Source organism: Rhinolophus sinicus, linkage group LG11, assembly GCF_036562045.2.
Source record: "Rhinolophus sinicus isolate RSC01 linkage group LG11, ASM3656204v1, whole genome shotgun sequence".
NCBI classification, from domain to species: domain Eukaryota; kingdom Metazoa; phylum Chordata; class Mammalia; order Chiroptera; family Rhinolophidae; genus Rhinolophus; species Rhinolophus sinicus.
Genome location: NC_133760.1, coordinates 49,954,352 through 50,023,065, shown reverse-complemented (window position 1 = coordinate 50,023,065; position 68,714 = coordinate 49,954,352). Strand labels below are relative to the sequence as shown.

The 68,714-nt window shown below is 54.2% G+C and overlaps 3 protein-coding genes and 1 long non-coding RNA gene across 10 annotated transcripts in view; 1 reads left to right on the top strand and 3 right to left on the bottom strand.

Annotated features, from left to right (window-relative positions):
• LOC109451900 (tubulin beta-3 chain) overlaps positions 1–9,286 on the bottom strand; it is a 13,296-nt gene extending 4,010 nt beyond the window's left edge. Inside the window, exons 1-2 of the mRNA XM_074316021.1 lie at positions 7,254–9,286; positions 4,479–4,848 (exon numbers count right to left, since the gene is read on the bottom strand). Coding sequence (XP_074172122.1) covers positions 4,479–4,848; positions 7,254–8,242 — 1,359 coding nt within the window. The 5' untranslated portion in view covers positions 8,243–9,286. The remainder of the gene's footprint in view (positions 1–4,478; positions 4,849–7,253) is intronic.
• Positions 9,287–12,255: 2,969 nt separating this feature from the next.
• Positions 12,256–33,149, bottom strand: TCF25 (TCF25 ribosome quality control complex subunit). 4 transcript variants are annotated; one of them, XR_002138052.2, is made up of 18 exons: positions 32,846–33,149; positions 25,552–25,716; positions 24,622–24,693; positions 23,827–23,945; positions 23,245–23,310; positions 21,116–21,198; positions 20,066–20,196; positions 19,626–19,725; positions 18,737–18,830; positions 17,484–17,576; positions 17,255–17,360; positions 15,388–15,547; positions 15,220–15,307; positions 14,626–14,848; positions 14,407–14,497; positions 14,024–14,103; positions 12,828–12,900; positions 12,256–12,510 (listed from the first exon to the last, which is right to left on the bottom strand). XR_002138052.2 is itself a non-coding variant. In XM_019740481.2 (18 exons), the coding sequence occupies exons 1-18, from the start codon at positions 33,035–33,037 to the stop codon at positions 12,352–12,354; spliced, it is 2,031 nt and encodes a 676-aa protein (XP_019596040.2). In that variant the 5' UTR covers positions 33,038–33,147; the 3' UTR covers positions 12,256–12,351. The 4 variants fall into 4 exon arrangements, 3 of the variants coding, with proteins under 3 accessions (XP_019596040.2, XP_019596041.2, XP_074171099.1); XM_019740481.2 differs by having other exon boundaries at positions 14,626–14,784; positions 32,846–33,147; XM_019740482.2 differs by having other exon boundaries at positions 14,626–14,784; positions 25,582–25,716; positions 32,846–33,147.
• A 2,547-nt stretch (positions 33,150–35,696) lies between these two features.
• On the bottom strand, positions 35,697–66,905 carry SPIRE2 (spire type actin nucleation factor 2). Of its 4 annotated transcripts, none has more exons than XM_019740483.2 (15): positions 66,635–66,905; positions 56,260–56,303; positions 52,161–52,517; positions 49,359–49,439; positions 49,091–49,255; positions 48,600–48,686; positions 48,289–48,391; positions 48,031–48,200; positions 47,199–47,388; positions 45,881–46,002; positions 43,486–43,620; positions 43,290–43,357; positions 37,689–37,716; positions 36,777–36,892; positions 35,697–36,500 (listed from the first exon to the last, which is right to left on the bottom strand). In XM_019740483.2, exons 1-15 carry the CDS (start codon positions 66,903–66,905, stop codon positions 36,278–36,280), a joined length of 2,160 nt encoding a protein of 719 aa, XP_019596042.2. In that variant the 3' UTR covers positions 35,697–36,277. The 4 variants fall into 4 exon arrangements, 3 of the variants coding, with proteins under 3 accessions (XP_019596042.2, XP_074171089.1, XP_019596043.1); XR_012490251.1 differs by having other exon boundaries at positions 36,360–36,500; positions 36,777–36,977; XM_074314988.1 differs by lacking the exon at positions 35,697–36,500 and having other exon boundaries at positions 36,734–36,977.
• A 14-nt stretch (positions 66,906–66,919) lies between these two features.
• Positions 66,920–68,293, top strand: LOC109451907 (uncharacterized). The gene is made up of 3 exons (XR_002138053.2): positions 66,920–67,059; positions 67,353–67,548; positions 67,643–68,293. It is a non-coding gene; the product is annotated as an uncharacterized LOC109451907 (long non-coding RNA).
• The last annotated feature ends 421 nt before the right edge of the window (positions 68,294–68,714 follow it).

Genomic DNA, 68,714 nt, shown 5'->3' with positions numbered 1-68,714 from the left:
CTCCTGGCAGCTGTGCCCAGCTGCCTGGGCATGCGGCCCCGGCTGGGGAGAGACTTCTTTCCACTGTATGCCCTTCAGTTCTTTTGGAATTCTTTGTCACATGCACATGTTAAATTCATGCACACAAAAAGATTAATAATCAAATTGTTTAAAAACCTGAAAAGTATGAACAGTGTCATTATTATAAAATGCATAGAAGCATCTTGGCAATTCATCAGAGAGACTGTTCTCAGAGGTCAGAGGTCACCTTTCAGCGACATGAGATTGGATTCCGTCCCTATTTTGTGCTTTTTCATCACTGCTAAAGTTTTCTTCTTCTTTTTTGCATTAAGTGTATGTTAATTTTGTACTTTGAAAAAATAAACATACAGAAATGCCACTCAGAGGCATTCAGGGCCTGATCAGAGCTTCCTGTCACTGCCTGGCTCCCCATTCTTTCCTTCCCCAGGCTGTCCACGAGGCTGAATCTGGGGACACCCCAAACCTCTGGCTTCAGGAACACACACAGCCTCTGTAGAGGAGGGGTGAGCTCAAGACAGCAAGTGTGGGGCCAGGAGAGAGTGACCCAGGTACCACGTCATCTATGGGAAGCATGTTCTTCCAGGAGACAACGGACCACAGTGGGTGCAGACCCCAGCACCAGCCAGCATGTGACAGTGACTCCACCTCTTGGGACCTCAGCTTTCTCATCTGTAAAGTGGACGTGATAACGGTATCCACATCAAGGGGTTAACGTAAGTCCTGACACATAAAAGCATTCAGTGTGGGCCGGCCCGGTGGCTCAGGCAGTTAGAGCTCTATGCTCCTAACTCCGAAGGCTGCCAGTTCGATTCCCACATGGACCAGTGGGCTCTCAACCACAATGTTGCCAGTTCAATTCCTCGACTCCCACAAGGGATGGTGGGCTGCGCCCCCTGCAACTAAGATTGAACACGGCACCTTGAGCTGAGCTGCTGCTGAGCTCCCAGATGGCTCAGTTGGTTGGAGTGCATCCTCTCAATCACAAGGTTGCCAGTTCGACTCCCGCAAGGGATGGTGGGCTGTGCCCCCTGCAACTAGAAATGGCAACTGGACCTGGAGCTGAGCTGCGCCCTCCACAACTAAGACTGAAAGGACAACAACTTGAAGCTGAACGGCACCCTCCACAACCAAGATTAAAAGGACAACAACTTGACTTGGAAAAAAAAAAAGGCCTGGAAGTACACACTGTTCCCCAATAAAGTTCTGTTCACCTTCCCCAATAAAATCTTTAAAAAGAAAAAAAAAAAAAGCATTCAGCAATTCAGCAAATGTTGGATGTTGGCTTTGTTGAGCAAAAAGGCCTTAGATGCTTTTTCAATTGGTAAAGCCATATGCGCTGATAACTTAAATAAAAGATAGCTTTAAAAAATCAACATGCTTTGGAATACCGTGGCATAGTGAAAGATCACCAGAGACATGAGATCTCCAAGATATACCCTTGAGGAAAAAGGCACAGTGAGCAATGACATATACAGTAAAAAGGGAAACCTTATGACAGATGCTATATTCCTGTACAAAGACGTGTGCACATGTGCAGAGCAGGGAATAGAAGAATGAAAAACAGACCTGCCCACTGGAGGGCGTGCCTCGAGGGACAGGTGGTTAAATGGTTACTTTAGCCTGACCTGCAGTGTTTCAATATTTTAGAAGTGTTTCAGTATTTTATATTAATACTTGCTTTTGCAGTTAAAATAAAATGATAATTTAAAATAGTAAATAGACCCCATTAGTAAAATAGATTATGTAATACTTAATAAATAATAAAATACAATTTTGTAAGTTAAATAAGAAATCTTTATGATCACCACTACAAATGAGAAAAGTACCAGATGGCCGTGGACTCAGGGTCCAGGCCACAGCTCCCATTTCAGACCCTAAGTTTTTGTCTGGCGGTGGGGGCGGGTCAGGCCCTGGGCGGCGGCGCTGTCCTTGGTGCTGATCCTTTACCGCGCTGCTCAGGAGCCCAAGGCAAGTGGTGTGCAGCCGCTCCCTGGACGCAGGGGCGGGGGTGTTAAGTGCCTCCAAGACACCATGCCTTTTCCCACCCCCACCCCACCCTTCCACAGCGAAGGCCACCGTGACCCATTAAGGAGGCGCGGGGGCAGAGGGAGGCTGGAGGAAACGAAAACCCCTCCTCCCTTTGGCTGTCAGGGCCAGAGCCCCTCCCCTCTGTGGCCCCGCCCTGAGGAGGGGGCGCAGACAAAGGCTCCAGGACAGCCCTGCCTCCCTAAGGGAGGAGGAAAGGGTCCTGGACTCATCTGCCCAGTTGTGGGGGTGCGGGTACCCCAGGCATCCTGCTGTATCCACGCAGACAAAGATTCAAACTCCTGCCAGTTCAGGCAGGTGACTCAATTTCCCCGAGCGTTGAGTTTTTTCATCTTTGGGAGAAGGATGACACCCCGTCTCACTGCACTCTGGCTCGGTGCTCAACAGGTAGTGGTCAGATAGGCATGTCCTCTCCTAGTCCCAGATGGCCCTGACCTCCGTCCATCCCCTCCTGCTCTCCCCAGAGTGGGCAGCCTGATTCTGGCAGCGCTCAAGGACGAGTCAGCAGGAAAGCAGCCCCCTTGCCCACACCAGTCAGCTGATGCCGATGGGGGACAGGAAAGCGTGGCCCTCCCCCTTCCACGGAAACAGAAATGGCCAAGGATCTGCCTGTCTATGAATCAGAGGCTGAGCTACTGGGCAGGCAAATTCTCCACATGGGGCCGGGCAGCCTCTGAGAACTTTCTTCAAGTTTGGACTCAAAGGGGCAGAGACTGGGAAGGTAAGGAAGGATTCCCCTCCCCCAAATCCACCTCTGTCTTGTTTGATTGTTAAAAAGAATCAGATATAAATTTTTACAACAAACATAAATTAAGAAAATCAATGCGAAAGGAATAAGAAGTAATAAGCAAACCCAAGGGTCACAGCGCTGAGAAGCAGGAAAAAGAATCTCTGCGGAGGACACTGTGGGGAGCAGCTGTGGGAGGTGCGGCCCTGCCTTTGCCAGACGTCCTGTCCCAGCAGGGGAGGAGGGGCACAGCTGCATCACCACTCCCCCAGGCCCAGACGGGATTCAGGGCTGCTCTCCCTTACCGCGCGACCCCTGGCCCTCCGAGGAGCAGATGTTCAGGGCAGGCCTGGCCCCTGTGACATTAATGAGCTCTCGGCCCCTCCTGCATGGCCAGGGCAGCTGTCAGCGATTGCCCCAGGAGCCCTGATTTGATTTGAGGCCATCGTCCCCCAGGCATCCCCCTCCCCCAGCTCCTTCCTCGGGCAGGCACAGCTGTCTCCTCAGTAATTAGGAGTCTCCCGCTACCACCTCCCCGAGACCCTATCCCAGGGGCCTCCACCCTAGAGCCCAAATTGCAATTTACATGTCAGCCACGTGGCTGCCCCAGACCCCTTGCAATTAGCTTTTTTGTTCTTGCCTCGTTTCCATGGCAACCCCCTCCAGAGGAAGCCTTTCTTCGGCCCCTTCCCCTCCAGGACTTGTCTCCTACCCCCGCCTCCTTTGGGGACCAGCTCAACACCCTCCGCGCGCTGGGTCCCTGGCCTTGGTCCTGACAAGGCCACCCTCTCTCTCGTGTTGTTTTGAGGGAGCCAGGCCCTCAGGGCCGCACCCACCCCGCCTGGGCCCCGCACTGGGTGTCCGCAGGGACTTGCTGTGTGACCTTGGGCAAGGGACAGCCTCCCCGGACTTGGAGACGCGACACCAGCCTCCTGGGTACGTGCCACCTCCTCTTCCCGCCTCAACCCCAACATCTTTGAGATGGGCTAACAATGGAGGGGAGGGGCCGCTTGGCGTTGAGCTTTCCAAGCCTGGAGCCCGGCTTTGTTCCCACGTCCAACCCCCAGACTCGCGGTCCAATCCCACGTGGCGTTTGCCCAGGCGGGTCCACGCTGAGGGAGACTACAGTACTGGACCAAGGTCACCCCAAGTGCGGGCCCAACTTCTCCCTCAACAAAGGAACAGGGTAGGGCCAGGAAGCAGAGGGTTATCGGAGCGAGGCTGGGGGCACTGGGGCGGCTTTGGCCTCTGGGAGAACCTCCTGTTCCTGGGGGGAAGGAGGGCGGAGGAAATCATTATGGCTTTGAGGGGGGAGCCCCACCCAAACCTTCCCACCCCACCATCTCGCTTAAGGCTTAGTTGCGACCCCAAAGGAGGGCCACGCGCAGCCGGCGCCCCAGCTGCACCTGCAGCGGCCGGCGGAGGGCGCAGCTGCGGAGGGAGCGTCGCCGCGGACTTGCTCCGCGCTCGCGCAGGCCCAGGGGACGGGGACAGGGGCCGAGGAAAGGCGGGGGTGGGAGCGGCAGGGAGGGCTCGTTGCTTTGTTCTCGGCTTCGCAATGGCGAGTGCGGCTCGGGGTGAACGGCGCCGCCCTGCTGCCCTCCCTCTGGTGCCGGGTCGGGTGGGGACGCGGCAAGCGCGCCGGGTGCGCGGTCGGGCGCGTGGCGGCGGCGCGCGGCCTCACCTTGGCCCCGATCTGGTTGCCGCACTGACCGGCCTGGATGTGCACGATCTCCCTCATGCTCGGTGCGTGGCGGGCGGCTGCGGGACGCGCGCTGACTGCCGGGCTGGCTGCGGAGGCTCTGCCGCCCCCGCTACCCGCTCTTATAGGCTGGGCCCCGCCCGCCACGCCCTGCGTGGCGTCACCGCGCGCGGCCAATCGGGGGAGCTGCCGCAGAATGCGGCACCAGTGCTGCAGCATCCGTCCGCCGCCACCGGGGTCTGGGGGCCCCCGGTCCACCAGAAAGGAGGGGCTGGCGGGCTCCAGGGAAGACAATGAAGTCCTCTGGCCTTGGGACCCCGCACCGCCCGCCCTCGCCGGTCCCACTCCTCGGCTTTGCAAAGGAGGGTCTTTCTTCCCCGCACCCGTTTAGGGACCAACCCCATCTTCCCACCCCAAAGGTCGACATGGACGCCTCCCAGCTCCTTGTGTTGTGGCAGGAAGGGACCGACAAGGTACTCTGAGCTTCGCCGGAACCCTTAGGGGTGGAGCAGGCAGGAAACTGCTGCAGCAGGCACTGAGAGCAGGCATGGGGCAGGGCTGAGAAATGCCTGAGTCACGGGTTATGGGCACAGGAGGGCGTTGGCGGGCGACTATGGCAGCTCTGAGCTTCACTGTCCTCCTCTGCAGTGGGGGATGGCACCTGCCCCTCCTCCCCCTGGGGGCTGCCGTCAGATTCCAACTGGATCTTGCCTTGTACCCCCAGCAGGCACAGCGCCTGGCACGCAGCCACTGCTCAGTGAATATTGGTTTCATGAATTGTCATAAGAACACAGCCAGGTGAGGGACCGACAGGGTGGGGGATGGTGTGCATTGGTTTCTAACTCACTCCGTGATGTCACCTGTACGTCTGGATTCTTGGTCCAAGTGAGGGCACAGGGAGGGGGCTATATAGGGAGGTGGTATGTGCATAAGGTGGGGGTTCTTGGAGGAAAAACTGGGAGAGTCCACTGGTCAGAGGAGGGAGGGAAGTGGGCATGCAGCGACACTGACACTTCTACACGCGCACACACCAGCGGCTCTGTATTCTCCTGGTAGACTAGGGAAGCCACCTGATAATAAGGTCCTTCTGATATTTCAGGAATGAGCTTCTCCAGAAAGAGTGTTCCCCATGCAGTCGGCAGAACACGATCGTAGGTACGCTCAGCACTGGGCTGGCATGGTGGGGCTGTGTGCTCTCTTCTCCCCTCCTGCAGCTCCCCAGGTTAGCAAGTCTAGAAGTGGGTCTTTTGTTCTCAAGAGAAGCCCCTCCCCCACAACGTGTCCATGATGTGCTTTTCTGTGGTTGGCTTCCAGCCACCTGGGGCCACGCCCTGTCCCCCCCTCTCAGGGGGTCCCTGGTGAGCATTTGGCTCTTCCCTGGAGCCGGCTGCACCTCCCTGTCTGAGCAAACAAAGCTTCACAGCATCCAGTCAGCCATCCCGGGCCCTGCCGCCCTGGGGCCAGACTGGCCCCCCTCCAACCCCAGAGGGCTCTGGTGCGGACTCAAGGCTGACTCACCGTCCTGTCTCCCAGCAAAGGCTGGCTCTGCTGGGAATCAGCTCCCAGCCCTGAGACCTGCAGTCAGGGCTGGAGCTGCCAGTGTGGGTGGGGCACTGGCCAGCTGGGGGGCTGCAGGTGTCTCTAGAACCGTCCTGGAGTTGGCTGATACTATCGCTTTGCCTCCACTGACCCTGTGCCAGGAAGTGGGTCGACTGTGCAGGAGACCAGGTGGGCTCCTCAGTGAGGGGTCCTGGGCTGCAGCAGAGGGTGGAGCCAAGGCTACCCGCAGCAGGCAGCATGGTCCACCCCAGATGCCCACTCCCAGGACTGGGACCTTGCTGGACAGCTCCACCCATGCAGGATGCCTAGCCTCAGATACATCCCGAGGTGGCTGAGCACTGACCCCTCCCAGGACGGCATTGCTGGGGGGAACAGAAAGCCCAACCTCTGACCCACCTGCTCCATGGGCCCCTCAGAGCAGATGAGGAGGGGCCAGTGGTGCCCCGTCTTCTGCAGCTGAGGGCGGCCTGGGCAGTGTCTGAGCCTGTCACCATGGAGGTGGTGGGCACAGGGCTACCCTGGGCTGGGGGTTGCATGTGGAGAGTCGGCAAAGACACAGGGTAAGAGTAGCCGCAACTTGGGTCCCCATGCGCTCCCCTCCGGAGGCGGGACCTCCGGCACTCTGGCGTCTTTGCATGCCAGCCAGTTTCTGGCACTTACTTCTCCCCCTCATCACTCCCACCCCTCCCCTCTCCCCCAGCCTCTACCCTCAAGCTTCAAGCAGTACGGGGAGGGAGCTGATGCATGGCAGTGAGGCTGCCCCAATGTTGTATTTATTACCAGACCGCTTTCCAGCCCAGAGACTCTGTGAGCAGGCACTGGCCGTGCTGCCTTGCAGACAGACATGCTGAGAGCCTTAAAAGACATCGGCTACACCCAGCCACTGCAGCACCTGCAGACACAGGCCCCCCAGAGGCAGGACCTCATCCTTCCTGTGAGGCTGGGTCTTGCTGGTCACAGAGTCCCTTCTCCGGAGGTCTCCTTGGGAGCAGCACTTCTGATGGCTCTTCACATGCCGGTTGGCCAGGCTCAAGTCCCCAGAGTTGGGTGTGTCCCCCTCAACTCCTCATGGAGAATCGTGTTATTCCTCTCTGGCACCAGAGGGTCTGTGCGTTCACACCTTCAGAGGTCATCTAGCCCCTCTGCTTTGACAAGCGACTGCCCCGGTCACACAGGCACTGGGCCATGTGGTGTCACCCCCGCCACCAGCAGCACAGCATCACCTCTCGGAGCGTCCTCCGGAGCTCCTGGCTGCGGAAGGCGTACACGAGGGGGTCGGCAATGGCGTTGCACATGATGAGGACCAGGAAGAGGTGGGAGTTCTTGAAGATGCAAGCACAGGTGGGGTGCTGAGGACAGAGGACGGTGAGTGAGAGGTGCAGGAAGAAGGGGCCCCAGCAGAGGAAGAAGATGCCCAGCAGGAGGGTTAGGGTGGCAGCGCCCTTGAGGCCGGAGCCCTGGTGGGTGGGGCGCCGCGTCTTGTGCAGCCGGGCAATGCCACGGGCATGCTGGCACGCCCGGGCAAGCATGTGGACGTACAGCACCGCCATGAGCACCAGCATGGCTACGAAGAAGCTGACGAGGCAGAGCAGGGCAGCCGTGTGGGCATAGTAGCTGGTGAAGAGGCTGCTGGAGATGGCGCTGGCCACCCAGATGGCTGCGATGGCCCGCCACACCCGCGGCAGCGTCACGATGCTGTGGTACCGCAGCGCGTAGAAGATGGAGATGTAGCGGTCCACTGCGATGGCGCCCAGGAAACAGAGGCTGGACACCATGGAGGCGCACACGAGCACGTCGATGACCGTGTCGAGCTGCTGCACCACGGCAGCCCGCGCAGCCAGGGCGCCTGCCTCCAGCAGCTGCGTGACGGCCGTCTCCAGCACGTTGCTCACGCTCACCAGCAGGTCGGCTGCGGCCAGGCAGCAGATGAGGAAGTGCATGGGCGAGTGCAGGTTGCGGTTCCTGGCGATCGCGGCCACCACCAGCACGTTCTCCACCAGGCTCACCAGCCCCAGGCTGAGGAACAGCCCATCGGGAATGTGCACCTCCAGGCACCGGGGCCCCGTCCGGTTGGTGGCCAGCGCGAGGTGGGGGGCGGCTGGGGAGGTGGAGTTGAGGGCGTGCAGCAGCCTCTGGGGCCCCTGCGTGGCCATAGTTCCTCCAGGAAGCAGGAGGGGGTCCTCCATCCACAGAAGTTCCACTCAGCTCATGGTGCCACCAGTAGGGCGGCTCGTGTGTACCCCAAAGTCCACCCTCACACTCACCCTCTCCCTGGTTGGACAAATGTCGGCCCGGGCATGGCCCAGAAGGAGAGGCCCCAGCCTCTCCACCAGTCTAGTCTGGTCACTTCCCAGCAAGACCCCAAGCTCGGCAGCACCGACCCTCTGCCTTCAGCCCACCTCCCCACCTGTTCGCTGGCGGTGCGGTCGCTCAGGTCTTCATGCATCTGCCTCCTGCCTCCCCAGGTCAGGGGTGCGCTGAGGTCTGGAAGAATGGAGCCTTTCTCCACGTCTTTAAAGTGGGTCCTGAAGCCCCTCCTCCTGAGGGCAGCCACATGATGGGCGTGTGCCCTGGAATGCACCCTGGCCTGCCGCTAGGTGGAGCAAATGGCCCCTGGGGCTGTCCAGGCTTCCAGGGTCCCCAGACTACTGGGGGGACATCTCCCTTTCCCACTCAAAGCCCCTGCAGCCTGGCCAGCCTCACCTGTGCTCAGCCAACCAGCGCTCCCAGTCTGGCCTCTGCTCCAGGCTTCTGTGCACGTGGGGCACCCGCTGGACCTGTCCCTGAGACTTCCAACCCTCTAGGCCCACAGCAAACACCACCTCCTCCAGGAAGCCCTCTGTTCCTCCACGCCTGTCTGATGCTGCTCTGCCTCTGGAATGCTCATTAGCTGTTCACTGTCCATCCCCAGCCCTAATGCCTAATCCCTCACCTCATGTTAGATGTTGACCGAGGGCAGACCCTGCCCCAAGGTACCCCCATCCTTTTGCTGAGTGCTGCCAGGGGCGTCCTGGCCACATGGGCTGCAGGAGCCTCGCAGGGACAGAGGTGCTGGCCCCCATTTCCTCTGTGCCAGGAACCACTTCCAGACCTGTCTCTGTCACTGCAGGAGCTGGGTCAGCAGTGCCCCATGGCCCCGATGGCCCCATTCTACCTGCTCCCATCACTCACTCACTGAGAACCATGCCCTCCTCGGAAGGCCCAGGTGTGTGTGGGGGCTCATTCCTCTGTTGACAGGTGGCGAGTGGCTGGTGGTGGAGGTGAGGGGCGGGGTGGGGGAGCCCGAGGGAGGTCTGTTTTGGGTGTATCTGTGATGTTCCTGCTGAAGTTCATTCTCACCCATCCTCCCAGTTGCCAGATGGCCTCGAAGCACCCACATGTGTGAGCACAATTACTAGCCACTTACGGTATCAATCACTGCTTCCATCTGCACAATTTACAAAGCTCTCTGCCCCCTTTGTTTTGAAGCCCGCCACACATGAACGTGCACCGTTATACATATGCAGGCTGGTGGATGCCCGTCTGCACACAGCAGCGCCCAGTTGGAGCAGATGAGGCAGTCACCGCACTGGATACCCTGGGGCCGTCCTGCCCCACTTTGGAACTATCTGTGCCCAGACCCGGTTCAGGCCTCCCGCTTAGCACTGAGACATCCTTGAGCTGCATGGAGTGGCAGCTTAAGGTGTCCACCACGTTGGCATTGGGGCAGCCCCTACTGCTGGGCACTTTTGTCACACAGGCATGTTCCAGCTGGCATGTCCCACCAAGGAGTGGGCTTCCATGCTCAGGTCTTTAGCTTTTGTAGATTTGGCCAAACCATTTCCCCAACTGGTGGCCCTGCCTGCCTGTTTCTGGCAGTGCACAAACCCCCACTCTGTGCAGTCCCAAGTCCCACAGGAAGCAGGCACACCCCCTCCCATTGACCTCCTGGTGGAGAGCCCTAAGGGAGCTCAGGGTCCCAGGGTAGGTCACGAGGCAGAGCTGCAGCAGAGGAAGAGGTCCCGGCAACAGGGAGGGGCTGGGCTGGCACCTCCACAAGTCCTAGGACCAGCCCTGCAGCGATCCATCCCCTAGGGCCACCTTCCAGCCCTGGGGCACCAATGAGCATCTGCTGGGCTGCCCCCAGCTGCTGTGTCGTGACATTTCAGGGATGTTAGTATTTCCAGCTCTATAAATGAGGCCTTTGAGGTGGCCAGTACCCCCCACCCCCAGCCTGAGACTTCAAAGGGCGTGAGAACTGGGCAGCCTTTGGCAGGCGACCACAGCCCTCTTCCTGCTGAGGCCTCAGAACTCCCCATCTGGTTCTCACTGAATCTGCCCGCTGGGGATGCCATTCGAGGGAGACAGCAGGTACAGTCGAGCTGGAAAGTCATCTCTGTGATTAGTTACAGTCACGGGGGAAACATCTAATGACATCACAGATGATCTGAAGGCCAATTATATCACTCCATCGCCGGTGCCCCTGGGAGAAACTGAGTGACGGCCAGGAGACAGGCGGTGGGCACGTCCCCTCAGAGACGACAGCCCCGCCCACTGAGGTGGCTGTGAGAACAGGAAGCCCCTCGGTCCCAGCACCAAGAAGTGTCAGGCACACAGGACTGCAACACGCAAGCATTAGGTGTGAGTGAGCTCTGTGGGGACACTGGGGCATGAGAAGCTTCGCATTGAAGAGTCGGGGGCGCCTGTCACTAGCCACAGCAGGAGGTAGGGGTCACTGCCTGAGCAGGGGGCTGTGCTTTCGTCATGGGGGTCCCCTGAGGGTCAGCCAGGAGACAGCCACACGGGGTGTGCAGCCCCTCCTGGGTCTCGGCACAGTGGAATCTCAGGGAGGGCTGGCACAGAGCTGGGTCGCCGTGTCTTGGTTCGAGGATGGTCTAGTTTTCTTTGACTTGGGGGTGTGTGTGGCTTATGTGCCCTCCCAGTGCTGCCTGCGCTGAAGGGGGCGTCTGACTTGGTGGCAAAGGGCACAACCCGTTAGCCATCCTGCCCATGGGTAGCACAAGGCCTGTGAGGGATGCTTCACCCTGGACACTGGGTGTTCAGACATGGGGGACCAGGCGGTCTTCTACCTCCCGCAGAAACGCTGCTGCAATGACGTAAGCCCAAGCACTTTCCTCACCGCCTGGGCCCAGCCTCTCTCGTTCATTACCCCCTGGACATGGGCTCTTCATTTTCAACTTCACCAGCTCCTGGCTGCAAGACGGCTGCTACAGCTTCAGACATCACATCCCCATCTGGGCACCAAGGTCTCCTTGCTTACATCATTTTCAGAGAACAAGTCCCTTCCCCGAAGACCCCCAGCAGACTCCTATCTTATTGGCTGAAGTGCATCTCAGGCCACCCTCATGGGGGACGTGTGCACTGAAGACAGGATGGGATTGTTGGTTTTATACTGGACCCCGGGGCTGGGTATAGGTCCCTTCCACCAGATCGTTACGGCAAGAAATGAGGTGTGGGTGCCAAAATGGACAGACCTCACAATGTCTGCGGGGCTCTGTCCTAGCCATGCGTGCTCAAAGCACAGGGGCAACTGCTGACCCTCCAACACCGGAAGCCCTCCAGTTGGGAACTGCTGAAAGGATGACCTCCCCAGTGGGTGACTTCACACCAATGATGAGAACAGCTTAGGACTCCCTGGGACGATGGCTGATGGAGCAGGACTCGGGCGGGCGCGATGGGAGACAACTGGCCTGCATTCCCAGCCACACAGCCAGCCTGGGGCCCAGACCCCACCCTGGAGCACATGGGCAGCGCCTCCTTCAAACCCCGTCTGCTGCTTCTGGGTGGAGGTCAGGGACGGGAGGGTGCAGTGGACAGAACACCTCCAGCTCATGACCTCAGTGCCCTGGATCCTTCCAGAACCAAACAGACACCTAAGTCCCAGGCAGCCCTGTGTGGTCTTCAGCTGTCAATCAAGTGTGCCCAGACCTGCACCAGCCGACAAGCCCGCCCTTAACCACATGCTCCATTCACCCCAAGGATCAAATGTCCCCAATTTCTGCCCGGCACACTCCCCAGAGCTGCGAGACCCTCCTCTCAGGCTTCCCCTTGACTCAGTAAAACCATTTGTCAGACTGGACAGACTGTGTCCTACTGCCCAGCCCAAGGAGCCCAGCGTCAGTTCCTGCTGACCTGGGCATGGACCCCAGCCTTGGGAACGAAGGTCAAAGCACGCAGGGAGAAACAGGAGGCAGGCGGATGACACATCAGCATTTCTACTTGAGAGGACCGGCCGATTCCGACCAGACAGAAACCAGGGAACATAACTGCACAGCAGGGCAGGCGTCTGCACCGCTCAGTCCCACTCCCCGTCCCCCTCAGGGTGGTCCTCGCGTGGCGCCTCCAGGTCATGGAAGTGAAAGTTGGCCATCATGTCCCGCACAGCCAGCATCAGCCTGTTCAGGCCCTGCTGATGGTCTAGGCCCTCGGCCCCTCCGTCTTCGGGCCTCTCGCCCTGTGTCAACGAGGCTCGTCTGAGCAAGGCCATCCCGGGACGGGGCCCAGCACCCCTACCACACTCACCCCGCGACCCTGTCCAGGAGAGAAGGGGCCCAGAAACCACACACACGCATCTAACAAGGCCAGGCCGCCAGCGTGCGGTCCAGCAGCCATGCTGACTCATGGACGTTTTGTCTAAGTCGCAGCCACAGTCTCAGGCGGGCACGTCCCAGCCCCCTGGACAGGCTGGGTGCCTGAGCTGCTGCCGTGCTGGCTTTGGACATTCACACCTGAACCCAATCAGCAGGGAGAGGCCAAGACGTGCCCACATACCTCCATGGTGTAATTTGGCAACAATGACCGAAAGAAGAGGGCGATTGTGTTTCCATGGCTCACAGGACTCAGCCTGAAAGAGAAAGTCACCAATGGTCAGAAAATGGGGCTGAGCTGACACCTGTATCCCCTGCCTGCCCCGGCAGGGATAGGAAGGTAGCCCCAAACAGGGGCCGAGCAGGGGCCTGGACCCCAGAGCAATGAGGGACAGCTCAGGCCCCAACAGGAAGGGAGTCCTGCATGGGCGCTGGCCTCAGCACAGCCAGGCTGGACCCTGCCACTGCACAGTGTCCAGCATTTAAGAAAAGCTGTAGTTTCAAAGTGTCCAGCACTTAGAGTTGAGAGAGTATAAGCTGATCACATAGAGAAGATTCTAGGACACGCACGCGTTAGGTGAAGACCCCTCCTGGTGACATGAAGTACTGCAGCCCAGCTCTATGAGCAGAGGCAGTGACCCTCCTGTGCTCAGAAAGTTCCTGGTATGCAGAGCTGGGGGAGCATGCACACAGACAACACCGAGTCAGCCATTCCTCGGTGCCACGATGTCCAGCATGGCAGCTTGTTTTTGAAGCCATGACACTGATAATAATATTTACCCCAATTGATTGGAGAATTTAACTGGGAACTATCACCCTATGAACATGCAACCCAACTATATAATTCAGTGAAAAGGGACATTCTACAAAATGTGTTCTACTGAGGTCTGGAAAACATATGCTCCCTTAAACGGGACAATCAGTTGGTGACTCTTCTGGGTATGACTCTGTGGGGACAGGCTCCAGCCGAGGCCATTACTCAGCTTTGATGGGCAGAAAGAAAGACACCCCTCCATGACCCCCTTCTGAAAGCTGCACACTCACACTGCTGCCACCGGCCTGTCCTCCTGGCTTGGCACCCAGCAGCCTCCCACCCTCCTCACTCGGTTAAGGGACATTCTTCCTTCGCATGTCAGTGCAGCTGCCATAAGTTCCCATGTGTCCCCTGCCCTGCACATTGCATGACGGCAAGATGGCCTCACTACTCCCCCTTTTACCTCCAGCATGTGAGAGAACCCGACGGGAACACCCTCCAAGATCAGACGAGCGAGTGAAAGAGCCCGGCCCATAAGTTGGTCTGAGATCTCCAAGCCCCTGTGCTCTGGGGCCCAAGACCCAGGGAGCCTAAAGCAAAGGAGCCGAGTGGCAGGTGGACAATACCTCTCTGGCCTGACGTAGGAGTAGATGGTGTCCACAGGAGGCAGAGGGTCAAAGCCCAGCACAGGTTGTGAGCTCACATCCTGCCAAGGGGACACAGAACAGGCACACGGCTGAGCCCTGGACCACACCTGCCCTCTTCCCTCAGCCCGTTGGGGATTCTGCTCTGGGTGCGGGCAGGCTCGGTGGCCAGGCTGCTCACTGCACCGAAGGCTCTTGGTGGGGCTGGGACGGCCTTTCTTCCATCAGGATACTCGCCTGGCCCAGATCAGAATACTGCACACAGGGAGTAACAAACCCACGATCACCCTCACCCAGGATGTCAGGATTCCCCTCAGCGCAGGAGGCCACAGGCTACGGGGCCCTGGGGGGGGCTCTCCCCTTACCGGGGGCAGTGCAGCAACTGCTTCCTTTATCTCGGAGAGGATCACGTGACGGTGGATGTTTCTGGGCGCACGCTGGTAGAGCACCTTTCGCCTAGGGCCCGTGAGAAAAGGGACAGCAGTGGAATGGAGTCTGCCCCACCTGTCCCCACGTCTGTGACTGAGACACCGAGCTGCAGGGTGTGTCCTCTTGTGGCCCGGTCAGGCGGCCCCCAGGCTCACCTGCTCTCACACGCCTCCACGGCGGGGTCCCCGGCGTCCACTGCCTGTAAGACTTCACGGACGGTCTCCTCCAGCCAGCTTATGGTGGCGGGCTCCTTCCAGAGGAAGTGTGACCGCCCCAGGTACAGGCTCACCAGCTGGCTCAGGGCAGGGGGCTGGCTGCAGGAAGGCAGGGCCTGTAAGCAGCCCCCACGGGTCCAGGCCTCCACACACCTGCAGGCACCTGTGTGGGTGTCCAGGGCATGCCTGCAGCCTAAGCAAGGAGGCTGCCCAATGGAGACGCGCCACTGCCCGGGGTGGGGCACACAGTTGCAAAAGCTCCTTAATAGGAACGTAAAATAGAAAACAAGCCCGGGGTCCCCACGTTCTGCCCCTCTTGTTGGGAACCGTGTGCGTCGGGCTGTAGGCTGCTCGCACACCAGGGAGCTCCGTGTCCAGTAGGCCAGGGTGACGCCCCACGCAGACACAGGACCCAGCCCTCACACTGGGGACAGTCCCCTAGCCCAGGCGATGTGCACACAGCACATGCTAGGGAGTCGGCACTCCCACCACACACGTGGGCATTCGTCCCCCAGGGCGTATTCCAGTCTTCACCTTATCTCGGCCTCAGGTCCAAAGAAGTGGTGACAGGTGACAGAGGCATCCGGACGCACGCTGCAGTATCCGAGCAAGGGCATCAGCACTGTGGGAGGGAACAGAGGCCCACGGGTCACCCAACGCGACTTTCTGCAAGGGGAGGCGGGGGCTGTGGGGAGCACCCACCTCCGGGGAACATGGTGAGAGCCTGTTGGAGCAGCAGAGAGGCCTTTTCCCTCGCACAGGTGAGCTCCTGCTCTGGGAGGTCTGCTTGCTGACTCAGCAAGAAATACGCCAGGGGCACGGAGAAGGCAAAATTTGGGAGCTGGGACAGGTTCCGATGAGCCTGTACGTGAGGCAGAAACAGTGTGGGGCTGCAAGGTGGTGAAGATGCAAGACGGCGAGTTCACAGTACTTAGTATGCAGGTGACTCCATCTCACATTTGGGGGCCTTCACAGAAAAGACTAAACAGTCATCTCCCCTTATCCTTATTCCAAGACCCCCAGTGGATGCCTGAAACCACACAGTTGCCACAATGTTCTCTCCTGTACATACACACCTGTGGTCAAGTTTAGTTTATAAACTAGCCACAGTAAGAGGCTAACAACAATGAAACAGTGACAGCCAAACCAAAACGAGTTTTTTCCTTCTTCTGTTTCACTGACAGAAGATTCGCTCTCACGGTGGATCTTAGCAGCCTCAGGGCAGGTTGTTCTTTTTCCTCAGTAAGTCAAAGCCTTCACCTTCTCCCAGGAAGCACACTGCCGGCATCACTACCAGTGAGCTCTGGGGCCGTTACTAAGTGACATTAGGTTGACTTGGGCACAAGCCTGTGACACCGTGGAAGTCCATTCGATACTGAGACGGTTGCTCAGTGTACAACATGTACTGGGCACAGGGAGGACACACGTGCCCCGCAGGACGGATGCATGGCACGAGTTTTCACCATGCTACACAGAGTGGCGTGCAATTGAAAACTTATGAAGGTTTATTTCTGGAATTGTCCATTTACTCTTTTCAAACTGAGGCTGACCATGGGTAACTGAAACCGCGGGTGGGCAGGAAAACTGTAAGAGGGCGCCGGGTGCGGTAGGGTGATGAGAAACGCAGCAGACATTACAGGTGTGTCACACTGCACCCACCCTTACGACAGTCCCAGCTTCAGGAGAAAGCAGGGAAATTCTCAGTGGGGAAAATCGAGGAAGCACTCTACTGCCACCATCAACTCACGTCTGTGGAAGTTGCCGGGCACTTCTGCTGTCTTCCTCTGCATATGTACCTAGGTACCCCGTGTGCTATGCTTCCCCTACTAAAACAGGACACGGGCACCACGGTTTCATAACCTGCTAAACCACCATCAACACTATGGCAGCCCCACCATGGGGCCTCCCTGCAGCTGCTTTTCTGTGACTCCAGGAATTTATGTAAACCAGGTCCCCAGAGCTGGCGCTCCCAGGCCAACTACACCCACGGACACAGAACTCAGTGATCTGCATAGCTGTTTGTCAATCACACACCACCAAGTGCTGTGAACACACACACACACCCACACCCAGCTACAAGTTCTCCCCTGCACGGTTTATGAGACCCCAGGATGGACATCCCCCAGGCACACCATGTGAACATGTGTCAGTTCAAATTTTCTAGCAGCCACTTTAAAATGCAAAAAGGTGAAATTAATGTTAATATGTTCTACTTAACCCAGTACACCTAAACAAGCACTTCAACCTGGAAGGACTGTGAGTCAGGTGCTGGGAGCTCCCCTGCACGGGAGTGCACAAAGCCGCTGTAGTGCCCGCTCCCGCTCTGCACGAACGCTTGTGCACACGTGCAGGGGCCTCACCCACACATTCGCACACCGAGCCAATGAAACTGCCGCAGCGGCTGCCTCCGGTCTGCACCAGCCCACGGCTGTCTGCACGCGCACGATTGTGGAAACAGGGTTGGAGGGAGAGCCAGGGGCACTGGGGTCTGGCCCCGACCCTCACCACCACATAGCTGGGCCGTCCCTGGAACGCAGGAGACTGACGCGCAGTATCGGCGCGCACCTACCTCCCACTCCTGGAAGAGGCGGATCAAGTACTCGTAGTTCCGTGCCCGCAAGGCCAGGTGGTCGATGAGCAGCAGCATGCACAGCGGGTCCTCGTCCGGCTCAAGGCTTCCCGAGGCAGCACAGGAGCAGGGGAGGGAAGGAGACAAAACCCAGAGTGGGACCATGTGGGTGTCCACGGGCCTGCGGTCACTGAGAAAAACAAGCAGTGGCAATGGCCGGGACACTTACCTCAGGATGAGCTTGCAGTACTCCAGCGCCGTGCGCGGGCAGCCCCGCTTCTCCAGGAAGCTCATCTGCTTGTAGAGGGCCAGGTAGAAGCTCCTAGACCCAAGATAGTGCCTCGTAAATTAGAGCCACAGCAAGGCGGCAAAGCCACGTGGCCTGGAGCCCTGTCCAGCACTGTGTCCATCCTCTGCCTGCTGGCTTCCTCGGCATGTCCTGTGTGGCCTAATCACCATGAATGTTCAAGAATGTTCCTGTGTCTGCAGAGAGTCATGCTCTGCTTGTTGTTTACGATTATGTAGGTATCCATGTACAGAAACCACATGTATTGGTTACTTGAAACATTTAGCATCTTGGGTTTTTTTGTCAAACCATTTATCACTTAAGGAAACAAAGTTAAAATCTCTGGTAATTACAATCTTAATTTATCCTCAAATTTCAACAGTTGCTAGTAGCAGTACTGTGGGATGCACAAAGTTTTGTGATTTGAATAAGCCCAGGGGACTCTTATTCTTATCAATAGCCTACCACCTGGTTAATGTGTGGAAATAGTAGCATCTTATAACCTGTCTCAAAGAACTAAGAATTTAATTGGAGAGACAAAACTAACAACACAACACAACCAGCAGAGAGAATTCAGTACACAGTGCAGATGGCGTGCACTGGGAGTCAGCATGCCTGGGACGCAGGACGCCTGGACCACAGGAGGGTGAGGAGGGCGCCCAGGACAGAGGGCACACCACGCCCACCCACCAGGGCCCTGAAGACCAGACCAAGGGCGAGGCCAGTGGGGGGGCTGCTAGTGAGGGCGAGACCTAGTGAGGCCCGAGCAGGGGTTCAGGGAGGGAGAAGGGTCATGTGCGCACGCCGCTCACTGCAGGGGACAGGGTCAGGCTGGCTGGACCTACTGATCTGAACAGCGCCGAGGATGCTAAGCTCGCAGGGCACTGGTCCTTTAGTCCAACGATGCAAGAGACGCCATTATGGACCCCATCATGGTGAAGGGGCTGTCAGGCCCTCTTCTAACAAACAGCTTTAACCCCAGGCCAGCCCGCCCTTGAGCCCAGCCCCCTTGCATTCAAGCTTTAAACACAGCGAGATGCCGTGGTCCAAGCTACCAGGTGGGAACCCTCGTGGAGAGCCCATGCCACCTGCTCCGGCTTCTCCCACACTGGTATTCATGCTACCTGTGACGGCTTCAAGACACAAAAGAGCAATGAGTGCTACGTCTGTGAAAGCCCTGGCGATAGCCAGCTCACCTGTTCTCAGGTCGGCGGTAATCCAGCCGGCAGGTCCCGCTGGTAAGGCTGAACAAGGGGTGGAAGGCACACTCCATGCTGTACAGCGCTCTTTCTGCGGGCCACAGAAACACCAGGGGACGGCGTCACAGCCACCAAGCGGCGACTGCAACCCCGTCCTCTGTGGCTTGCAACAACGAAAGCTCTGGAAGGAAGGAGGTCACGTCACTAGGATTTTGAGAAGTGACAGAGCACGGATGAAACTTTGAGATCACTCTGCATTTACTTCAACCACAGGGGTCCGAGCTGGCAACACCCATATTCTAACCAGAGAAAGACCAACACGTCCTCACAGAGCCCATGCCCATGTACCAGCAGCTTATTCACAAGGGCCAAACATGGAAACAGCCCAAGTGTATCCCAGTGCTGGAGGGTAAACAGAATGCGGTCCACGCACACAGCGGGACACCACTCAGCCATCAGGAATGAAGTGCTGACACACTTGTCATACAGTGAACCTTGGAGACATTATGGTGAATGACAGAAACCACAGAGACACGGGTCACGATTCCACTGATAAATGTTCAAAATAGGCAAACCCAGAGACAGCACATGAGTGCCAAAGGCTGGGGGCAGCTGATGGGTTTCTTTTGTATGTAATGAAAAGGATCTAGGATCTAGGAGGCTGTACAATTCTAGGAGGCATTTACTAAAAACCAGTAAATTGTACACTAAACGGGAGAATTTTATGTACTAGAAATTGTATCTCAGTAAAGCTGTAATTTAAAAAATATCCTCGGAGACCCATTTGCATCCTGTCACCTTATGGAACAGCATGTATGCTGCCAGTCTCTGAGACCCAAGTGGAGGGACACTGGGCCCTGGGCAGCAGGGCGGGGTGCGGCCTCACCTACGAGGTCGCGTGCCATCTCCTGGTCCTCCTGGAACCGGCAGGCGTCACTGAGCTGCAGCAGGGAGTCGACATGGTAGGGGCTGGTCTGGAGCAGGACCTACGAGGGAGGGGACAGCTGCCGGTGACTGCGGGCAGGGCCATCCTGGCCAACACCCAGGGCACCAGACCCCGGCGGGTCTGTCTGTCCGACATTTAAACATTGGAGAAAGGATCCTGGCTGATTCCTGAACCCCAGCTCAAGCCGCGCTCGGCCCAGCTGCGGAGCCCGCTCACTGAGCTGACTGAACATAGGGACCCTGTGGCAAGTCTTTGCCCCCATGCTCCCTCTCGCCCCAGGACGGCAGCCCGGTCCCCCATGGGCAGACCCTGGCAGGTGCTCGGAAGCTGTGCGCTGGACCGTGGTCAGCGACGGCGTCCCGTGGGCCCCACGCACGTACCACGATGTTGTTGGGCTCCATGGACTCCACGGCACTGAGGAACCTGAGCTGCGTCTGCTGGTACTCCTCGTTGTGTTCAAACGCAAAGCACGACAGGCCCTTCCTGGACTGCAGTAGCCGCATGGACAGACCTGGGGAGAACCCCAGGTCAGCCCTGAGGCGCTGGGGGCGACATGCCACCTCAGGGCATCTGCTGCAGCCCACCGCGCTCCCAGGACACACGGGCTGCCGCCCTGTGGCTGGGTCTTCACCAGCCCCACACCCTTTGCTCCTTTCCCAAAAGACGCTTCTCTCCCCAGGAGTGAGGACAGCGCACCAACAGCCCAGGACGACGGAGATGAAGACGCACGGCCCCCACGTCTCATCTGGCAGGGCCCAGACACTGTCTGGTGAGCGCCACGGGGGACCATGCAGGGGCGGGGCCAGGTGCTGAGGGACGAAAACCCACGACTGGAGGCCTCTCTGCTCCTCGCACCCAACTCTGGGTGTTTCTTCAGAGAACCTGAAAACTCCCGTCTCCCTTCAGGACCTTCATGAAGCAGGCTGGTACTTCCAGGTCACCCTTGGCTCACTGTCCCTTGATTGCCGCACCAAAGGCCATGCGCACCAGGACCACAAGGCTGAGCTCCCACCTCTGCCGGTGCCCAAGGGGCATCCCACCACCCTGGCCCTCGGGTCCGAGGCTCCTGGATGCTCCTCCACGTCCCACAGCCACATGGTGCTGAAGGGCTTTCACCCACACCCCAAGCCTTTTGTCACTGCTGCTACTTTTCTTTCAAGTATGTGTACTGATTAGCGTGCAACATAAAATATCACATTTTAAACGTGAACTTAATTGCCTGGTATGGTATAGTTTGCACAGGAAAAAGAGGTAGAAAAAGTTGCACTGAAACGTGGTCAAGAAAACATGCAACTGGGTGTGGGGGAGTGTCTGTGCCAAGACACTGGTGTCGCCCAGCACCGCTGTAGGGTGCTCAGTCACATAGCCACACCAACAGAGGAACCCAGCAGTGCCCAGCGCCAGCCTCCGCAAACCCCTGCACCTCTTACCTGGCTTGGTGTACCGGGGCCAGGTGCTCTTAGGGGTCGTCAGCCACGTACACTTGGGGTACACGCGCTGTCTCTGCCGTGGCCTGGGGAGAACGGGACAGGGCACGGCTTCACCTTTGCAGCCCAACCTTTGCAGGGGCTATGGGAGCAAAGCCACGGGGCATGGGAGGGTGGGCACGAGCGGCAGTGCTTCCATGGGCGCAACGAGGACAGATGCAAACAGCGTTAGTACTCAACGCAATCACTACCAGACGAAACTAGAAACGGTGATCTAAACAACTGACAACCAGAGAAAGAGAAAGGAGATCCCCAGACCAGCAAAGTGCAGAAAAGGTGAAAAGGAAACAAAAGCCGAAAACCACAATTAAAAGACAACAAGAATAAGAGCAAGCCTGCAGGAGTCCTCCGGACGCACACGAGCCAGACAAGGCAACGCCGGCCGAGGGACGGAAGGTGCCCATGAGCTGCCCAAAGCCCTGGTCCCCAGAGGGGTTTCTGCTCCCTCAGTGACACTGTTTCTTCCGCCAAGTGATGGCACGTGGACATGTGTACACTATTCTCTGTACTCTTTTGATAATCTCAACTTCTTCATTAAGAAAACAATGAGTAAAAATCTGAACTGTGTTGGGAACAGGATAAAAAAGCATGTTTCTGCTCCCAGTAAGAAAGTCAGAAACTGCAGGGGAAAAACCGACTGTACAAGAAAAGCACAGTCAAAATCTGAAGCGTGTAAAAAGGAGAATTAACTGGCTGCTGAGGCCCAGGGACAGCCCCATCCTGCAGGGAGCCGTACACAACAGGCGGGGCACAGGCAGCCTTGACTGCCGTTGGGACGCTGGCGGGGGACAAGGGCCCAAGGAGCCCCAGACACGGGGCAGGGCAGGGCAGGCCAGGCCTGTCACGGGAAGATGTCAGCGGAGAAGGTCCAAATGTGAGCGCCCAAGAAAGAGCGCTGTATGCGACATCAGAGAGTCTGAGTAACCAGAAACAACAGTCATACACGTGCAGGAGCAGCGTGAGGACGCAGGGACAGAAGGGAGCAGGCAGAAGGCCAGCCTGTGACAAGGGCTGGTGACAAAGAGTGACACTTTAAAGTAAAAATGTTCTTTGTTACTATTCCAAAAAGAAGACAAAATCAGACACCCTTGTATCCTAAATCACACACAAAATAAAAGCAAAATATAAAGTAAAAACCATCAGAAATGCAAGGAAAGTGTGGGTGGATAACACATGAAAAAATCCTCAACCTTATTCATAATCAAAGAAAAGTCAAAACCGGAAGACTATTTTTTATGGGCCTGTTATAGACAGACTTTTAAATCCCCTAAGCCTGCTATGGACCAGAGGAAGAGACACTGTGACACAGGGTGGATGGGTGTAAGTGGCACAGCTATCCTGGAGGGCAGTGGGGTGACACGCAGCCACCTCACGATGGGGACACCACTCCTGGCAATTTCACCAGAAATGCCAGCACAGGTGCAGGAGGACCGCAGCCAACATGCAGCCTAACATCTGTCCCCTCGGGCGGACACAGTCCCCATGCCCAGGGCGCGTGAGAAACTGGCAGTACTGCGACTCTGGGTGGCAGCAATCCGTCTTGACTGGTTACCTTTTGGGGGGTGTCAAAGCAGACAATTCTGAACTGCTTCAAGTTTTTATAAGAAGTATTTAGTTCTATGATCAAAAACAAGATGCACATGAAAAGACAAAGCTTCTGCTGGCCTCTGGACTCTGTGATGCAGTGTCTGGAAGCCTCCCACAGGGAGTCCCAGATACAGACCCTCGTGCTCTGAGCACTGCTCACCGCGTCGGCCACGTGGCGACAACAACTAAGAACCGTTCAATTAAACTCCAATTTCTTGGGAACCTCCCCTTCAGTTGGCTGCTGCTGACTGGGAAGGGAACACGAACCCGCCTAACATTTCAGGGCCAGAAGCTCCACCCTGAAGGAGTCTGAGAACCTATGCAAACCGACGGGGCCACACCAGACATGATGGCCACAGCCAAGGTCAGACAGCAGCTGCTCCCCAGGCCCTGGCAGCGCCCTCAGAATGGGCAGGAACCCTTTCTCACTACGGCTCGGACAAACCCCTTTCTGTACTTGAGAACATGGCCCATCCTGCTCTTACCTTTGTTCTCCCAGGACAGCTCGAGCACCAAAATACCTTTTCAGTTCTGTGTCTGGATTCAAGTGTCTAGAGAATTGAAAATTTTACAGATAAAAATGAGATTGAGTTCTTTTACAATGATTTCAGGGGTTTTACAAAGCCACGTAAAACCCAGCGAGGAAAACAGCAATTGTGGCATGAAAGTTGACTGGCAGGCTGCTTCCTCTAAAACCACACTGAGCCGAGGCCCAGTCAGGGCAGCGAGAGACCTGACCGAGCTCGGGGCGTCCACAACGACTTAGGGAAGAGCTGGCTATTTTGGAGGCTGGCAACAACCTCTGTAGCACCTACAAGAAGAGCAGGTGGGTAATTCACCCAAAAAAGACCTCTCTAACACAGGTCAGGACAGCGCGCTCCCACATACAGGAAGCAAAAAGGAGGACTCCCCTTTTCCTTTCTCCGTGTTCCTGTTTCCTAAAGGTTTGATAATAAACTCATGTTACTTTTACACAAAGACAGTACATTTTCTTTTTTCACTAACACTCTTCTCCTCAATGGAGTCTGTGGGGACAGCCAGTGAGAGCCAGGAGGGACGGGGCGTACCTGTGCTCCACATACAGGACGTGCTTCTTGGAGCTCAGGGGAGGCGGGCCCAGGGGGCGTGAGCCACTGCCGTCCTCAATCCTCTCCAAGATGCGGTCAATGTCCTCCAGCCCATTTTCCTAAAAGCAACAAAGAACACGCCACTCAGCACACTAAATGTATTTGATTTACTTTTAAAAGAACAAGCATCACATTGTTAATCCCTGAAAGACAGTAGCACATACACAATTTAGAAAGGAGGCAATGCTTCATAAGAGGAAACTTGGGACAGACAGAATCACAGAACCAGAAGGACCCTGGAAATCACTGGGCCACAAGCCCACAGTTCTCAGGTGACTGAGTGGGGACCTGTGCCTGACTCGGCAGCCACCAAGCTATAACCTCTTCTCAGGACACATACAAGGGACCACGAGGCCCCAGGCGTGATCCTGGAGATGCATTTTCCGATCACCTGGGTGGCGGAGGCGGGGCGTTTACACCTCGTCATCCCTGAGTCTGTGGGCACCAGGGAAAGCCAGGGCAGGCGGCCACAGCAGGCTGAGAACGGTGGCCATCCAGGGACGGCATTTCGGAGGTTGCCGAAAAACAGAAGGGAGGGTGGGACTCTGACTCTTAAGGATAAAGGGAACAAAGACAGAAGATTTCCTACGTAACTGTCCCTTTTCATTTCCCTGACATCTGAATTAGTTACACTCCTAATGGGAAGGGATCAAAGTATCAAATAAAACCCACTGCTTTCAACCCCGCCTTGGGAAACAGCCAGAAAAAAACGGAGAGGAAAGCTGCTGGGCATACCGAAGCTTCTGCAGTATTTTTCTTGTTTTTCTGTTTCTTTTTCTTCTTCCGGAGTTTGCCACTTGCGTTCGACTAATAAAAGAAGCACATCTGAATCACTGGCAAGAGACAATAAAATCTTAAACCCTGAGAACCAAAGCAGCAGACGGACAGAAGATGCCTGTGGGGTGTCCCCTCCCTCCCACTTTTGGGGTGTCCTGTGAGCTCCCTACTCTTCTCTCCAACAAGCACCTCCCACTGTCTCCCCGACTCAGGTCCAGCCTCCATCTTTCTCCTTACACGCCTCGACAACCTCACCACTGCCCACATGCCCTCTGCTTTCATCATGCATTTTGTCCACTACTGTCACCGTGATGCTCAGCCACCTGGAGACCGGGCCCCGCATCCAGTCCCTCTGCCTCAGCGCCGCTCCTGCCTTCACCTGGCCATGTCTTTCCACCAGTGTGACTGGCCCTCACCACCCCGAGCTCAGTCAGGTCTCCCCACCTGTACTTGTCCATCCATGTCCCCCTCTCGACCAGAGGCCCCTGGAGGGCAATGACTTGTCCCCAGAACCCAAGAGGCTTTCAAAAGCATTTGTTGAATCAACGAGCTAAAGGTCTCCCACAGGACCCTCCCCTGTGCAGTGGAGAAAACAAAACTGACCTGGCCTATATATTTCTTCAAGGCACGCCCACCCAGGGGGCCCCGAGCTCCAGACGCATCGTCATGGGGCACACACGCCCACCTGGGTGGGACCAGACGCCCCCAACGAGGGAGGCAGGTCTCAGACCATGGACTTGTCTCAGGGACCCTGGATATCGCACCATGGAGGCCACCATGAGGATTTCATACAAATCTGATTGGGGCTCCCAAGGAAACTTTGGGGCAACTGGGCAATGAACAAAATGGAATTCAGAAAATGATCGCAAAGCATGTGTGGCGGGGCACCTGCTCTGGGGGAGCTGCCCCGCCAGCCACCTCTCCATCCTTCTTGGTCGCAGCACTTCCACTCTGGGACCTCCTCTTGCTCCCCGACACCACTGTGTCTGCGAGCAGACAGTCGGGCCTCTCCCCGTTCACCACAGGTCCCTCCTCAAGGTCCTCGACGTCTATCTGCAGAAAGGGGTGGCAGAGAAGGCGTTACTTGTACGTCCTGGTTCCAAGTTAGCGCTGAGCTCAGGACGACAGCAGAACAGAGCTGCTGGGCGGGCACCTCCAAGGCCACTCCGAGGTGAGAGGGAAGGGACACAAACGTCTGCTATGCCTCACAGTGCCAATCCTCTGAACTGCAGACGATGATGCTGGGGCACCGAGTTACTACACAGTGCGTCTGCCTCCAGAGCTGACACGGTGCGGAGTCTGGACATGACAACCTGCCCTCTTTCTGAGCGCCACTCAGGGCAATGACCTCACATAGTGGAGCCTCATGGCAGCAAAAGGGGTGAGCCAGTCGCACAGAGGGCACGGATGGATGTTAGGGACACAATGCCGATTGGGGAAAAAGTCCCGAAAGTCACGCTGAACACACACTAATCACACACACTCAGGCCCTGCCACCACTGCTGAGATGTGCCAACACAGACGACCTGTGCCTGTCATGCAGAAAGGGTCACAGCCGCGTCCTCCTGCGTCTGTTTTTGTTCGCAGCCGAATGTTTTTGAGGTTCCCCCTTCCTGCTGGCCAGTGCAATGCCTCTGTGTGGATACAGCACCACAGGTTACCTGCCCGCCAGTCATTCCTTGGTTACCCTCTGGGGCTGCTATGGGTTAAGCTGCCATGAGCATTTACGCAGACATTGTGTTGGTATCCACAGTGGGACTGCTGGGCTATATGAGGTGAAGGTTTAGGATCATAGGACTTCAAGCTCCCCCCAGAGAGCTCTGCTGGCTCCATGAGCTCAGCACTCAGCATTTGTAATTTGGGCCATTCTAGTGGGTGTACAGTGGTATTGTGCTATAGCTTTCATTTACATCTGCCTTTGACTACTAACGTGAGGCCTCTGTCACGTGTGCTTCGCTGACTTCTAAGAGCTGTTCATGTCCTCCGGACACAAGTCCTCTGCCACCTGTCCCGAGGCCTCTCCTCTGGACCGCGCCTATTCCCTCTTCACGGCACCCTGACCAGCAGAGGGTTTTCGGTTCTGATGAAGTCCACTCTACCGAGACTTCTCAGGACAAGCTAGAGCTTCCTGGGCCCAGCCTGAGGACTCTTGGCCTCTCCCAAAGTCACAAAGGGCTTCTCCCCCACTTTCTTCCAGGAGCTGTGTGGTTTCCATGAGTGGCTCTGTGGTCCACCTTGAACACGACGGGCACATGGGCTGCAGTGCATTTGTTGCCACTCAGACAGTGACTCTGCATCAGTGTTATAGCTTTCCCTACCACAGAACTGCTTGTGGGAAATCGCTGGACTGTGTAAGCATGAATCCAGTTCTGAACTCCCAGTTTTGTGGTGTGATTTGCCTGTCTATTTATGCCAATACCATAGCCTAGTTCCTATTTTCAGTGACTGCTCTAGTTTACATAAGCATCTTCTATGTAATACGACTTAAAACGAAACGTGAGGACCTCACAACAGCTATGTCCATCTTCCTCTCCCTCCTCTGTGCTACTGTCATCCCGTACTTTACTTTCACGTATTATAAACCCAACAATACACTTCTATCCTGTTTTAAACAATGAATCATCTTTTAAAGAAATTTTAAAACCAGGAAAGATTGTGTATTTACCATTTCTAGCACTTTTTACTCCTTCACATACATTCATATTTCCATCTGACATTATTTCCCTTCAAAATGAAAAATTTCCTTTGACATTTCTTTCAGTGTAGGCTTTCTGGTAATGAACTACCTCAGCTTTTGTCTATATAAAAATATCTTTATTTCATGCTCATTTGTGAAAAATATTTCACTGGCTATAGAATACCAGGTTAAATTTTTTCTTTAACAACTTCACAGATGTTATTCCACTGTCATCTGACTTGCTTTGTATCTAATAAGAGGTCAGTCGTGATTCTTATCAGTGCCTCTCTGTAGATTCTCCAGCTACTTTTATGACTTTTCTTCACCACTGGTTTTCAGCAATTTAATTATGATTTACATTGTTGTCATTTTGTTTGTCCTGCTTAGGGTTCATTGAAGCTCTTGGACCTGTGGGGTTTTATGTCAAATTTGAGGATTTTTCTACCACTGTTTCATCAAAACACTTTTTTTTTTTTTTTTTGCCCAATTTCTCTCTTCTCTTGTTCTGCTTATTATTGTCCTACAGTGTAGTGAGATTTCATTTTCCCATTTCTGGATAGTTTGGATATTTCTGTGCCCTAAAATCAAGACCATTGATCTTTTCTTCTCTAGTGTCTAATCTGCTATTAACACCACCAAGAGAATTATTCATTTCAGAGATTGTATTTTTCAGTTCTAGAATTTGCTTTTAGTTTCTATTTCTCTATTGAGATGCTCCTTCATTGTGTTCACATGATTGTCTTTAAATCCGTGAATATATTTATACGTTGTCTTAGGTTTGTATCTAATTTCATCATCTGTTACTTCCAGGTTTGTTTCTACTGACGGATTTTTCTCCTGGTTATATGACACATTTTCCTGCTTCTTCACATGTCTGGTAATTTTTTAGTGTATGCTAGACATCATGTTGCTACACTGTTGAATGGCTGGATCTTGTCCTTTTCCTTAACAGTACTGAAATTTGTTCAGGCAGGCAGTTAACTTACTTACATATTAGCACATTCCCTTCAAATTTTACTTTTAAGCTTTCTTAAGACAGGTCTAGGATATTCTTTATTGGAGGGATACTTCAGCCTACTTCTCAGGAGTGGCCTATCTGAAGCACTACCGAACACCAAGGCCTTTTAGCGAGGTCTCTGAGTTCTGGTTGGTCAGAATTGAGTGTCTTCCCATACTCTGTCACTCTGTGAGCACTAATCACAGTTAAACTCAGTTCTCTGCCAGTTGTTCTTCCCCCAGTGGTGAATATTGAGCCAAAGACTCAAAGCAGATTTCTGGAACACTTTCTCTCCAGTACCCTGCCCCATAAACCCCAGCCCTCTCAGTGGGCCCAAAATTTATCTATCTCTTCAGCTCACCGTCACCACCTTCATCTCCTGTGACAGCCTCCCGTGCTACTATCTGAAAAGTGCCTCCACATAGAAAGCCAGGTCATTGGGCTCACTCAGACCTGCAATGCTTATTGTCTAATATCTGGAAACAAGTCACTTCATCTATTTTGCTCAGTTTTACAGTTGTTCATGGCAAAAGGTGACTTTAGTACAGCTATTCTGCTGCAGCTGGAAATGGGATCCTACTTCTGTTTGTGCTCACCCTTGGCTTGGTTTATTTAGACATTGTTTGTGGCTCTATACAAATACATGCAGGGTCCCATGAATATCACTGAAAGTGCTGCAGGAGGAAAACAAAGGAGTTATTTTTCCCACTGGAAGGTGGAAGCCATTAAAACGCTGCATTACTGGAGAACATGCTTCTGCAGTCTGCTGTCAAGAATGACAGTATAGGTAGACACTGGAAGACATCTAGAAACACCACATACAATTTTTTACACTGTTCAAATAATTTACAACTGGAATATTGATCTATAACTCTTTCCTTGCTAACAGTAGCACTGATGACACCCACCTTTGCAAAGACAATCTCATGGACTTGAGGACAACAGAGATGCTGTGACAGGACTTTAACCTGAAGGGTCTTAGAAAATTATGATAATCCTTGACCACATTTGCCCTTGGCTAACAGAAGCTAAAAAAGCCATAGATGTTCCAATACCATATATTATTAAATGCTTTTGGGACTGAATCTGAGGTTTTTACTCTTGCTGCCATTAAAACAAAGGATCAAAGTCAACTTTGAGATCAAAGATAAACACGACACATGCTCTGGCAAGTCGAAGATCACGGAGCAATTTCAGGTCCTTATCCAGCCAAACAATAAACCCGATCACTGAATCTTACTATGAAAGAAGTTTGTTTTTATTTATTTGCACAATTTAGATTTATGTAAATTACTTCAGGGAATGGGCATTATATCGTACATGAAAACACACAATTTATTTGTGCAAAAAGTGATCTTCCTCACTTGGATAATTTTTCAATGATACAGTATAAGTTATGATAGTTTTAAAATGTGTCTGGGGTTTTCATCAGATTATCAAAGTGGTCCTTGACCCAGAAAGTACTAAGAAGCTCTAGTCTACATTATTTTTAATGCTCGTACATATCTTGTGCAACAAAACTCAAACTATTCACTTAAAATGGGTGTATTTACTATATATAAACTATATCTCAATAATGTTGCTTTTTAAACATCCACTCTCAATGAAGTAGGAAAGGTGACTTACAGTCTAAGGCCAAAGAAACTTACCCAAGAGACAGCAGTGAGGAGGACCATCAGAGCCATAAAGTAACCTAGGAGGGGGCGTCCCTGCTCTGCTTCCCTCTTCCCAGGAGAGCATCGCAGGCCCTGGAAATACTTCTAAGGAAACCACTTAAGGCCACATGTTCTACTTAAGTTCGACTGTACCCTTCACTTGGTTCTCAACATCGTTTAATATTTATATCTGATGAGTGCTGAGCATGAGCTCAGCATGGGCTAAAGGCTGCACATGTTAGTTCATTTATTCCTCACGACAACCCCATGAGATAAATAAGATCATCCCCAAGAAATACGGATACCGAAGCTTATATTAGGTATTTTGTCCAAATTCTCACAACTCTAAAGGGGTTGGGTCAGGATTCAAACCTAAGTCCTTCTGACTCCAAAGCCTGTGTGCACACACTCTGACTGGAGACAGTAAGTGCTGGCTTCTCAGAGGAAACACTGACTCATGCCATATCTTTACTGCATACCTACGGGGGGGCCACACACTGCTTTGGGTGGTGGGCACACATTAGGGAAAAGAGAACCTCTGTTCCCACAAAGCTTATAGTCCAGCAGTGGGAGACGAGCAACACAAACTAAAAAGAAACACAGGTAATCTGTATGGTATGTCCTATGATCACTGCCAGGGAAAATGGGAGAAGATCAGAAGAAAGGGGATGGGAGTTTGGGGGTAACTGTGGGAAGGGTGGGCGAGACTGCGAAGGCAAAGCCTGAGGGAGTGAGCTGTGTGACGTCTGCATACAAGGCATTCGTCCCTGGCAGAGGCAATGACACAGGAAGCCCGTGTGGATGGAGCACAGTGAGCAAGATTAGGAAGCGGTGAGGGGGCAGAGCTCAGGGGGCAGACGGGGCGAGCCTGGGGATATGGGGGGCTGTGAAGAAAGGACGGCCGAGATCACATGTGTGCTCAGCAGGGCCACCGTGGCTGCTATGTTCAGACAGATTGCAGGGCGGTGACGACCCATGCCAGAGGCGATGGCCATGCCACAGGCATAGCACCTGGGCTGACACAGAGTCCCCAATAGTTTGCATGTGGCATATGAGAGAAAGATGAGGGATGTGTTCTCGGCTGTTGGCTGTGGCTTCAGGAAGAATGAAGACGCCCTTCAACAGAGGGCAGTTATCGTTTGGACACACTGAGATGTCTGTGAAACATGTAAGAGGAGATAGATGTGCGAACCCAGAAGGAGGTCTGAGCTGGCGATAGCAACATCCTCCCAGAAAGCAGAAGGGACCACACACAGCACAGCGCTGACCTGTGTGTGTCCCTCTGTGTGGGGTCCCTCTGACCTGAGTGCATGGGAGCCACATAGCATCCTGTTTCTCCACTTGCACACAAGCACCTGCCATTGTTCTCAGGCCCCCAACACCCCTCCCCATCCATGTACCCTCCTGTCTTCTTCACCAGGAACACTGACTTTGCTTCAGAGACAAACAGCATGGCATGCTTAAGAGTACAAGTTTTAAGTAGGAAAGCCTGAATTTACATCGCAGGTGGCACTTACTACCTCATTTGCACAATGGGGACAACATGACCTCCTTCTCAGACCGTAAAAAGCACATGACAGAGCAGCAGTGCTTGCATGTGTTAAGTGTCCTCCAAATAATGGTCATTGTTGTTAAGGGCTAAAACTGGAGGATGTGGGAATAAGAAGAAAGCACCACCGGATAAAGGTCCATGAACATTGCCGGCCAACTTCAGCACAAACAGATGCCAGCCTATTAACAAGGGCAATGGGAAAGACGCCTGGAGTGTTTTAAAAGAAGTCTGAAAAATTCCTGGCAAATTTTAGGATAAATTATGTGATGGAAGTCTTGGGAAAACACGACTGGCTTTGTGTCTGTAACTGTTTTGTACATGTTTGAAATTGTCCATAATAAAACAGTTAAAAACAAAGAAATGACAAGACACAGGATAGAGACTAGGGAGTTACTATACTTTCAGTCAGAAATCAGAAGCGTGGAGGGAGAGCATGGTGAAGCTATCTGTTACCATAAGAGAGAAGGTCAATAATCTCTAAACCAGACTTCCAGACCAGTGACGGGTGGCTCACACTCCCCACCGTCTAATGATGGGCCCTTTAACTTGCCAACTTCATAAGAAGTTGGGAGAAATTGCAAGACCATGAGAGAGCTTACAAAGGGCCTCTAGATTCTCCATGATCTTCAGATCCACTACTATTCGCTCAACCATTTGGCAAATAGCGACTGAGTCCCCACTATGCATCAGACACATGGTGCTGGAGCTACAAGGTAAGGAAAACTCATGTTACCTGCCAGTACAAGGAGGTCAGAGAAGCGAGAATAAGATAACGCACACACATGCCAAATTACAGACTGAGGCCAGCGCTGAGAAGCCTCGGTTGGGAATTTATTCCTTCAGTTCACACCTACTGTGTTATTTCTCTGTGCCAGGGAGCCAGCGATAAGCAACACACCAAGTCCTGGGTTGTGAGGAGTAAAGGGAAATGTAAAGACCCTGCAAGTGCCTGGCGTGGAGATGGAAATCAAGGGAAGGATCCCCAAGACCCTGAGAAGTGAAGCCCCGCCCACCGTGCTGCGGCCTCGCCCCTCAACTTGACAGCCACTCCCACTCTATTGCAGCCCAGACCCCACGTGCCCCATCCTTAGACATTATGGCCCCGCCCCTCAACACGGCCTCAAGCGTCGTGACCCCGCCTACTACCACGCCCCCATGACCTCACGCCACCGCCCACTCCATTCGCCCCGCCTCCCCGAAGCAGCCCAGACCCGTGTCGCGCCGCCCCGTGACGTCACGGCTTCGCCCGGTGCAGACCCGTCTTGCTCGCTGCCCCCACCCCAGGCAGCCCCGCTCCTCACCAGCTCAAACCGGTTGTTGACACGGACGCCCTCCTTTCCTGCGTCCCGGGGGCGCCGGCCACCTGGCCCTCGCTTTGGTCCTTCTTCTTCCGCATCATCGTCATCACGGAGTACAAACTGCAGGGCGTCGGGCCCGAGGGGCTCCTGGCCGCGCTGTTCCCCCCTCAGCCTCCGGAGGGCCCGGCGCGACATAGGACCCAACGGCCGCTGACGTCTGGGCACTGGGAGACGAGGAGCTGGAGACAGCGGCCGGCGCGCCTGCGCACTTACGGCGCGCTGACGCGAGGCTGGCGTGTTGCGTCTGCGCGCTGCGGCTCTCCGGAACTTCCTCTCCGTCATCGGTGACGTCAAAGAAGGTGCGGACATCCCGACGAGTTCTCGCGGGAGTTGGGCGCTGCTGCGGCCGGGTTCTCGGAGTCTTCCCGAGGCGTTCTCGCGACAGATGTCAGGCTGGGACGGGGGAGGGAGGCGCACAGGCTCTGAGCCGCCCCCACCCGGGACCTAGACCCTGTTCTCCGAGTTCGGGCCGACGGGGCGGAGGGACACGCCAGGTGAGGAAGCTATGCGTGCAGGTGGGCGTACGGCCTCGCGGCGTTCCGGGTGGCGTTGCGTAGGTGACATTTGGGGGGATCTGGAGGGCCCTAGTCCCTGCTCTCCACGCCCTGCCTTGACTCCTCAGCCTGGATTCAAGGATGCAGACGGTCTAGTTCCCTCGTTAGATGTAAGCACATCCAAACCGAGTAGCTTCCCAAAGTTGCGGCTTTCTGGACAACCCCCATCCCGGGTGGACTGAAACCGAACCTTAGGTGCCGTCCTGCGAGTTTGTGTTGTTAATGCGCCCCAGGCGATTTCCTGTCCATCTAGATGTGGGAATCCGCGGTCTGAAGTGGAGGCTCGCCGCCCTCTCTGTACCTGACAACATCCTGGGAGATGTTTGCAGTAAAGATGAAGGACCCAGCCCTAGGAACTCCGACGTGGTCCTTGGCATTTTAAAAAGGTCTTAGGGAATTGAAGTGTGCAGACGGGATTGAGAAGCCCTGCACTGCAAAGGCCCAAATGTAAGAGCAAGATGACCTCATGCCAGGTAAGGTTCTCTCCCACCCTGACGGAAGACTGGAGAGGGCGGCCTCGAGCACAGGGACGGCTGTCACTATGAAGCCAGGCCAAACACTGGCCTAAGTTCTTCATCCTGCGAGGTAGGTACCCCCTTTTACATGTAAGAAACTGGGACTCAGAGATTAAGTGACTGGCCCAGGTGGAATCTGGATTTGCATTCGCGTCTGTGGTTCCAGAGTTCACGTGAGGAAGTCCAGTGGCAAGGACTGAGAAGAGAAGGCAGAGACGGCATGTATGTGTGTGTCTGTGTATACATGTATGCGTGTGTATGTGTACGCACACGTGCACATGCCTGGTCTGTCAGCCTGTACTAGTTCCTAGGACCTTGAAATGCTTCACACAGACTGGCATATAGCTGCTGCCTCAAGCTCCCCACATGTCCCAACTCCTCAGCCACTCCCGCAGTTCCCTAGAAACCAGCCTTTCTGCAATCCAGCTACTGAAGGGTTATGCTTTCGCAGCACAGATGGGACTTCCAGGACACCATCCTCCTATCCCTTCTTATGGTTTGGGGCCAAGCTAGTTGGTAAGACAGATTTTGTGTCACTCCTGGTCAAGCGATGCAGCCAATTAACGCATGCTGATTGCCTCGCCTGTGGATGAAAACTGGGGGAGTCTCAGCTTGGAGCTTTCTGCTTTGCCCCTCACGCAACAGTAGCTGTGTAACAGAGGGAGGCACAATCAGGCCCAACCTGAGTGCCACCTTCCCTGAACAGGAGATTCTGAATGTGAGTATCTCCCCACACCACAAATTTAGTTGTAAAGTTTTACATTAGACTTCATTTGTCAAGATTTGTTAGGTGAGGTGGAGGCACAGCCTCTGTCCCTGGAATTCTCAGGAGGCAGGCCTGGCAGCAAGACCCATGTGCCGGTGACACTCCCTCGACTTCACTTCTGAGCCTTGTGTGGGCCCCTTAGCTCAGCCCAGCTGTCCCAGGACTTCTTTCATTTCCAAGTGTGCCGCATATGGGAGTAGGCCACACACGCTGCCTGACCCATTTCTTCACCTGGAGAATTAGCATGGCAACTCGTGGAGCACGCTGCACAAATGTCAGCTTTCTCACTGCTGGCCGCGTGACTGCAGAGCAACCCCTTACCCTCTCTACCTGTTCTCATTTTGAAAGGGGAGTAATGCTCCCTGCCCATGAGGCGCTCAGAACAAGGGCTGGAAGCTGGCTATTTTTACTGGCTGCTCTTATTTTGTGTAACTGAATGCCCCGGACCCCAGCTGATGAATGTCTTCTCCCGCAGGCCCATCTGTCACAAGTCCTGTGCCTCGGGCCTCCTCCAGGCCCACGTCTGCGTGGCAGCATTAGACCCTGTGAGGCCTGGGTTGAGGCAAACTGTGCATCTTTAGCCAAATTCCTTCGATGCTTTGAGTCTGTTTCCTCACCCGCAGGGTGGGATGACAACAGAAACCACCTCCAGGGCGCATGTGGGCACTCTACAGTTGCTCCCATGCTGCGAATCCCAAGGGGGTCATCTGCCTGGAGAACAGGAACAGGGATCTGGGGGATGAGGCCAAAGGGTCCCCCAGGCTGGCAGGTGACAGGCAGCAGGCTGAGCTGCTGTTTCACATGCTGGTCATGGGACCGAGGTGGCCAGACCATGAAGTTGGGCAGAGGGCAGTGGGCATCCTGACTGCACTAGGGAGCAGTGGGACCCCTCAGAGCCCAGCTGCCACACTTGGAGAACACACCCCGTGCTGTGGCAGAAGTCCTTAGTGCACACCCCAGACAGGACACTGAAACCACCTTTATTAGGCCAAGAGTGGCCATGAATACGAACTGCTACTGGGACTGAGAGCATTGCATGGCGTGGCTGTCAGGCAGGAAGTGAGTGTGGCCTCCGACCCTGCAAGGGCATGGCCCTGGGACACCCGCCTGGGAGAATCAGTCCACTCAGGCTCCCCAGGTGCGTCTGCAGCCCACCTGGGGACTAAGGTGACCTATCCCCGTCTGGGTGTCCATCCAGGGAGGGGGATGGAGAAGAGAACAAACACGGTGCATGGTGTCCCCTGAGCCCCAGCACCCTCTGCCCTACCTCCAACCTGCCCTCCGCATTCTGCCTGGTCCCAAACCCTCCCAAGGAGTCCTCAGAGGAAACAGCCTCCCCAGGGAGGGTCCTGGAAGTAAGCCTGACCCCAAATGGACCGTGGGGCCAGGAAGCACGCATATAAATATATAGGCTGTGTGTATGTTACAGAAATGTATCTGCGTATGTATATATGTACATGCACACTCGCGGGCGGGAGGGCAGGCCGGCCGCCGTGCCCAGGATGGGGTTTCCCAGCCGGCCCGGGGTGGCTGAGGGCTGTCACTTGAAGTCGAGAGTCCAGGTGTTAGGGATGTAGAGGGACTGGGTCTGGCGGGCACGGCGAGGGGTGGTGTTGAGAGCGTCCACACTCTTGCGGCTGGAGCACACCACGTCCCCCACGAATCTCAAGCAGTCGCTGCAGACGTCCTTCAGGATGCAGCCCTGGGCGTAGATATGCGGGAACTCCATCTCCACTCTAGACCCCTGGAGCCCCTGCAAGGACCTGGGGTGAGAGAGGACAGTCAGCGAGGTCCCTGTCCCCGCATCAGCTGAGTCCTGGGCTCTGATTGCCACTTCTGGTTCCCATGTCACGACTCAGCCCCCAGGCTCTCCCAGCTATCTGCGGCTCAAAACAACCGTATGGGATCTCTGTTTCCTGGGGGTGTCCCAGCCAACGAGGCAACTCCCACCCCAACTCCTGCCAACGCCCCACCCTGGCTCCTGCGTACTGGCAGTGCCTGACCACCATACAATGCCAGCAAAGAGCAAAGGCACGCACTGGAAGACGTCTCTTCTCTGTGTTGGCGTGGTTTTGGCAGTTGACGCCCTCGGAGGACTCTCAAAGCCCAGCGTGTAGACGGGGATGTGTGCAAACTTCTTAGAAGGCGTCTTCATCTACAATGGGGAGACGTGGACAAGTCACCCCCACAGAGACAGTCCAGACATACGCGCCCCTGTGGACCAGCTGCCAGCTCTGGGCCTGTGCGGTAGCAGAGCAGGCCTCAAGGTCACCATTTGCCCTCCGCAGGCTCTCTGGGCGTCTGAAGGCTCGTGCCGCCTTCCACACACACACCCACGTCTGCTCACCTACACAGGCACCTCTTAGAGTAGGTACTGTGCCTTCTTAGAGCACACAGGACCTGGCATCAAGCCTGTGTGCAATCAACAGGCTGAGGAGAGGCAGTCTGTCCACTGCCAAGGGGCAGGATATAGAGTAAGGGTGAGTGAAAATCCCTCTTCACCAGATTCTTGTTTCTGAGCGGAGGTGTAACGGGGTGACACACTTCTAAATGTCATCCATTTACCTCAGTGCACACGTGTGTACACAGACACCCTGAACTGCTATAAAGAAACTCCAAAAATACTCAAGGAAGTTGTAGTGTCAGAAGGTAGGACTATTAGAGGAGAACTGAAGAGTTTCTTGCCACTGTCCTACTAATGAGGAATGTTTTTTAAAAAGGGGTGTGGGCCAAACTACAAGGGTCATTAAAAACTGCATCGTCTCAGAACCTGTAGGAATGGATTCTGCCTGGAGGGAGGAGATGAAAGGTGGCTAGTGAGGGTGGGATCATCTGACGGAGATGGCAGAGGCCCGTCCCACCCTGCCCCCACCACTCCTGGATAAGCCACGCCAGGCAGCACGACACCTGACACTCCTGGGGGCCTTGCTCAGACCCCAGAAGATCCTCACCTTTGTGCAACAGGAAATGCAGACCGCTCTGGAAGGGAAAGAGGAAAGGCAGCGTCAGCTCTGAAGAGGCCACGAAGACACAGCCGCTCCTGGCCCCCAAGTCCACCCTGGCACACCTGCCCGGCCAGCCGGTCCCTGTCTTCTGCTTGGGCCCCGCTTGCTTCAGTGTTTTACTTCCATTTTACTTCCCAATCTTGATTTTCTTTTTACTTAGCTCTACATCCAAAATGCTTCTGCCCCCTTCGCTCTTTTTCAGAGTAGCTCACCCTCCACACTTGTGTGTGTGACATTTCTCACCACAGAAGCACCATCTGAGCCACAGGGGCCTCAATCGAGATGCTCAGTTTTAAGCAGTGATTAAGTTTTTTTCATTCCCCACACTGGACTTCAAAAGTAAATACCTTCTTGTAAAAAATCTGAATATTAGAATTGTAACATAGACCAAGGATTCCTTTCCTCTAAAGCCCTGTCCTCAGAGCTGACCCCTGCTAGCAATAGTCTTCATCCTCATTACATCCTCATATGTAATAACAAAAATACACGTTTGAGATAAAAATACGCACGAGGGGCTCTTCTCCACATTAGTACAAATTGTCCAAGTTCATTTTGTAAAACAAGGCGCCATGTTCTCTTGCATGGATGTCCCATAATTAATTTGCCATCAACAAATCTCTGGGTTACTTTTATTTCATTGCGGTCAGGGAACCTACTTTGTATGACTCAAGTCCTTTTACATTTTTGAGACTTGTTTTATGACCCAGAATGTGGTGTATTTTGGGGAACGTTCCATGTGCACTTGAGAATGTATTCTGCTGCTGTTGGATGGAGTGCTGGGCAAATGTCAGATCAGAATGGTTGACAGTGTGGTTCAAATCATCTATGTCCTTAGTTTTTTTCTGTTTACAAGTTTTATCAATTGTTGAGAAGGATATGAAAATCTCTAATCATAATTGAGGATTTATCCATTTTTCCTTGCAGGCCTATCAGTTTCTGCTCCATGTATTCTGAATCTCTGTTGTTAGGTGTGTAATATTTAGGTTTGTTATTTCCTCCCTTCATCATTATGAAATGAACTCCTTTATCATTGCTAATATCCTTTACAAGCTACTTTGTATGATATTAATATATGGACTCTAGCTTTCTTAAGACTAGTGTTGGCATGGTATATCTTTATCCTCCTTTCGACTAATTGGTGTCTTTAAAGTATGTGTCTTGAAAAAAACATAAAATATATGAATAATCAAATGGCAATAGCTACATATCTATCAACAATTACTTTAAATGTAAATGGATTAAATGCCCCAATCAAAAGAGAAGGTGGCCGGGCATTCGGATGGCTCAGTTGGTTAGAGTGCGAGCTCTGAACAACAGGGTTGCTGGTTCAATTCCCACATGGGCCAGTGAGCTGCGTCCTCCACAACTAGATTGAAGACAACCAGCTGCCACTGAGCTTCCGGAGGGGTGGCCGATGGCTCAGTTGGTTAGAGTGCTAGCTTTCAACAAGCTTACTGGGCTGCGCCCCCTGCAACTAAAGATTGAAAACAGCAACTGGACTTGGAGCTGAGCTGTGCCCTCCACAACTAGATTGAAGGACAACTACTTGGAGCTGACGGGCCCTGGAGAAACACACTGTTCTCAAATATTCCCCAATTAAAAAAAAAAGAGATGATGGCTGAATGGCTAAGAAAACAAGACCCTTACATATGCTGCCGATAAGAGACTCACTTCAGCTTGAAAGACATACACAGATGGAAAGTAAAGGGATGGGAAAAAGATATTTCATGAAAATGGAAATGGGGAAAAAAAAAAAAAAGAGCTGGGGCAGCAATACTTATACCAGACAAAATAGACTAAAATAAAGGCTATACAAGGAGACAAAGGAAGACCCAGTAATCCCACTTCTGGGTATTTATGCAAAGAGACTCAAAACGCTACTATGAGGGGACATGTGCATCCATATGTTCATTGCAGCATTGTTTACAATGGCCAAGATGGGGAGGCAGCTTGGGTGTCCAGCGATAAATGAATGGATAAAGAGTAAGTGGTACATATATACAATGGAATATTGCTTGGCCATGGAGGGGAATGGGTTTTGCCATCTGTGGTTGCAAAATGAATGGATCTGGAGGGTACTGTGCTGAGTGGAGTGTCAGACAGAGAAAAGACAGATGTGATTTATATGTGAAATATAAAGAACAAAACAAACAAAACAGAAGCAGACTTATACATACAGAGAACATTTTGATGGTTTCCTGATGGGAGGAGGGTTGGGCGTGTGGGTGAAAAGGGGGAAAGGATTAATAAGTACAAATTGGTTGCTACACAGTAGTCATGGGGATGTAGGGTACAGCATAAGGAATATAGTCAATAATATTGTAATAACTATGTGTGGTGTCAGATGGGTACTAGATTTATTGGGGTAATAGATGGGGGGTTAGGGGGCAGGGTGGTAAAGGGGAAGGGATTAAGAAGTACAAATTGGTATTACAAAATAATCGTGGGGATGTAAAGCATAGGGAATATAGTCAATAATATATGGTAATAACTATATATAGTGCCAGGTGGCTAGTAGACTAGTCAGGGGGGTCACTTCTTAAATTATACAAATGTCTAACCACTATGCTGTACACCTGAAATTAATATAAAATAATACTGAATGTCAACTGTAATTAAAAAATTAAAAAGGGGAGGAAAGGTGAAGGGGAATAAGAAGTCCAAATTTCCAGGCATAAAACAAACAAGTCATGGTGATGTAATGTACAGCATAGGGAATATAGTCAATAATATTGTGATAGTGTGGTACGGTGTCAGATGGTTGCTGAACAACTGGTGTACCTCTTAAATTCATATAATATTACGTGTTAGCTATATTTTAATAAAAATCTTTAGAAAAATGAAGTACATGTCTTGTAGGCAAAAGATCATCTTGCTTTCTTTGATCAATCTGGGAAACTCTGCCTTTCAATTAGGTTGTTTAGACCATTTATAATTAATGTGATCATTGACATAGTGGGGTTTAAGTCTATCATCTCGCTCTTTGTTTTCTTTTTTCTCAATTTGTTCTTGGTACCCTTTTCTGCCTTGTGTATTGAGTATTTTTTATGATTCTATTTTATCTTTGTTGTCATAAGCTATTCCTCTATTTTGTTATTTTAGTGGTTGCTTTTGGGCTTATAGTATATGTCTTTAGCTTATCACCTTCAAGTAATATTTCACCACTCCATGTGGAATATAAGAAACTTACAATTGCATACTTCTGATTTCTGCCCTCCCTGGTGCTATGATACTTTTTACTTATAGATTTAAGCCCCACAGTACAGTGCTATTAATTTTTTTGCATGCCTGGTAATCTTTGGATGCCAGACACTGAATTTTACCTTGTTGGGTGCTGGATATTGGTTTACCTTTTAAAGTGCTGTAAGACAATAAGCATACATTTATCTAAGTAGTTGCTACTTCCATTGCTCTTTATCCTTTGTGTGGATTCAGATTTCCATCTGGTATCATTTTCCTTCTACATGAAGGACCTCGCTTGACTGTTTTTCTAGTGTGGGTCTGCTGGTGAAGAATTCTTTTGGCTTTTCTATTTCTGGAAATGTCTTTTGCCTTGGTTTTTGAAACACATTCTTGCTGGATACAGAATTCTAGATTGACAGTATTTTTCTTCTTTCAGTACTTGAAAGGTGTTGTTCCAGTGTCATCTTGCTTGTATTGTTTTGACGAGAAGTCTGTAGTCATCTTTGTGTTTCCTCTACACATATCGTGTCTTTGTTTGCTGGCTGAATTGAAGACTTTCTCTTTATCATTGGTTTTGATCGATTTAATTAATATGTGCCTTGGTGTGATTTTATTCATGTTTCTTGTACTTGGGATTCATTGAGTTTCTTCTGGGTTTATATTTTTCATCAAATTTGGAAAACTTTTTTAGCCATTATTTCTTCAAATATTTTTTCTGTCCCCCACTTCTCCTTTGGGGACTTTAAATACACCTACATCAGGTTTCTTGATGTTATCCCACAGCTCACTGACACCTTTGTCATTTTTTAAATTCTTTTTACTCTCAGTGTTTGAATACAGTGGTACCTCGGTTTTCGAACGTCTCTGTTGATGAACATTTCAGTTTACAAATGCCGTAAATTTTATGGATCTATGGTATCATTAGGTAGTAAAATTCATGCTAAATTTGCAGTTTTAGGGGTTGATTTTAAAGGTCTGGAACAGATTAATCCATTAATGCATTACTTTCTATGGGGAAACCGTGCCTCGGTTTTCAAATGTTTCAGAACTCGAATGGTCTTCCAGAACAGATTACGTTAGAAAACCGTTGTACCACTGTAGTTTCTATTGCTCTCTTCTGAATGTCTAACCTGCCATTAATCTCATCCAGTATAAATTTCATCCCAAACATTTAGTTTTCAAATCCAGGTTTGATTTGTGTCTTCTTTATATCTTCCATGTTTCTAACTTTCTGAACATAGGATATGCAGTTCAAAACTTTTAATGCCCTTATTTGCTTATTCTAACATCTGTGCAAGTTCTGAGTGGTTTTGAGTGATTTTTTTCTCATCGTGGGTCATGCTTTCCTGCTTCTTGACATTACTGATAAGCTTTGATTAAATGCCAGGTGTTTTACCTTGATGGGTACGGGATACTTTATATTCCTATTCTGGGATGCTTGGGAATAGTTTGGTCCTTTCAGATCTTGTTATTTTGAGATTCGTTAGGTCTGGAGCAATGCACAGCCTAGGTACTATTCCCCACTAGTGAGGCAAGACCCTCCTGTGTGTTCCACTTAGTGGCCAATAAATTACATTTCCACCATGGCTGCTGGGAGCAGACACGATTCCTAGTACTCTTCCTTTAAACCTTTAGGAGAGGGCCAGCAAACTTCTGTAAAGGGTTATATAGTAAATGTTTTAGGTGTGGCTAAATGAATAATGTATAAACAAATGGATGTGGCTGTGTCCCAATAAGACTTTATTAACAAAACATGCAGTGTGCCATATTTGGCCCATGGGCTGGAGTCTGTGAGTCTCTGCTTCAGGATGATTCTTTGCCAGCCTTCAGTAATTTCTTTGCATGTGTGTGCTGACCAGCACTCTGCTGCATACTCAAGGGGGACCTTCTGCACGTCTGAGGCTCCTCTCTGCAAGTCTGCACTGGGTGTTCTAGCTGCCTTGGTCGCCCTGAGTTCTCAGCTCTACCTCCTCCACTCAAGGAGCTGAGCAGGCTCTGACTCATGACCTAGAAATTTCAGGCTGTTGAGGTGATCATAGGGCTCACCCCGTCTTCTTCCTGTTTGTCACCTGATATCCAATGTCTCGAATACCATTGTTTCATATTTTTTCCTTTTTGTTTTCGTTCTTGTTTCTTGGTTGTTTCAGCTAGAAGGCAGCTTTTTGTTGCCTTGGCTGAAAGTGGGAGCCCATTAGCGATTTAAATTAAATTAAAAATAAACAGTTCCTTTGTGGCACCATCCATGCTGCACGATAGGACATCCCCACGATGACAGGAAGTTCTACTGGACAGTGCTGACCTACAGGTTTCTTACTTCATCTTCCCCATGTTAATTCATAGCCAAGGTACTTACAGAAGACTCACCTCTTGCAAAAGAGACAGGTGGGCGGCCAGGAGAACAGCGAGAACTTGGTTCGGCAGCAGCAGCAAATCTGTAAGAAAAGGCCTTGTCAGAGCCCAGTATTGTCCAAAATTCACTGGGTCCAGTCCCCTCCTCGCCTACCCCCCAGGCAGGGCTCCAGCCTGGTGAGGGGACAGTTCAGGGTGCGGGCCGCCTCACCTTCCCCTTCTTCAAGCTGTTGAAGAGTTCCTTGTTCTGCTGGAACTTCTCCATCTCAGCCTTCACCAGCACACGGCGCACATCCATCACTTCCTCCACAGTCAGAGCAAGGCTCTCTACGGGGTGGCTGAACTCCTAGGGGCGGGAGGGTCCAGGGCATGGTGCTCACTCTGGCCCTCAGGCATCAGGCCTTCTAGGAGACTCTCCACAAGTTCTTCTCTTCCCTGAGGACCCTGACATCTTCCTGGCCTCAGTCTGCCCAAGCCTAGCACTTTCCTAGAGCCCCCTGGTCTTCCGCTCACCCGTGCCTAGGAGCTGCACGAGCTCCCATCACTTCTCTGATGGTGTCCTGCTGCAGGCTCGGTTCCGGTGACCTGGCCCTGCCAGCCGTCTGGCCTACCCCAGCCCCAGCCACATTGCTCATGCGACCCTTCAGCTCATCCCTACGTTTGTTTACAGTGCTCCCGACTGACGAATGTGCCTCCCACCTTGCTCCCCACATGCACACACAGCCGATCAAAACCAAACAGGGTCCCCAGGGCCACCTCCCCTCCTCTTAGCATCTCCTCCCTGGCAACTGAAGGCCCTGGGGTCCTCCAGCACCTGTTTCCCTCAGTACTCGCCACTTGGGGCTCTGAGTGTGCCCACCGCAGGTGGCATGTGTCCCACTCATCATAACCGCCCACCACTTTGGACATCATGGTGAGTACAAGTTATGTCCCCCTGATCTTAGCAGAGAACTTGGCCTCTCAAAGCCTCGGCTCCTCTTCTGTCAGGTGGGGTTGTTTTCAGCTCCACTGAGATAACGTGTAAAGCCCTGAGCTCAATGCCTAGCCCCCAGACTGAAAATGTTAGCAACCAAGATGAGGCAGTGTGAGGGCACCACCAAGATGGGAGTTGGAGACTGAATTTTGTTTCAGATTTTCAGTGGATTATGGTTAGGATTTATGAATGCCTGCTACTCTGTGGTATCAGGACAGCTCTCCACTCTGACCTGAAGTACCAGGTCCTCTGGCTTCAGATTTCTATTTCCAGTAGCTAGATGCTGCTATTGATATCAAGTAATCCCCCTCTAAACCTTACAAGTGTCACAGTAATGGGAAACTTGGCCAAGAGCTCCCCTAGCGGGTACAGAGACCAGCAACCTGCTCCCAAGGTTGGGCCATGAGCGTGTGCTGGGGTGGTGGTGATGAAGCCACTGAGGTTCACTGACCTCAAAGAAAGCACTCTCAAGATCTGAGTTGAAAACCACTCTGGGACTTACCATTGTAAAGTATGTCCCCAATTTCTCAACATCCCTCCCTTCAAGAAGTGGTCCCCAGAGAATGGACTTATTGACTCACTTTTAATATACAGATTAAGGTGGAAATGACAAGGTGGCACATCTGAGACCTGGTCATAAAGACATGGTGGCTTCTGCCTGGCTGTCTCTTGGAGCATGTGCTCTGGGAGACCTGCCGCCATGTTGTGAGGACACTCACGTGGCCCTGTGGGAGGGTTCACGTGGGGAGGAACTGAGGCCTCCTGCCCACAGCCTGTGAGGAGCCATCGTGGGACATGCTCCTGCAGCCCAAGCTGAGCCTTCAGATGAGACAGTAGCCCCGGCTGACACTCCAGCTGCAACCTCTCGAGAGGCCCTGAGCCAGACCACCCAGCTGCGCCACTTCTGGCTTCCTAACCCTCAGAAACTATGTGAGATAATAAAGGGTTGTTGTTTAAAGCTGAATTTGGGGGTAATTTTTCATCTAGCAATAGATAACAAATACAGAACTCAAAGGGGAAAACATTACCTTTAGTTGGGGAATATTAACAGTTACACTACCTTGCATTTATATGACACACTTTTCAAAGCATTTTAACATCTGTTCTCATTTGAGCCTCTTGATAAAACTTGAAGGAAATGAGGATAAAAACCACACCACTGACCTCCCCACATGCCAGCAAGGTGTCCAGTGGCTATCATCCCATTTCATCAAATCATACACCAAGGCTGAGGTCCAAGTGGGGGCCTCAAAACATCAGCGAGTGTTAGCTCTTCACAATTACCAGTCACAAAGAATTTCACAGCTGATGAGCCCGAGGTGCAGGGAGGGCGAGCAGCGGCTGCGACCCCATAACATGCTCTCCTGTCACATCACAAAGACTTCCAGGCACAAGGTGCCAGGTCTCTCATCAGAGCTGGGACTAAGAACTTTAGATACAGGTTGTCCCTCCAGCAAGGTCCTTCTCTTCTGGGGGCCGCCAGTGCCCAGAAGGCCCAAAAGGTGGCAGCAAAGACCAACTTCCCAGGGGCCAGCTGGGGGCCCAGCCACACCCACTTTAGGCTCAGGATAGAGCCTTGTCCTGGGGAGGGATGCTGACAGCCACCCTGGATGGCAACACCACCCTCACTCACCAGCCACAGGTGATTGGTGTCAGGGACCGCAGAGGCCTCTAGCCTGTCCTCGGCTGTGCCCAGCTCACTGGGTCGGGAGGAGCTGAGGTCAGGCTGGGACTGGATACTCACAGAGAAGGAACCTGGAGGAAGAGTACAGAGGCCTTGTCAGGACAACTGGGCAGAATTCAGGTGTAAGAGGGTGGTACCCTGGGGATGAGGAAGATGGCCTGCCAGGCAGCAGGAGACAGTGGGGTAGTTTCATGGTGGGTGGGGGTGGGGAGGTTATCAAGCAAAGGTCAACTAGAGAGCATGTCACCCACATTAGGGGCCCATGCAGTGTGGTAGGGCCCAGGAACCCCTGAAGGAGTCTGAGCCCCATGAATGAGCCAATGTTGGGAGTCCCATGATGTAGCCACAGTGCTGGCCAAACAAAGCAGACAGCACTGGCCATGTGGGACCTCCCTGCTCTGTTGGTCCCACCCACTGCAATTCACACTGGGGGCCCAAAAGGGCGGAGAGGAAGAGTAGCAGAAGGCAGACTCGCCTCCACCATGGGGTCTCTGTGTCTTGATGAAAGTTTGGGGGGACAGTGACGTATGGAACTGGCCCTCTTCACAGTGGGAAGTCATAACTACCAAATGGGACCGTCCTGAAAGTGGCTACATGCCAAGGTGACCTTGAGGACAGAGAAGGGGGCCTGGCCATGTCTCGAGGGCTGAGAACCCCATGTCCTCTTGGCACTTCGTGGAACACAGCCCTTACGATGCAGGACTAAGTGCACAGTACAACTGAACTGTCCTCTGCTGACTGACAGGAAGCGGGAGGCTCCTGAGGAACTGAGCTAGCGAGTCAGGTTCTGGAGTGCTGTCTGCTGCAGTCCATCTACAGTGCGGACACGTTTCCACCGACAGGAAAACCACCCGCAAGCTAGAAGGCTGTCAATCAGCTTCCTATCCATCTGTCCATTCATCCATCCGTCACCCACCCTCCCACTGTCATCTGTCCACCTATCTAGCTTTCTTTATATATAATACCGGTACATTAATAGTAATTATCTCTGGGTTATAGGATCATGGGAATTTTTAAAGTTTTAAAAAAATGTTTTACAATAAATACAGATTACTAATTTTACAAAGAAGTTTTTCAGTTAAAAAAGTGCAGGGTGCCTGCCTGAGGTGATGAAGGCCACCTGGGACAGAATGTTAAACACCCTCCTTGCCAGACGAGCTCCCTGTACCTCTGGGTACTGCCTGCTCAGGAAGACACTGGGACCCAGACCAGAGGACACAGTGCCACAGGACAGCGTCGAGGGATAGGGGTGAGAGGCAGCACTTGCCCTGCTCCTGGGTGCTTGGCCTGAAGGTGTGCACACTGCTTGCGTGGGCCCAAGATGGCTCCAAGCCTCCTGGGGGCTGAGTGGCCGGCTGCAGCCCAGAAGCCACTTCATTCCGGAGCTGGACAAGGTCGTGCTCTGAGAAGGAGCGGTCTCGCTTCAGTGTCACCTCCCCACATGGAGACTCTTCCTCCTGCGGACACACCAGACCCAGCCCTACCCTAACCACTGTGCCCACCAGCACCGCCTGCCCACCCCCCACTAAAGCATAGGACACAGGATGCTGTGGGGGCCACTGAGGCCACGGGGCTGTCCTCTACCCACTGCCCAGCCTAACTGTCCTCTGGACAGTGGGAGGCAAGTGCCCCCTAAACTAAACCCTTCCCTGTGGCCTCCGCAAGGGACTGGAGAGGACAGGTCTGGTGTCAGGTGGGGCCCACTGAGATGGCCACCGTCCCTGGTCTTCCTGGCAGAGAGCAGCGAGGACAGGACGGGGAGCCACGTTGGGATATGCTGGCTTGTCGCATCAACCAGGGAGCTGCTCAGCCTCCCGGCCCCGAGATGATGGAGCACTTCCGTCTCAGCCCTTTGTATGCTATGGGAAGGGGTAGCTCTGAGCCGCCAAGATGGGGAAGGGTCCCTGAGCCCTCCATGCTTGCTCCCAGGGCAGACCCAGCCCCACAGCAGGACACCAGCTTCAAAGGAGGGCGCTGGCAGCAGCCCTGAGCAGTGAATGTCCCACACAGCTGGACGCTGCACCTGGGTTTACTCAGCGCTTTCTCACTTCCTTGTTCTCCTACCCACGTTCTCTTCTCAGGAACCTGTGGACTCTGACCTCAGACGTGGTCATCTCCTCCATCTCTGCCAAGGTGGGTGCCTTGAGCAGGACTCGGGGCCGTGGGCGTTGGGTGCTGCTCCCCGCATCGGTAGTGGACAGGTTGATGCAGGAGGTGGACTTGAGGTCCCCAGAGCAGGCGTTGAGGATGCAGGGCAGAGAGCCAAACCCTGGGGGAGGCAGGGAGGTGAGGGAGAGGGGGAGATGAGGGGAGTGAGAGGGGAGGGGAAACATGGGGTGGGGGTGACCCTGGCTCACCCCGCACGGGACGCAGCCTACGCTCTTGCTTGACCTCCTCCAGCATCCTCTCGTGAAGGGTCCTCGGCCTCTGGGGTGGTGAGCGGAGCCTTCTCTCCGAGACCTGCAAGGGGTGTGGCAGCTCACGGTAGGAGGGGCAGGGCCCTGGCCTGGGCACGCTAGGGGAACCCCGTCTGAGGCCTGAGGCTTCCGGGACACTCCGGCAGGCCCACCAGGGGCAGACAGGAGTCTGAGAGCTGCTGGGCGGGGCCCCAGTCCCAGGACAAACACTGTCACATCGCTCAGGGAAGGAGGCGGGGCAGAGCAAGCACCTGCTTCAGGGGAGGCCGGGAGCGGATGAAGTCCAGGATGAGTTCGTGGGCATCCTTCTTCACCCTGGGAGGGATGTCCCCATCCACCTGTGGGGAGGGTGGGAAGGCAGCCATAGCCTGCGTGCCCTAGGGGGAGTCTGCCATTAAGGCCTGGTCCCCGCACCCCTCCCTTTGGGCTCCAGGGCTTAGCAGGGCACTAACTTCCCATCTCGGTTCTTCATGTGGAAATGGGGTCGGTGGCACCCCCCTCAGGGCCATCACAGTGTCGAGGGAATGCGCACATTTAAAGTCCTTGGAGAAACCCAGGGCTGCGTGGCCTAAGGCTCTGGTCCTCCAAAACCCTGCATTTCCCCTCCCTGCCCTCTACACAATGTGTCCCTTACAGGAATGGGGCCATGTGTAGGGGACACATTGTGAGAGAACAGCACACCGGGCATGGCCTCGGAGCCAGGGGCGGCATGGCTGCGCACCCGGGTGGGCGCGGCCCTCACCATGACCTTGCGCAGCTTGTAGTTCCTGGCGCGAATGTCTTGCATGAGCATCTCGAAGGGTGTGAGCTGGAACTCGGTGGGCAGTGGGTTGAACTCCTGCTCCTGCACCTTCTTGAGCTTCACTCCATGGCGGAGCTCCCGCATGAGCTGGACCCAGAGTCGGGCCTGGGCCCCGAGAGGATGAGAACGGCCCTCAGCCACTGCAGGGTTCCCAGGGCCCTCCAGGCACAGATCCTCCGTGTCCCGGGGCCGGGGGGCCGCGTCTTACCCAGTCCGTGTGCCCCAGGTTGTCAAGCTCCGCCAGGGGCCGCTCTGCCTGTGGCTCGTCCTCCCGAAGCTTCTGCAGCATCTGTTAGTCCAGGAGAAGGTGGCATAATGGCAGCCAAGGCATGTGGGCATACTGCCGGTCCGTCCACCTGGGACAGTTCCTTACCACATGGGACACTCTTCCATCAGCTCAGAAGGGACAAGTGGGTATTTTGGCCAAAGCTTTGGGGCTCAGAAAGATACCTGGAGCAACTAAACCATCCGCCTTGGAACTACACGGCGCACTCAGTGTGCCATCAGGTATCCGGCAGCTTCTCCCGGACAAGGGCAGGGGTTTCAGCACAGCACCCACACAGAACCTTCTCTCACCGGGTCCACATACCCCAGGGAGGCGCTGAGCCCTTCACAGGTGGCAGAGGCAGGCCTGGCAGCCCTGTCCTCCCTAATCTGTGAAGCATTTTCCTTCAGATCCAGCTCACAGGGCGCTACGTCAGGAATGCCTGTCGTAGCCTGTTCGCCTGGGCCACACGCACCCACCCTATGAGAACACCCACGGCCGCTTTTCCACACATGATCCCCGTGGGAGTCTTACACTTATCTCTCTGCTTCTTTAATTGTTGCCTGGACTATTGGCTCCATGAGTCCAGAACCACATTTTCTGTTTTTGTTTTTCCCTCACCATGGTATTCCTGCTCATAGCACAGCGTAGCACACGCTAGGTCTCCAATGTTGGTTGAATGAATAAAGAGATGGATGGGGGTATGGATGGATGGGTGCAGGAATGGGTGGATGAATGGATGGTTGGGTGGGTGGGTGGTGGGGGGATGGATGGATGGGGGATAGCTGGGTGAGGAGATGGATCGGTGGAGGAATGAGTGTGGGGAAGGGTGGGTGGGGGAACAGATGGGTGGGCAGGGGATGGATGGATGATGGGTGGGGGGATGGGCAGGTGAGTGGGTGAGTTACTCAGCAAGTCCTGAGAAAATCACAAGCATGTATTTTATGAACAGGGGAAATTGCCACCATCGTAGTGAAGGGTATCAGGGATTGTTAGGTAACTGTTCTATGCTGAGAATTTGGGAAAAGCTTCTAGATCCTCTGTCTTCATTGTCCAGTATCTTGGCAGCAGCCAGGGCCTCTGTTATCACCAACTCCCCCACCCGGGAGAAGCATCTGCCCTTAAGCACACAGCCCCCACCCCCAACTAAGACAGAACCGGTTTCCCGGCTTTAGCCCCAAGCCACTTGCCAAACTCTAGAAAACCCTGCCAAGTCTCTGAGAAGCACAAAGTGTGTGATTCTAAAAACAGAACTGTGTGTGACCCGGTGGTTCATGAAGGGTATGTCCTGCATCCTTCCTGGACTACCTACACTTGTCCCTGAGCAGGCTGTCTCTGCCCCAAATGCCCGCCCTGCGGTGTCCCACCGAGAGACCCTCCACACCAATTCCCTGAACTTCTCCTGGGCCAACTGCCTAAAGTCTAGCGCTGTTGGCTCCTGCTAAAGAAAGAGCTGCCAGAGTCTGGATCAGGGAACAAGTGACTTCAGGGCAAGACGGATAAAAGCATTAGGACCGCCCACTAATTACAGCATTGGAAGGACATTCCCAAGATACCAAGGAGCGGTGGGCAGCCAAGAAGGGGAGGGGGGCCAAGGAATTACCCACCCTTGGGCAATGGATTGGGCTGCAGGTGAAAGCCAGAGCAGTTCTGACTTGTCCTGCACTGGGTCCCAGGCCCCACCAGGCAGGATGATCCTGAGAGCCTCCTCAGGCCCAGAGGGTCAGGGAAGTGGGCCAGATAGCTTCTTCATTAGAGGGAGAGACAGAGCCCTTGAAAAGGGTCAGAGTGGAATCAGGGACCAGTTCTGCCGGCTAAGCACCAGAGGGAGCAAATTCCTCAAGTTCTCCAGTCTCCACTTTCTCACCTGTGGTGATGGGAGGCAGGGGTCCCTGTACCAAGACCCCCCATTTCAAGGACTGAAGCTGACCTCCCATTTCAAGGACTGACCCCCCACTTTCAAGGGAGAAGCTGGGAGAGTGGAGGGGAAGACTGTCAGCCCCTAACTCTGGGCCCATGTAGGGGCAGGACAGCCCTGGGGAGAACGCCAGCTCTGCCCTGGACTAGCTCTGCGACTTGGGGTGAGGGACGCAGCCTCTCAGAGCCTCTAATTCCTCATCTGATAACCACGGGGGTGGGGGTGAGGGTGGATAGCAACGTGGAACTGTCACAGGCAGGGCAAATGCCTCTCACTGAACTGCCCCGGCTCAGAGCTCCAAGCACACGGAGCACCTCTGTGTGGGTCCTGGTGGCAGGAAGTGGCTGCCCTTAGCCTCCTATTTTCAGAAGAAAGCAGCACCTGGAGAGGTTGTTGGAGGCAGGAGGCACAACCCCCTCTGCGGATGTAAACGTGGGGCTCAGGGAGGTTAAAAAGTAACTTAGCAGCAACAGGAGGGGGTCAGAGGCCAAGAGTCCCAGAGCCAGTTACTTAGCATCTGTGAGCCTCATCTCCCCCTGTGCAAAACTGGGTAAGAAGAAAGTGTGAGAGTTGAGTTAACACATACAAAGGCATGTAGGACAGCGCCGGCAAAGAATGCAGTGAGCTATTCAGATCCTGCACTGCCGATTTCCACTCCTGTTGGACCAACAGCAGGACCCACCCAGGGAGCAGGAACAGAGGGGGTCATGCCTTGCTGACCTCGGAACCCCCCAGGAAGGAACCACTTTGGCCTGTCCCCACCTCCTCCTGTGACCACCTGGGCACCCGGCCCCCTCTACGAGCTCCGCCCCCGTCCCACGCCTCACCTCCTTGGCCTCGCGGACCCTGGCAAGGAAGGCCCGCAGCTCCAGCGTCTCCACGAACAGCGCACGGCACACGGCCTGGTAGTGGGCCTGTGCGCCCCGGGGGTCGGTCAGGCGCGCTGCACACAGACGCATGGCCTGCTTGAAGGTGCGCACGGTGCGGGGGCCGCCCTCGGCCTCCTCCTCCTCCTCCGGGCCCCCGTAGCCCTCGTCAGCCACCCCACAGCCACTGTCGTCGCAGTCGTTGTTGGCCATCAGGTCGATGAGCCTCTCCAGCTGTGGGCTGAGCTCCCGCTCCTCGCTCTCGTCCAGCCCCCAATCCAGCGCGCGGTAGATGGCGAAACCCAGCGACTGCACCATCTGCAGGACAGGGGCCTAGTCAGTCATGGGCGACAGACCAACAGCTGGCTGGGCTTGAATTACAGGCTTCTAACAGTGCGATGGAAGCGACCAGCTGTCGTCCAGAGGTGGTGTACCAGGGGACAACCAGCACATGGCACAGAATGACTAGGATGCTCCCCAAACAGTGAAAGAGTTTGGCCACGTTTTATAACCAAACGCATTTACCACCTGACTGCAACTCCTCTTCCGGGAATTTAACCCTGAGAAAGAAAAACATGCATCCACACAAGACTTGTCCTGGATGATACACAGATGTGGCCTTCCCCTGGTGGATGATACACAGATGTGGCCCATCCTTACAGTGGAAAACGAGGTAGCTGTACAAAGGAGTGAACCACTGCACAGTCGTCCACGTGAAAGACTGATGGGAGCCAGCCCAACGTCTCCACCCAGCATGGTTCCCTTATACCGGACTCTAGGAACGTTAACCTACAGCCACCGGAAGCGGGTCAGTGGTTCTGAGCTGGGGTGGGGATGGGGATCGGAAGAGCACAGGAACTTTTGGGGTGATGGAAGAGGTCCGTGTCCTTGATTGTGGTGAAATGGTACACACATTTGTCAGAACTCATCAAAAACTCGAGTGTAAAGTATGCCCCAATAAATTTGACTACAAAACACAGAGATAACCTAATTAAATATTAGCTTTTAATGTAACATAAGACTATATTGTAAATCAGAGGAGAAAGACTAGCTTATTCAATAAATTAGCTATACATGATAAAGTTTGGCACTTGAAGTCACAAAAATTGACATCTCCTCACTTAAATATTTAAAACTGCATGTAAATTTCAAGGTGTGTAAATTTAACCTGAAAAAGAAAAACCTAAAGAGTAATGGTATGAGTGGGGGGAGGGCGAGAGGGGGGGCTCCTCCGGAAGCAGGCGCTGCGATGGTTGGCACCACGTGCCATGTGCCCAGGGCTCGGAGCACTGTTCTGTTTGCTTCATGCAGGCTTGAAATTCTCCATACTAAGTTTTTTTTAGTGCATTAGCACATTAAAAATCTGTGAGTCTTGCAGGAGAGAGACCTCTTAACTCAGCATTTCTCAATGTGACTGGGCAGGGAACCTCACTTTCATGGGCTACCATTAACATCTCGGGGAGCAGTATTCTGTGGAGGACGTTCGTCCGCCCCCTCCTGTTCTCTGCTCACCATGGGCTCTGCTCAGACAGAAAGCAATCTGTGGGGTACGGTTTGGAGCTGGCCATGTGCAGCTCAACACAGAGGGATAATAGGAACCTCAGGCTGCTGCTTCTAGTTAGCGTAGCACTTGGTTTGTGTTTTAAATGGCCCCCGTGTTTTCCCTTTATGACAGTAATACAAAAGGTACACAGAAAAGGACTACAGCTCTTAAGACAGGCACGATGCTGAGCTCTCTGACACTTAACCCTGAAACAACACACGAGATAACCTCGCATGTCATAGGTAGAGGACAGAGGCACAGATGTCACGTCACTTGACCGCAGCGAGCAACCAGCCAAACTAGACTTGAGACTCAGGCCTGTCCATGGCCGTGTGGAAGGCTGCTTCAGGCAGGCGGGGCCACGCCCTCACTAGCCACGCCCTTCCACTCGCTCCATCCACCTGGCCTTCCCTCTCAGTCCAGCGTTCCCACCCCCGGGAGCCCAGGCCAACCAGCCTGAGAAGAGCTGGAGGAGGATAGGTGGTGAGAGCCAGCATCGGGTAGGGGACAGAGCATGAGAACAGGCCTCTGTCCTGCAGAAATGCCTTAGAAAACACCCTGAAATTAGAGGGGACCTGGGGGGTCAGCTGGGCTCAGGGGGACCAGTGGAAACAGCAAGGCTCCAGCCTGAAGCCAACAAAGGCCAGCCCATCCTTGGCGGCTGTGATGTCTGTTTTAGGCAGGCAAGGTCACAGACCCAGCTGGGAGTCACACCCTGGAATCATGAGTCAGAGGGCAGAGGCCAAGGCCTAAAGGCTGGTGACACCTGACCTGTAAGGGCAGGGCCCTGGCCAGCCTGGGTGGGGCCCCCAGGGCAGGGGGTTGGAGAGCACCCTGGTGCCCCTCAGGACTACTGGGCGGCAAGAGCCACCGTTCACACGGACTCCCACCAAGTCCTTCTCCGCCCAGAAGTAGGTGCCAGGAAGGAAACGGTGGTGGAAGCAAATGTCACATCTGCTGAATCAGCCCCACAGGCCCTGCTGACCCTCGGTGGTTCTGACCTGGTCTATCAATGGAGACCACTCTGCCACATGGGGCAGGACAGACAGAGCCCCCAACTCCAGCGCAGCGTGCTGACCCACCCGTGCCTCTGCCTCCCACCCCCCCTGGCCTCAGCTAACACCTCCCCAGGGAAAGGGTTAACTGCAATGCAGCCTCCATTCTGAGAGCTGCTCCCTGAGAGCTCCTCTGTGCCCCACGCTGGGTACTTGTTTCCCAAAAGGAAAAATCTGGGCAGCCAGCCAGAGTCTCCAGACCTCCAGCCTCCCTCTGGGAACTGGACTGGCTGCAGCGGCCCAATGCTGAGCAGCCAGGGTCCAGCCCGGTGACTGAGGGAGCTGTGAGAGGAGCTGAGCATGCAGAGGGCTCCAAGGAGGAGTGTGGTGAGTCGAGGTCAACACCACAAGCTCTCCCTCACCCATTTCCTGGAGTGGGGCCATCAGGTGAATTGACGAGCCTCCAGGCACAGCAGTCCAGATTAGACCCCCACATGCAAAGTTCCTGGTAAGTGGTTTCAACATCAATAACCACAGGTCTCCTTTGCAGTGGCAGATGTGGACACACGTCCGTGTGGGGACAGCAGAGACGTGCCTCGGAGCATGCCTGAGAGGCAGGGGGGTGCTCCTGAGCTTTGGATAAAGAAATTATCCAGAATATTGTGTAGCAGCAAGAGGGAACAACAGCCATGCAAAGCAATGTGGATGAATCTTGAAAACACATCGCAGTTTCCCCCCCAAACCCCAGAAAACTGTATCTAGCACAATACAGAACTTGTAGCAATCCTAAATGTATTGTTTCAACAGCCAACATTACTAAGAATTGCCAGCATGTGGTGGTGAGCAGGCGTAGGAAAGCTTTGATATGGTTTTATTAGTTTTTAAATTCTCCACAACGGATGAATTGTATAGCCTCTTTTGGCCTGTACCCACCCCCCTTGGTAAACACTGTGTTTAATATATAAATACATACTTGCACAGAACTGTTTTTCAAAAGGCAGTGGAACAATAAACATCAAATTCAGGACAAATTATTACCTAGGGGCAGGTGAGTGGGCCAGAGACAGGAGAGGTCTGAGTTCTGGGGGGATTTCTGGGCTTGCTCACTGGGCTGGTTTTCCCCTTTGCCCCCCTGCCAGACACGGTGCCCAGGTGCCCACTCCACACACCACACCGTTGCTCCCTCTGGTCAGTGGGAGGTACCACCAGGAGCCTGGTAGGGGAAAGGGGGAGGGCGGCCAGGTATCATCGCTTCCCCCGCCCCTCTAGGCCACTGAGTTGGAGTCCACTCCACCCCAGGGGTCTCTCTCCTCACCCAACACTCTGTGGGAATCGTCTCTTAATCAAGGCCCATCAATTAAGCCCTTTGAGAATTTTACCCATGTCCTGCCCTACAGAAACAATTGTGCAAACTTATATGCTTTCTAATTCACATTAAGTAATTGACATACATAAGTAATTTCTAATTTACATACATGCAAGTTTTAATATGTATCAAACTTAAAAATTGTTTGAAAAGTACCTGGGCTTCTGAGCTGGCCGTTGACACCACCATCGTTGTGGGCTCTGCGAGAGGAGAGAACAGGCAGTCAAGACATGCCTCCCACCCCCAGAACACTCCCCCCCAGGAACATACAGTGCACCCCCAAACCCTCCATGGGAACACCAGGAAGCTTACCACAGGCCAAGCCACTGACCATTGTGACTAACGCCTACAAGGTCCAGCTCTGGGCTGCACACCAGGAGAGCAATGCAACCCCTGCCCACCTCACACAGCAATTGTCAACTGAGTCCGCCCCCTGCCTTCCCCCCCACCCCCGAAAGCGTGGCTGGAGGCAACAATGGGAAAAGAGCGAAGAGGAGAAGTGAGAAGGCAAGAGCTGGGTTAGGTCCCCACGCGGGACCTCAGGGCCTTAAACTCATGATGTGAAGGTACCTAGCACGCCCGAACCACAGCAGTCAGAGGGAGGCACACACTTTGCTCCGGGCTCCCAGCAGCTGAGCTGGGGAAGCCTGCATAGGCTGCAGCACCTCCGTCAGAGCCCGGGCCCCCAGCCAATGCCCAGGCGTATTTATTACGTTTATTCTTAAACGTGGCACTGAGTTAGTATGTGGGAAAGTGGCCACTCGTACACCCACACGCAACCTGGGACGAAGATACTTCTGGAACCCCTTCCACAGATGAGGAAATGGAATCCTAGAGAGGGGTGAACTTGTTTGCCCCAAGGTGCCACTGCTAGTAAGTGGTGGTGCCAGGGGATACCAGAATCTGGGCTCCAGCTGTGCCCCGAGCCCCCCAGGGCCAGGCTGGATGAAATGCAAAAACCCGACACTCCTACAACCTTCCTTGAGCTCAGCGTGCAGGAGAACTGTTTAGCATGTGAGCTGCAGCTGCCTTAAATTCTTTCTGGAATGAGGTGGCATATGAAAACACAACCATGAAATTCCCTGCTAAATGAACCTGCTAACTACGCAAATATTTTCAAAATGCCATCAAGCTCCAGGAAGATTGCCAACGATAAAGGGATGTGCAGTGGACTGATCCAGTAAAATAATGGAAAACAGCCCCCCCCAGCACCAGCGAGTTAATAAAAAAGTGAGCAGCCAGCCACACACTGGGGCCTGTGTTGGGTGAAAGTCTGTGGCCGTGACTGGGTGGGGGCGATGGGAGGTGGAAAACAGACTCAGAAAAGGTGTCTCCTGGAAGAGACCCATGCCCTGAGTTGTCCTGAAGATGGGGGGCTAGCCAGCCTTCGGTGTGCCCCCCAGTCCTCGGGCCAGCTGGACGCTTTCTGATTGGAGTAATGTTAATGCTTTCGTCCCTAGCTCAAATAGTCCGTATGCTAACAAAAGTAGGTGTTCATGAATCTAATAGTACAGCAAGTTGCAGGCACTTGGGGCGTCTCTGGGTTTTGGTGATCAGGCTGCCCCTCAGTGAGGTTTTGGGCAGATGGAGGCTGTGCCCAGCTCTTTGATACAAAACTAACAAATGACTTACCATGGCTTCAATCCGCCCAGCCACCGCCAGCAGGTTGGTGCCGACTCCCTCTTTACAGATGAGGAAACTGAGGCTCAGGCAGATTGAGGAATTTACCCAAGACCGGGATCCCCACATGAAGCACTGCCAGACCCCAAAGTGTGCCCTCGCAACCAACCCCCCCCAGCCCGGGTGTAACTGAGTGGAGCTAACGTAACTTTGTTACCAACGTGGTCACACAGCATTGTGTAAAGTACCTTCTGCTTATTTAAAAAATTATCTCGGGAGAGCAGAGACCAGACAGAAGCAGATGGTGGCAGCTAGGAGTGAGGGCTTGGGCCACACTGAGCTGGCGCTCGGATGAGGACCCCTGGGTCCCCTCCAGTCAGTGCTTCTCTCTCTGCAGGGAGCACATCCAAGCCAAGAGGTAGTAGAAAAGGGAAGCCTGTCTGGTTTCTTCTGTATAAAATAACAGATGGGGAGAAATAAGAAGCTACGGTGTTTTCTTTCACATGACCCTGTGCCATAGCCGTAAAAGATGACAGGTGTTATTTGGAGAGAAGTCTGTGGGGACGTTGCAGCCTGGAGTTCCCCCAGCAGCTTCAAGAAAGAGCTTGCGCCTGCCCAGCAGGTGAGTGGTGGGAGGAGGCTACCTGGCCGCTTCGGCCCCCATCTGCCTTGGGGTCGGGGGTAAGGAGCACCTTTCAGGCCACATTCCTACCCACCTGTGCCACCTGTGCTTGTTCCTCTCTGACCTCGTTTCCTCACCTGCAGACGGAGATGACACCTGCCTAGCCTAACACAATGACAAGTGAGGTAGCGAGTGCTGACACTTCCTAGGGCACGGTGTCCTGCAAGGACGTGGTGATGACAGGGATGGGACCAGCAGGGCCTCCTGGCCAGGCTCAGCCCGCGGGCATCCTGCACGTGACTCTTTAGGGGCAGGGCAGGGAATGGCCAAGGAGGAGCCCATCACTCCTTTGTCCAGCCCCCCGAAGATGGAGACCCCACACATCTGGGGAGGCTGGCCACAGCACTGGCCTCACTGGGCTCCCCCAGGGGTCTTACTATGGATAGAGAGTGAAGGACAAGAGTGGAGCGGCCTTTCAAGCCCAGGAGATTTCTGCCTTCCACCTCTCAGGCTGGAGTGATGAGGCGCGGCCAAGCGGCCAGGCCGTGGGGGGAGGACGAGCAGGCCGAGGCCTGTGCGGGCGGTGGGGACGGGCCCCATCAGTGCTGGCTGGAGATGGCGACCTGCAGCATCTCAGAATTGCACCCACTCGCCTCCTGACAGCAGGTGGCATGGCACATCCGGCTACTCACTGTCATATCTTCCGAACAGCGAAACACTGCCAACACCTAAAAGTCCATTGAAGACACACGGAGACGTCCACACAAGGGACACTGGACAGCCACTGAGAAGAAGGAGGTGTCCTTTGTAATGAGATGAGCTGAGCCCCCTAGTAAGGGAACAGCTGAGGGCAGACCCCCGAGTTTAGAGGATATGTACACGACGCCTTCCGCTACCGTGACGAGGCTGCCGGGGGACCCTGTAATGTGCCCTTCACACTGTCTGAATCTGGAGCATGTGATACTCTGTGGAGTCAAGAAACTAACGTGTGTGTGTGAGCGAGCAAAAGGGCAGCATCCCCTCCTCACTCACCGCTCAGAGAGCAGGAGCCATGGTCGGCGGTGAGAACAGTTTGGAGTCAGACAACCTGTGTGACTTAGAGCAACTCACGGACTTTCTCTGAGCCCCTCAGAACCCTCTGAAACAGCAGGCTGTCACCCACCTTACTGGTTACTGTAAAGATTAAACAAAACGCTCCTAGCGTTCCAGCGCCTAGTAAGTTATCAGTAAATGCTTGTTACATCATCAGGAAACACATTTTATAATTAGAATTACGCAATGCCCTAGGCTGAGCGCTAATGTCTAGAAATGAGCTGGTGACCGCAGGGATGGAGAACGCCCGCTCGAAACCACGGAAGGTGTGTGTTTGTTTAGCAAATGCAGAGAGCTCTCTGGGTCAAAGGCACCGGTGTTTGGGGTATGCCTGCCTGCTTTGCTACAAAGTCACACATCACCCACAGGCTGTGGTTTCCTCCCCTGTAAGTGAGAACCCCAGATACCAGGACTGCAGTGATTCCAGGGGGACCCAGTCCCGGGGAGCTGTGTGTTGGCCAGAGCTGCCCTCACCCCCAGCAAAAAACGCCGTTAATGTCTGCACCTTCACAATATTCTGGTGCCTCCACCCCCTGCAGTGTGTTCTGGGACAACTGCAGGGATACCCCATCGGTGGTCCCCGCATCAGGCAGCAGCCCTAAAAGCGAGGCACTACATTGCAACTGACGGTCCTTCCCCTGGCATTGCTTCTCGGGGACATCTCATTTAGTCCTTCTGTTGTCCAGTGCGGCCCGCAGAGGGTGAGGAACCTGCCCGAGGCACCTGGCTGAGGGTCAACCCCCACTGGCCTGGCTCTCCAGACCACGGTTTGTCCCCCTCTGACATTTGAGTCATCTGGCACTGGAGGTGTTCCAGCAGGAGCGGGGGGACCCCTTCTGAAAGTGTGGCCCCAGGAATCCACGTACAGTAGCCCAGCGGTCCCAGAGTGGGCCCTGGGACCAGCATCATTGGGAACTAGCCAGAAATGCATATTCTCAGGCCCACCCCAGAACTGGGTGGAATCAGACACTCTGGGTGGGGCCCAGTGATCTCTTTATCTATGTTTACCACAGTGGACTCACGTGTGATAAGTGCCCCCATAAAGCGTTGGGTGGAAGCACAATTCCAGAACCCATGTTCTATGATCGCTGCTGACGGTGGAATCCAGGTGGGAGGACCAGCGTCCATTCTACCCATGATATTTCCCCTCTGGTTGGCAGAACACTGGCCCCCAACCTGTCCATGTTCCAATCATAGGACCTGTGGACACGTTACACTGCAAGGGGACTTGGGGTAGCAGATGCAGTGAAGCTTATGGCAAAGACATGATCTTGGATTTCTGACCTTCGACTGTAAGAGAATAAATCTGTGCTGTTTTAAGTAGTAAACTTTGTAAGTTGTGACCGTGGCCAAAAGACACCCTTACACCCTGCTTTTTAGATCCTCCGCCTTCTCTCCCTCTCCAGTCCCTGGAGAGAGGCTGCCAGGCAAATGCCCTTGAGAGGACACACTTGTGACTGAACAGACAGGGATGCCGGGCAGAGCTGAAGAGAGCGAGGGGCACGGCCCCAGGTGCTCTGGACTCAGTACAGGCTGATTTGCCTAATTACCGGCACGCCACTTCAGGCAGCCTTCTGGCTTGAGTGGGGCCTTACCTGGAGGCCAAACTCCCTCTGAGGAGTCCGACAGGATCAGAGCGAAACCCAGTGTCATCCTGCGGTTGATACTCACTGGCATATTTGCTTAAATGGCCACATCCTTGGACCAGACCAACCAGTGCCAGCCACAGTGCTCCCTTTGTGAGGCGACACATATACTTGCGGGTAAAGATCTGGGGTTGGGAGGGGTGGAGTGGCATCCCCACGAGCCAAGTCTCAAGGTGCACAGGGACCTCAAGGACCCCTTTGCAAGGGTCAGGGCCTCTCCTAAGCGCACAGCGCAGAACTTGCCGCGGCAGGGCCGGCGGGTGGGCCCACTGAGGCAGCCACACAGCTTGCCAGGGACTGCCTTCCTGTGAGGTAATCCTTGCTCAGAGGTGACACTACTTCGGGAATGCTATCTGCAAACACACCCAGCTCAGTCACACCCAGGTGCCCTTCCCAGCACCTGCAGCCTCCCCCACACACAGCGGCAGCCGGGCACCCTCACCACCCAGCTTGCCTGCCCTGGGGCACCTTCAGCGCCCCCCACTCCTGTTTCCCGAAGGGGCGTTCCGGGCATTCTGCAGGTGGAAGACGTTTTACATCATCAGTAAATGGGACGGGGACCAGCACCTACTTCTTCAGATCGGGGAGCTGCCACGTGCACAGGGGTTAGGGCGTGGTGCGGAGAGCCACCGGTGCCAGCCAGTGTTACCCTGCACCAGGAGTGTCCCAAGGCTGCACAGACATCGACCCAGCCTCTGAGGCAGCTGCCGCCGGCCCTCCCATTTCAGAGAATGAAACTGAGGCACGCACAGTGTAAGGAACTTACAAAGCCAGGCAGGAGGTTGGGTCCAGGGCTGGAGCCCCCACCTCCCCACCAGGTGACAGGTGGCTGCTTTTCTCTGGACCTCAGTGTTCTCAGCTATAGAAGGGGATCATAACAGTGCCACCAGAGCACTGTCCTGAGGGCACCCTGCAGGTGCCGGCCGCTGTCACTGTGGGTGGTAAAGGAAAGTGCCCATCCATCCTGGGGCGGCCCTGCTTCATCTCCACACCACATCTGGATTGGGCAACCTTCACAGGGTGCAGCAAAAGCAGAGCTCCGAGGCCCAATGGTGGGACACCCATGTGAGGGGAACCTGGTCACCAGAGGAGGTTCAAGGGGAGGGAGGCTCCAAGCAGGAGTCACTTCCTCAGCAGGACTGGGAAACCATCGCTGGACAATGCCACTCAATGCTCACCGTGTGGTCACAGTGTGGACAAAGGACCACACAGAGGCAAGCTACAGAGACAATCCTGGGGGCGGCCGGACGGCTCAGTTGGTTAGAGCACAAGCTCTGAACAACAGGTTTGCTGGTTCGATTCCCACATGGGCCAGTGAGCTGCGCCCTCCACAACTAGATTGAAGACAATGAGTTGCCCCTGCGCTGCCAGAGGGGCAGCTGGATGGCTCAGCTGGTTAGAGTGCAAGCTCTCAACAACAAGGTAGCCCGTGCAATTCCCGCATGCGATGGTGGGCCCCCTGCAAGTAAGATTGGAAACTGGCGAGACTGGACTTGGAGCTGAGCTGCGCCCTCCACAACTAGATTGAAGGACAAGACTTGGAGCTGATGGGCCCTGGAGAAACACACTGTCCCCCAATATTCCCCAATAAAAATTAAAAAAAAAGACAGTCCCTAGTCACAGGAAGGCACTTGCCAAGTCCCGTTTTAGTGCCCCATTCCACAGGACACACAGGGCTTCCTGGAACACCAGGGGTCCAGACATTCCTCACTGGCCATAGATTCCCCTGCAGCTGTTGGGGGGGACCCTGGACCAGGACACAGACGAGTGAGCGTCTACAGTAGGGACAGACAGCTCCTGTGCATATGCAGTGATGGCGCAGAAACAACAGCGGTGGTGGTGGCACCTGTGTGTGTGCACGTGTCTGTGTGTGTGTGTGTGTGTGTGTGCATGTCTATGTCTGTATGTGTACACGTGTCTGCATGTATGCATATGCATGTGTGTGTGTGCACGTGTCTGTGTGTGTTTACGTGTTTATGCCTGTGTGCACGTACACATTTGTGCATGTGTGTGTGTGCATCCTGGGCCCAGGATGGATGTAGGCTCCCTACTGACGTTCCCTCTCTAGTCCTCACCCCTCCCCAGGCACATGCCACCATCACCTCAGGCCAGAATGGGGGCAGTGGTGACACACCAGAGCCTTCTCTTCAGCATGGCTGTTCCTCTAGCCATCGGGCTGGAGGTAAGAAAGTGGAAAGAGAATTGCAGGTCCCACGGAGTTCATGGCACAGGGACGTCATAGTGCTATGCAGGACAGACTGAAAGTTGTTTCTGAGTGTGGAACTCAGGGCTGCACAGTGAGGAGACTGGGAAAGCCCCGTGTCCATGCAGCGAGGGCTGCAGCGGGCCTTTAGGTTGGACCGTGCAGTGCTTCTGGAGCCTTGAGGTCAGCTGGCCTCAGAACTAGACAGGAGGGGCCTGGAGGGACAGCTGTGACCTAGTGACAGACAGGTCCCGTGAGGCACCGGAGAGTGGGCCCGTGAAGAGTTTGAGCATCAAAACTGACTAGAAAAAACAATCAGAAAAGTAGGGCGGTGTGTACATTAGCATGAGCAGAATGGAGAAGGTGGGAGGCAAAGGGAAAAGAGACACCGGGATAGGCACATCCTTATCTACACCCGCTTCCAGCTTCCAGCCTCTGTTGCCCGTGGTGGTTTTCTTGGTGGAGAGCCTAATGCCTGGAGGAAAGTGTTTCACCAGCAGATGTAGGTTCCCCTGCTACCCAGTCAAGCGTAGCTTTTGGGCTGAAGTGCCCTCAGGGGGCATCAGGGGGACAGACACCCCTGAAAGTATCCCAGGGTCACCCAGTCACTGCCCAGCTGCATTTAATGAGCATGGCCTCAGGCGATGGCTCAGCTCACCACTGCCATGACACCTGACGGGTTTCCTGCTTGGTCATAAAAAGGAGCCCTTCCTTCAGCAGCAGGTGGTTCAAGAATTGCCTGGTAAAAATAACTTCACGTTAACGTGTTTTCCCACTTAAAAAAGGGGGCTTCCAAGCAGTGATGACAAGGTCTTCAGACTAAAGATTATTCTCATCAGCTTTTCCCATGTCAGCTTTCCGTACATAGCTGGAGGGAGGTCTTGTTCCCACGTGCATGCTGAGGTACCATTATCACTTCCCAAGTATGGTTTCGTTTTGTTGTTGATTTCTTCAGTTATTTTAAACATTCACTTATACTGAGGACCCATCCAAATGTCTTTCTGACTGCTGTTTACAGCAGGAATTAACAGGCCTCATTCAGTGAATCCCCCAGTCATCACTCAGGCCCCGAGAACTCTGGGTTTGGCGTCTTTGGCAGACACGTGGTCTGAAGTTCCAGCCGATTCACAAAAGGTCAACAAGGACAGAAAAGGAAGTTCGGGTAATGCATTTTCCTTAATCTTAAAAGAGGCAGCAAGTGGTAAACCTCGTCCACCTTTGCCAGACATATTTATGGACAGGAACCAACGATCGTATCGTATCGAGTGGGAAATGGAATTGGGCTCCTTCATGTCACAGGCTGGCACCTCCCCATAAAAGTCAACATAGGGTGGCGACCCGTGAGCTTTGAACCCAGCCTGGATTTCCTGTGGAGCTGTGAGCATGGAGACAGCAGGAAGTGCCTTTGGGTCTGCAATCACCAGGAAGGAGGGGCTGAACCGTCCCTGGGGGCCGGAGAGATGGAGAGCACCCACCACCCTTGAGGACAGCCCTCTTGGGACAACAGTTCAGAGAGTACCAATAAGAAACATAGTGTGACCCCCACAGTTAGGGGGTTGCTGGGTGCATCTCAGTTCTAAGCAGCTGCGTGATTGGTGGCAAACCACTGACCACTCTGTGCCTCAGTTTCCCCATCTTTAGAATCCGAGGGTCAGACCAGCCCTGTCCTGCACTGTGGTGCCAGGAGCCAGACCCCAGGCTATACGGTATTATCTCCGGGGATGGGGAGGGGCACAGGGATGGTCTTTTAATAAGGAAAATACAGTTTCAGGAGAAAAGATCTTTGTCAATATGCAGACTGCAGGGCCACACAGGGGAGACAAGGCCATCGTGTACAGGGCTCTCAGCCCAACCTGTGAGGACAGAGCATTGCGTGCTGACTCCAAACCCTGCTGCTTTCTGTGACTTTAGGTAAGCCTGAGCCTCAGCTTACTGAGTGTATAATGGGAACACTACTGGAGTCTGGAGTGCCAGCTCTTATATCTGCCCCCAAATATATTGGTGTTTTTGTGGAAAATGCAGCAACTCGCAAGTGTCCCATGGCAGAGGTGTTGAGGTGGGTGGAAACAGGGCACAGGGATGAGAAGGGAAGATTTGGTGATGGTTCCTGGGCGGTGTCCAGCAGACGCCTCCTTGTTCCCAGAGCAGCTGTCTCCCCCGTCCAGCTTTGCCCTGGTCCTGCCCGACCCTCCCTGATGCCTGCCATGAGGATTTCTGCAAACCCACAGCTCTGGGCTGGAGCGAGTCCAGCCCTCGTCTGCACACACAGCGGGCCTTTGTGTTTCCCCACAGGGTATCAGCTTTGGGGTAATATCATCATATGCTTCATACCAGCACGCTGGTTCTCCAGGAAAGAAAGAACTTTTTCTGGAAGAAAGAAGCTAAAAATCACCTAAACTCACTATCCTGAACAGACTTCAAATACCTTTAAAGGGCTTAATTGATTATTAGTATTGATGATTAAGGGCAGAGAAACTACGCAAATAGTCCCCCAAGTTGTACACATTCTCCTTGCTCTCCATTAAACCCAGGACATTGGTGGCCATTCAGCAGGGATTCCAGAGACGCACAGCCCCTCCTCCCACCCTCTTATCCCCGAAAGAGCCCAAGGGGGACTTTTGTTCCTCTCCTGCCTAAGGCACCAGCCTTGCAGTTACCAGTGAAGGATTCCACACCAAGAGTCAATGGGTGGAAATGGCTGCAGACCCACAGAGCAGGACGACCTGGCCCCAGGTGGGGAGAACAGGGGATGGGAGACCCAGAATCCAGTCTCCCCACCCAAGGTCCTTAGCCATCAAGCCAAAGTCCCTCTCCGCTGAGGTAAACATGCCCAACCGCAGGCAGCCAACCCAAAGCAGCTGGCCCTGATGTTAACAGATGGGTTCCAGGTTGGCGTGGCGGGTCCAGGAAAGCAGGGGGTATCCCAGATTGGAGGAAGAGGGCTTCCCGGTGGAGAGAGGGAAGGATGGAGAGGAGCAGGGGACTTCCAGGTCCAGCAGAGGGGGGAGGGAGAGGGCAGGCGAGCGAAGGAGGTCTGAGTCCCAGTAGACAGTTGGGGGCAGGGCTCCCAATCCAGAAAAGGGCAGAGAAAGGCCTTCCGGTCCCGCTCAGAGAGAAGGTGGAGGGGACCCTCCTAACCAGCAGAGGGAGGGTGCGGAAGGGGGCGCCAGGTCCAACATTGATAGGACGTGGAAGGGCGGGGCTCGCCTCCAGCAGAGGAGGAGGGAGGGGTCGCAGCCCCTTCCTCTGCACCCCTGCCGGCCCAGCCGCTCGGAGCTCTCCCCCCACCCGCCCCAGCAGCCCCGCGCGCCGCACGAGAGCGCCCGGCCACACCCCCACCGGCCTCACCTGCGGCGCCGGGCTCCAGCCGCGCGCTGACCGAGCCGTCCCTGCGCAGGAGGATGTCCGCCGTGTCCCGGATGCGCCGCCGGCCGCCCGGCGCGCCCCGCAGCCCGCGGCAGCCCTGGAAGCACACGGCCCACGCCTGCTCCTCGTTGATGGGCTGCTCGTAGGCCTTCAGCACCTCCTCCAGGGACAGCTCCCACTGCTCCGGCTGTCCCGCGCCCGCCGCCCGAGCCCCGGCCGCCGCGTCGCCACTGGAGCTGCCGGCCCGGGCCATGGCCGCCCCATCATCACCTCCCGCGCGCCCGGCCGGTTTCCATAACAGCCGCGCCAGGGCAGGCGACGCACCCGCCGAGCGCGGGGGGCGGATCCCGCGCCTCTGGCCGCTGCTTTGTCATCCTCGGCGGCCCCGCCCCGCGCGCGAGGCGCAGGTGAGGGCGGTCGAGGGAGAGGCCTGGCTGTAGGGGGTGGCGCGGAGCCCGGCCTGGGAAAGGTGGTCCGGGGGGGTGCAGGGCCGGGGAGAGCGGGGCCCGAGGGTGCAGGGCTGGGAGAGGCGGGGAGCGCAGGGCCGGGCCAGAGAGTGGGTGAGGAAGTGGGGGAGAGCCGTGGGGCGCTGAGCCAGGCCGAGGGGTGGCCTGCATCCCAGGGAGGCTCTCCCCACCCCCGCGCTCCTGGCAAACCCAGACGGCGGGCGCCCACGCCCGGCTCTCGCTCTCGTATTTAGGCCGACATCCAGCCCAAAACAGTGCAGTGACTCCGGGGCCTCGGGCACGTCTGACGCTGGAACGCAGGAGGGAGCCAGGAGGACTGTGAATCATCACCTCCACCCCCTACACATACACACTCACACACGCAGGCTTTACAATGGTGGAGGAGCGCACGATGCCCTCAGTGGCCTCTGTGGAGGGCAGGCTGGCAAGGTGAGCTCAGGAGGTTGCTATAGGGTGATGAGAGTGAGGGAGACCTCACGGTATGAAGCAAGCACTTAATAAATGACCCTTTGACCTTTTGCAGCAGGAGACTTGTCGGTGTTAAATGCTCTGGTGTCTCCAGGAAAAATAAACGGGCTGTTCACCAATGGGAGAGCGGCATTCCCCTTTGAACGCGTCTGTGCCTCCATTCCTGGCCAGCTCACTCCCTCCAGGGGAGGGGTGGCACCTACACACCCAGGTAGCTTACTCTGGCTGATCCGAAATAACAGAGCCAAATGCAACTGGAGAATAATCAGCACTAAGGCAATGGGCCCCAAGCCTGGATCCCCTGGGGAGATCACAGAATGCAAGTTCCTGGAGATTCCCCAGCTGCAGAGTCTGTGCCTGGTCTGAGGTGGAACTTGGGACCCCAGAGTTCCCTGGTGGTTCTGAGCAGCCCAGTGTAGGAACCACAGCAATGGGCAATTTCATCTCCTTTGAAAGAGATGAGGTGGGGACGGGGGAAGGCTGTCATCTGGGGCCCTAGTGCCAGATAATCCCATCTGGAATTTTAATCTTCAAACAAAGAAGAGTTTGATGAAGACAGATTGTGCCAAAAGTTTCTATATTCAGCAGCGGGCAACTTTCAGTTCTCCAAGCGAAAACTGGACATGGGGCAGGTGGGAGATACGCTGTCTCCTGAATGAACTGTGCGCGCACACGACTATCAATAAAAGTCAGTGAGAAACTTCCAGGTCTGCCTGAGAGCAATGCAGTTAAGAACCCTTCAGTGAGGACTCCCACGCACGCACGCACGCACGCACAGCCGACCGCTGCAGTGGTTAAGGAAAGTCCCTCCTGACTCTCATGACACAATGCCAGGTGTGTTTGACCCCGGGGAACTGTCCCCCCCACACACACACAGCCACACGGTGAGCTTGTTTCTGCTTGGCCCACAGACGGGTGGTTTCTGCTCTCAGACTCCATGGGATAGACTTCCATTTGCAACACCTGTGGTTGAGATGGCGTTGCTCCCACCGCAGCCAGCCACCCTCCCCCTCCTGGGTGTGTGGTGCAGTGAGTGGGCAGGGTAGAATGTGTGCAGTCACCCTAATTAGAAGCTGGTTGGGTCATAGCAAGAAGTTCCTTCCCTGTTCTTCAAAGGCCTTCAACTT

Bases quoted from the DNA above. Each gene is read 5' to 3' on its own strand.
- SPIRE2 (XM_019740483.2), bottom strand. From the start codon at position 66,905: ATGGCCCGGGCCGGCAGCTCCAGTGGCGACGCGGCGGCCGGGGCTCGG. The intron at 43,621-45,880 runs GTGAGTGAGGGT...TCCCGCCCCTAG, and splicing joins ACACCAATCACCTGTGGCTG to GAGTTCAGCCACCCCGTAGA. The intron at 36,501-36,776 runs GTGCGTGCCTTT...CTCTCACCCCAG, and splicing joins CAGAGAAGAGACGTCTTCCA to GTCCTTGCAGGGGCTCCAGG.
- TCF25 (XM_019740481.2), bottom strand. From the start codon at position 33,037: ATGTCGCGCCGGGCCCTCCGGAGGCTGAGGGGGGAACAGCGCGGCCAG. The intron at 15,308-15,387 runs GTGGGTGCTCCC...TCCCTCCCACAG, and splicing joins TCTCACCATGTTCCCCGGAG to TGCTGATGCCCTTGCTCGGA. The intron at 12,901-14,023 runs GTATTGTCCACC...TTTCTCTTTCAG, and splicing joins TCCTACGTCAGGCCAGAGAG to GCTGAGTCCTGTGAGCCATG.